This window comes from Rissa tridactyla, chromosome 4 (assembly GCF_028500815.1).
Source record: "Rissa tridactyla isolate bRisTri1 chromosome 4, bRisTri1.patW.cur.20221130, whole genome shotgun sequence".
NCBI classification, from domain to species: Eukaryota; Metazoa; Chordata; class Aves; order Charadriiformes; family Laridae; genus Rissa; species Rissa tridactyla.
This window is the reverse complement of record NC_071469.1, coordinates 4,025,616-4,097,412: the sequence shown is the minus strand read 5'-3', so window position 1 is coordinate 4,097,412 and position 71,797 is coordinate 4,025,616. Positions and strand designations below refer to the sequence as shown.

At 43.4% G+C, this 71,797-nt stretch overlaps 2 protein-coding genes across 2 annotated transcripts; both read right to left on the bottom strand.

The window, feature by feature from the left end:
* Positions 1-16,488: 16,488 nt before the first annotated feature.
* FGF4 (fibroblast growth factor 4) lies at positions 16,489-19,820 on the bottom strand. Its single transcript, XM_054200500.1, has 3 exons — positions 19,517-19,820; positions 18,610-18,713; positions 16,489-16,866 (listed from the first exon to the last, which is right to left on the bottom strand). Exons 1-3 carry the CDS (start codon positions 19,818-19,820, stop codon positions 16,690-16,692), a joined length of 585 nt encoding a protein of 194 aa, XP_054056475.1. The 3' UTR covers positions 16,489-16,689.
* A 32,256-nt stretch (positions 19,821-52,076) lies between these two features.
* Positions 52,077-58,089, bottom strand: FGF3 (fibroblast growth factor 3). Its single transcript, XM_054200370.1, has 3 exons — positions 57,831-58,089; positions 55,692-55,795; positions 52,077-52,409 (listed from the first exon to the last, which is right to left on the bottom strand). Exons 1-3 carry the CDS (start codon positions 58,087-58,089, stop codon positions 52,077-52,079), a joined length of 696 nt encoding a protein of 231 aa, XP_054056345.1.
* Positions 58,090-71,797: the final 13,708 nt, after the last annotated feature.

Genomic DNA, 71,797 nt, shown 5'->3' with positions numbered 1-71,797 from the left:
ACCAGTTTTATTACCCGTGTTTATGGCGTTAGTTAAAAAATAAAAGGCAAGGACTGAACAGGCAATGGAAAATAAATAACCTTTTGTTTCTCAGGACTGATCCTCACAGGGAAGGGAGGATCAACTGCTTCCACTTCGCTGCTCATGGCAGCGAGTACAGGACCTTCCTCTACAGCCTGGTGAAACCAGATCGACTCCATGGCACTCACATTATAAATCCACATGAGTAAAGCAAAGAAACTGGCAGTATCACAAGAAGACTGGTGATGATTTTGTTTTGCCAGCCTTTCCTTTGAGCCCAGGGCGGGAGGAGAGCTGCTTGTGCCGGTGAGCATCTGCGCTGCTGCGGGTGCAAGGGTACTCGGCGGAGGGAGGGTGCCCTGACCTGGGGATGTGGCTGGTGACCTTGTAATCCCGTTTCACCTCTGCTGGCTGCCAGTGGGAAATAAAATTCAGCCCTTCAGCAGCATGGCTGGTTATGAGAGCGATGATGCCACAGGAAAATTAAGGTATCTCGACGAGGGAAGCAAATGCGGGTGCCTTGGTTTGGGAGGCTTCGTGGTAGGGAAGAGGAGCAGGGGGTTGAATGCATTTTATCTGACCTGTGTACTTTGCGGGTGTACTTTCTGCTTGCAGGTGTACGTATATATGTATCCACTACCTTCCATTAACTGGCTATGGTGCTTTAGAAGAAAATGAGTTCAAATCGCTAGGGTTTTTTTTTGGTGTGCAGTATGTGAGTGGAAAAAGGTTTGTTTACGGCAGCATTTCAGCTTAAGTCGGAATAAATGGTTTGAAGGAAAACTGATTTCTCTCCTCTGAGAGGAGCTTCAGTTTGCTTTTTGGAGTAAGTGTGGTATCAGAGCACATGGACTGAATTCACTTTGGATTAAACTAAACCTGAACATATGCTCAGTGAAGTCCCCTGACGTGCTGTTAACTGCTAATGGCTGTTCAGTCCATGGGACCAGATTAGACCTTGCCTGAAGCAACGCCCTTGCACTGTGTCCAGTGTGGATGCTAGGTCCTCAGCACCAAGGGACAATTATGGGACAATTCATGATATTCATAACATCTTCTGTTTTCTTGAATAAACCAATGTTTTCTGCGCATGACAAACAGAACCAGTAATTCCAAATCTTGACATGACATCTGATAAACTCAAGTGTAGATTTCATTTATTTGCTCAGTGGAAAACATGGTAACGTTTTACTACGCGCTTTAGATGCTTTGACTCCATCCCCATGCCTGGAAGTGTTCAAGGCCAGGCTGGATGGGGCTCTGAGCAGCCTGGTCTAGTGGGAGGTGTCCCTGCCCAGGGCCGGGGGGTTGGAACTATATCATCTTTAAGGTCCCTTCCAACCCAAACCAGTCTATGATTCTATGACTCTGTCCTTTATATCCCAATTCACTGCCCTGCCAGCTTAGGCTAATGAAGTGAAGAGTGTGAACCAAACTGCGGTGAATTCTTGCACCCGAGTTTTTCATATCAGTCTGCCCTCTCTTGGTGTGGGCTGGTTTCTGTTCACAAGGTGATTTCTAGCTCTTTGTTCTTGGGTTTCTGAAGTGTAGGTCTAAGGAGTTATGGAGGGGATTATCATTGACTTCTTATTTACTTGTGGGAAAGCTCCCAAGGTAGCTATGCAAAGCAGGCTGCTAGATAAAAAAAAAAAACACAACGTTGATCAAAAGGGATGAAATCTGTGGCAAAACCCCTGAATTTCCTCTGGGGAAAATGCCAGTTTTCCCAGCCAGAAAATCGCAAATTGCACAAATTCATAATAGGGAAAAAAAGGCAGTTCACATATCTCAGAAATATTGTGGGCAGATGCTCCTGTTTACAGCTGGCTTACAGTTTTGATTATTTTTTTTCTCTCTGAGACTATAGAAGATAGAATCAGAGTTTAAAGAATGAGTTTCCTATCTGGAATGCAATACAGCAAGTAGGAGCTAATTCTGAAATGAGTTTCTCATCCATGGGGTCACAGGATAAGATACTTCCTTAATGGCTTTGTTAAACAATGTGACTCATATGGATCTTATATCTCCTGTCTACAGAAAACGTACGTCCCTTCTTGATTCTTTGCCACAGTAGTGTAAGTGAGGAAAAGGTGGATGAAGTGACAAAGAGATATCCATTCATATTTTTTTTAATCCACTGGACTATCAACCGTTACAAATCTAATTGCCAAATAAATAATTTTCTGTGAACACTATGGAGGAAAAATACTGTTCGTTTGGATGGTTGATCAGGAAAGCTTTAGAAGCACAAGTCTGAGTCATTTTTAAATGCATAGGTTACTCACCCAAGGCACAGAAATGCCAGGGTACCAATTAGGGAGCCGCTCACCCAGAAGGGTAGGAAATACCATGCATGTGCACCTCCTAAATACAGAAAGTTCAACAATTTTTCTCTTTGAAACGGGTACCAGTCACAATCCTAGATTCATATTAGAAAGTGTCCACTGGCTACTATTTGTATAAGCATTCACAGGTTAAATTTATTAATAAAAGTAATCAATTCTCTGTGGGCAATTTACAAAGTCCCATTCGTCACTTTCACAGCGCATTCAACCATCCTGAGCTGAGAGATGACTTTTTATGTTCCAGAAAGCAATCAAATCACAAAATACCAAATGCAGTTGCGAGGGGTTTATCAGCTCATGTTTCCCCTTATCCCGAGATTTGAGCACTGGCCGCCTTCCAACTTTTCCAGTTTACGACCACGGATTTTGCCCACCGTACCTCTTGATGGCTTTGCCGGGTCTGCCTTTTCCCCCTTGATGCTGCCGTATAATCCCGTTCCATCCCCCGTATGAACAGCAGGGCTGCGAGGGATTCTAGGGACACGAGCAACTCCTGGTAGAAGAAAACGAAATGCCGGCACCCTCTTCATTTGGTTGACACAACCATCCTGTACGGCTGGATCATTAAAGGGATGTTGCAAGATAGTGATTACAGGGAAAGTTCATCTGGTTTCCCTTTGAAATACATAAAGGTGGTGTTCAGGTAATGGTTTTGAATGCTAGTCCTTTTGATGTCTGCAGGCTTGACACTTACACATCTGGAAGCCTGCACACCTCGCTATGAACAGGCATCGCAGCTATGTTTCGCAGCTGGCTTTACAAAAGGTCAGCAGGATGCACATCACTTACAAACGCCACTCTTTTCTTTAGCTCGCTTGAAATTGTACGTTGTTAACTTGTTACTTGCTTTGGTGATTGTTTTATTCATTTTCTTTTTACTCACCTTCAAAGAAGCAATCTGGGCCCACAGACTTTGCCTTGTTGCCATAGGAATAGCCAGGACTGGCATTTGTTCTCGGAAGCCGATTCAAGACCCGCTGGGGAGCGCGTGAAGGCTTTGCTACGGTGCCGAAGGCCCCCAGCCCGCCGTGAAAGAGTGGAGGATATCCTGCCAATCAAAGGAGATGTGGTGGGGTCAGTTAGGACACAAAACTTATTAATTTCGGTCTCTCCAGCCTCGTATTTAATTACCTTTTACTTCTGAATTTAATTTCAGTCCGTGTAAGGAGTGACAAAATGTCATTATCATTCAAAAACTGCTTTGTGGAAACAATGCCTATGGAAGACCTCGTAGTGCCACAGCTCAAAAGCAGTATGCATGTTCTTACCCTGAAACGGGAGTCACCACCGTTACTCTTTGAAAGACGTGTCAAAAACACGTCATTGCATTTGAGATAATGTTTGATTTAGCAAGTTGACCACAACTCCCCATGCAAGTGCTGTATTGGTCATGCTGCCTCGTACCAGCTACCTACCTCATGAAGAAGCAGGTTTGGGGCTTTAAGATTGTTACGTTAAACATAAAAATTTGCTACTTAGGACATAAGACCAAGGATTTTCCAAATTCACACTTTCCTTGCTTTCTAATTGGGTCTCGTGTTGAGCTATTGGAGTTAGGGACTGGATAAACCCAAACCCATGGTGTTAACATCCTTCAAATACTTTGTTATAACTGGAAGAATATGTCAGGACAGGCTTGCAAGGACATAAGCATGGCTGGAATGAGCCAGATGAAAGATGAGTCTAGTCCAGGATCCTGCCAATTCAGTACTGGTTTGCTACAGATATCTACAGAAAGACAAGATAAAAAGGACCATATAGAGTCATTCTTCCATCTCTGGCAATATTTGTTAGAGGGACTTTGTGAAATGAAAGTTATAATCTAGATCATTGTACTCAACAGCTTATAATGGAAGTAACATTTTATTTGATGACCGCTGATTACAGCTCTGGTATTTTCAGGGAATAGGAGTTCCAAGGCATCCCTCTTACCCCACAGCAGCCTCGGGCAGGGCGACTTGTCCAAAACTACAGAGTTGAGGGGTAACTTCCTTCTGTAAAATCTTTGTGGTATCCTGCCCACTCTTCCATCTTTATCCTCGTGGCTGCTAATAATTTTTCGTTATCGTTTCAAACAAGGTGTCCAGTGCAAATTATTTACCAATTTCTCATTTTATTGGTCTTCCCTTGAGCCCTTTTGACAGCAGACATCACATTTGCGGTCTTTCCTTCCTCTGATACTAAGGCTGGTGCAAGCAGTAAGTTTCATATCCCAGTTAGCAGTTCAGTGAGTCTGTACCTGAGCTCGTTTAAACTCCAATACCCTTTGGTGAATAACACGGGTAAATGCCCTGTGGTTAATTGCCCTGTCATATCTACTCCAGGAGAAAAGTTGAAAGAAAATGCAATGGATGGACACTTACACAATTAAAGCATTACTTATATAGAGTTTTTTAGACCAAACTGGCAAAATGGGTAGCAGCAATTCTTCAGCTTACCTCTCTGTGGTACTCAGTTTGGTCTAAAACTTCCATGTAAATAATGCTTTTACTACAACAGTGCCCACCCATTGCACTATTTTTTTTTTTTTAAATAAACACAGAAAGGAAGGAATCTCCCATTTTATACTCTAATTTCTAAAAAGTGGAGAACAAGAAAGTGCTGTATCTTAGACAAGACAGGTTTTCAAACAGCCAGTTCCCATCCAAGTCCATCAGTCCTCCCTCCCCTTCTCCTCCCCAGGAACACATTCCTGCAAAACTTTAGTTGAAATCGCTTTGTTATTTTCAGCGTGCTCTGCCAGTTTGCAGCCCATGCCATGACACAGCATTCCTCCCGCTTTGTTTGGGCCACTCCGATTTTGAGCTGACATTTAGCAAAATTGCTTGAATGTCCTCCTAATACAAGACTCCTTGTTGAATGCAGTTAGCTGAAGTTGCAAGTTTTAGGCACAGGCCATGAGCGGGGTGTGCAGCCATGAATCCCAAAAGGGAATTCCCCTCTTCCTCGGGGGTGTAGGGCTTGTTTTGCCATGGAGCTCGCCTGGGGCACGGGATGCAGCTCGGAGACAGCTGGATGGGGCAAAACCCTTCCAGGGACTGCCATTTACCTTGGCATTTCAGGGGGCAGGCGGTGTGGGGAAGACTTTTCCAAACCCTAGGAAGACACTCATCACGTACCTGCACGAGGCAGAGTGCAGATTGTTTCGGATGGATTATTCTGGGGGGACACGCTGGGTGTATTTCCCTTCCAGCATTTGATTTAGGACTTGGCTTGGCCAAAGTCAATAGAAGCTTCCCCACTCACTTCGGTAGACCTGAATCAGGGCTGCAATATAGAGTGTACTGCAACTAGCAAGTATATAACTTTAAGTGTATGTTTGCTACTTAGTCAGTGCTGATACATCTTTAAATTAGCAGCAAATGCTCTTTTAAAGCCATCACGGTCAAAGTTTTTCACAACAAACCATCCACTCAGCCAAAGGAGGCAGCTTTTGCTAATAGAGGCTTTTAAGTGTTATCTGGATAGGTGAACTAAATACAAAATGTTTGCTTTCTACTTAGCGAATGTCTGTCATAGCCCTGCTAAGTAGCCAGAAACAAATTACGTGTGAAACTCAGCATCCCGCTCCCTCTCTCTCTTTCTCTCCTGTGATTGGTATTTGCTTATGCAGTTCGAGTCCTTAATTTAATTAACGGGAATATGCTTATTTTACAAATGATAACCTTGTAATCTCCTTAGCAGGAAAAAAAAAGGAACATTTTTAGCACAAGCTATTCTTTGTTGCACATCATTTTATTATCAACGTTGTTGTGTCCCTCTATTTATTAAAAAGTAGATTAGTCTTTCTGATTATTTCCATTAACTTATGAGTGGATTTTATTCACGAAAAATAGATGGGAAAGCCACGGAAATATCCTGAAACAATGTGTCATTAAATAGACTTCTAGAGCAGCTCAATTTTTTAAGTGCTTGTGTCAATTATAAAATGAATTAGCATTGATTGTTTTTTAATATTTTCTTCAGCAGAATAATTGAGTGGACTCTCCCCTAGTGTCGCTGTTTTGAACAAGGTTGTGAACTGTACATGCTGGTGAAATTTCACAGATGTCCATGAAAGGTTAAAAAGGTATAGATATTGATAGCTAGCAGAGGTGTTTTTAAGTGTGTATACCTACATTTATATCTATAGACACATCCATAAAGATGTGGCTGTTGTATTTCTTTGTGATCCTTTGGCACAGCATCTGAAGGACCCGTGCTGGTTCTGCCTGAAATGTGGATTTATGATTGCCAGTTCGTGCACTTCTCCCTTTTACCAGGAATACATCCTTTAGCGCACTCCAACCACCAACATAAAGGCATATTTTTATTGCTGGTCACGTGTAAAGGCAATTCTGTTAACGCAGCAACTCGTAGAGGTGAGTGCCCAACCGTGTCCCCAGGAAACCAGTAGATGTCTGCAAAGCTGGTGGAGCTCTCCGCAGAACCAAGAGGACAGCATGTTTGATGCTGCTATGAATAGAACCAGAACAAATTGGCAAGCAGATGCATATTTGCTTCCATATTTTTCTTAATTAACTTTTGGGGATTGTAAACAATGAACAAATGCAAATTCATACTGCGACATCTTCCAAAACTCTAACCTCAGATTTGTGTCGCCAGGAGAAGTAAATTTCTAATGCGAACATTGCCATTGTGATATTTATTTGATAATATAAGGTGTAGAAACCCCAGACTGAAATGAAATGTCTCAGTTTTTAACCTCAGGAAGTATTTTGGTAGACTTTTAACACATTAGCCATTGTGATTTTATTTACTCTTTTATTCCATATTTTGACTAAGTTGTATTCCAAAATGATGACTTTTACTGAAGAAGCTCCAGTCTAGTACAGCCTAAGCAAGAATCATATAAAGTACCTGATTCCATGAGGTCACATTCTTTGCTGTTTACTAATCATTAATCCAAATTATTAACTCCAGGAGTTTATTTGCCAAGGCATGAACAAAAACGGTATTTTATGGCTAGAATACCTATTCTATAATTAAGGTTTTATATATATATATATTTAAAGGAGCAGAAAAAACAACAAGAATTAATTTAAAACAAGTTACTATCTCGCATGTGACTAGTATTACCAGAAGAAAGGTTTGTGGAAGACGCTAAATTTCTGAACTTTGAGGTCAAGGACTTTTAATTTATCTTACTATGTAACTTCTTAGGTTTCCAATTAAAGATCTGACTTCAGCAGTGTTTCTGCATTCTAATTCTTTAAAGTACAATCACCAACACAAAGCGACGAGATGGCCATCTATATAGATATCTTTCTGCTTAAAATACACTTTGCTTTGATTATTCCATCAGAACATACCCTCTTTGCATGGCATAAGATTATCATAGTTATATTTATAACCTACATAGTTCTATAAATACATAAGTGCTTTTCCTTGACCATGCTAAGCATGCTAAAAAACCTTGCGCTGAATTGCCCCCACTGTGATTGCCAAAACTGATATAAACCAGTGAATCACATCTGATAACGTATCAGGGAACTCAAAGGACCTGTATTTTATGCCTGTCAGGCTGGTAAATGGACACCTGATGGTCTAATTCTGCTTCCGTGATGGTTTGTGGCTAATACACCTTGCTCTTCAGATGGATGCGTGCGTTGAACTCTTCACCGCTGTAGGTAGGCCATTGCTCGCTGAAAGCTGGTTTGATTACCTCTGCAACTCTCAGGCATTGCAAATGACTGAGGGAAAGGAGATACACGGGTGAAAATAAAATATAGGCAAGCAAGAAGTTCTGTGCTACACCTGAAAAGGAACTTGAACTTAATGCAGATGAAAACCAAGGGCAGATACCGACCAGAGCAGTAAGAAAGAGGGTAGATCTAAACAAGGGTAGAATCAGACTAGATATAAGGAAGAAATTTTTTACACTGAAGGTGATGAAACACTGGTCCAGGTTGCCCGGAGACGTGGTAGATGCCCCATCCCTGGAAACATTCCAGGTCAGGTTGGACGGGGCTCTGAGCAACCTGATCTGGTTGAAGATGTCCCTGGTCATTGAAGGGGTTTTGGACTAGACAACCTCTAAAGGTCCCTTCCAACACAAACTCTTCTATGATTCTATGAAAATAAACCTGCCCCGACAGGAGTGTAGTGGATAGTCCATGCATATTAACATCTGCAGGAGCGAACCTGAGTCACGGGGTCGGACATAGACACGAGTTGCTCCCATGTTGGCAGACTTTGCATCATCGCTGCCAGCCACGGCAGGCAGGTCCAGGTACGTGTTTGGTTAAAGCTCTTTGGCCTTAACATGATTAATAAGGTCTCAAGAATAAAATCTAACAAAAGGTCCCAGGGGAAGAGAAAGAGTAGAAAAGGCAGGAGAGAAAGGGAGGGTGCTTGGAGGTAACACAACTAAGAAACGTGAGAAAAGGGGAATAGAAAATCAAAGCAGGAGTATGAGGGGAAAAGAGAATTGGCAAAACAAGAGGAAAAGGTGTCAAAACAGGACAACATGGAAGAAGGAAGGGTGCTGGGTTGAATGTGGGATGTTTCTGGGCAGAAGTGGCCTGCTGCGTGCCAGGAGGAAGCCGGGCACGGGCAGGGCTGCTGGGGAAAGGCAGTGCCAGTCACCTGGCCTCGGCGGAGGAAGGTCAAAAAGAAGGAAAAAAGCAACTGAGGTAATTTTCCTGAGGGGTTGTGGAAAAGCTGTAATAAATTGCAGCCAAAGTTATGGCTGTTGGCAGGTTGGACCTGCCCAGCCGCATGGGCACGGCCGTTCCCGGAGCGAGCACCGCAGGAGGCTGGAGGTCGTCGCACGGCAGTAACCTCCCAGCTGGAACGCTTGTGCCCAGGGAAATCAGCCCGCTTATCTCAAACCTCATTTGAAGGAAAGGCACCGAGGAAAAGACACTGTGGCTCCAGCGTGAGACCACACGGGTGAGATAGCAACCTAACTGTCTGGGTTAATGTGTAACTCCTCATGGACGAACTCCTGCTCGCAGTAGCATCAGGGTTTTTCAGAGTGGGATTCGGCATGGAAGGCGAGCACCGGGGAGCTGTACCGTGCCCTTTCACCACCAGGTAATATGGAGCCATAGTTAGTGTTAGGTGGGAGGGAGAGGTGAGAGGTGCCAAGGCAGCGGTCCTCACCCCGGATGGTGCCCGGTGGAGGAGATGAGGATCTCCCTGGTCTTTCCTGGCTGGGGATGCTGCCCCAGTGCAGGGCTGGGAGGAGGCTTGCAGATGGGGAGCGGCTGTGGTGGTGATGGGTTTCAGTGTTGATGATGGGCATGGGGAGGCACCGGAACAGCCTTGGCTTAGTGATGAGGACGTCATTTGTCCTGCTGTGCTGTTTGGGCACAAGCCGCTGCGAGCCACCCTGGGGCGATCCCCACCCCAAACAAGGGATCAGAGCAGGGACCCAGTTACCACCTGGCCAAGTGAAAGAACCTGTAAAAGAGGTTTATCCAACAAAAGCTCCAAAACGTTCCTTGCAGACGAGCCCTCAAGCTTACCTAGTGGCTGTCAGTCAGAGGTGCACGGCTGGACATTTCTTCTAAGCTTCTTTAACAGGATCCCCACAAGGTTGGGGTCTCTCCTGTCTCTAATGGATGCTCAGCCCGCAGGTGGTACTCCCTTTCTTCTCACAAACACCCTTAACCTCAATGACATTCAACAGCCGTATTGGCCCCAGCTAGCATTACAAACGCTTTTCTTGAAGGCACTGGAAGCAAACAGATGTGGCTGCGGAGATAATGGAAAAGGATGTAAATAGTAGCTCCCCAGAAACCACAGAGTTTTACCAAGTGGCTTTGACACTTGCCAAATACCTTTAAGCTGATAAAGATCTGATTTGTACTTCAGAGGTAACCTGATTAGCAACCAATTTGAATCTGGAATATGTTAATTGGTACAAACATCACTAAATCACTTTCTTTAACCTATATGAAGTAGTGTGAATGAACGACACCGAAGGCCAACACAGCCCGGGCAGTCATACAGAATGACTATTTCTGTTTCTACCCACAATAAAATAGTATGATTAGTAATAACATGTAATTGCATGTACACACACAGAATGACACTAGAAGGTACTCAAGGTCAATCCAGCACTCAGAATTTAAGACAAACTTAATTAAATCTGCCCATGCAACTAAAATCTGGTCGTGTACTAACTTTTTTGCCAGGTCTCCTACCCCATTCAGTGCCCAGTACCGATGGTGTTGACTAAACGAGCATCCATTCCTTGTTTTATTTTGCTCAGTCGCAGGCTGTAGAACTTACTGACCCTCTCACAAACTCAGTGTCTGTGTGTCTCACAAATTTTAATATATTAATTTTGAACACTGCTTAATGACAGCTTGGAAACGGGGAGCTGAAGCACAGAGATATTAGTGTCAAAAAGGTGCGGAATCATAAACTGCCCAGACTGAAACCTTCCCAGCATGATATTTCATAGTGCTTGTCATTACCCAGGGCATCGTTTATATCCACAACGCAGCTGTAGCTGAGTTAAGTTTCGGGTGCTCACCATCTTCGCCACACTTCGTGGTGTGGTGTTGGGCGTGCGGAAAGGAAAGGCTGGACCACTTGTTGCACCACATTGCTGGCACCACAGCTCATCCGGTGGCAGAGGTGACACCAACATCTGATTCTAGTGTGGCACCGAACTAATTTCTTCTTGAAAACCTTCCATTCACTACGTAATTTCTGCCTCTGTAAGAAAGCATATAGAGAACCTATTAAGCAACTGTCTTAATTTTACTTACTTGCTTCACTCCCAGCACAGAACCATTCAGGCTGCAGGTCTATCAGCAGCATGAGACTTTGCTAAGAATTTATCAAAATTATGTTTGTTTTTAGCGTGGACAAGACACCATATCTTCTAATATCATTTGCAAAAGGGATTGCAGCATTTTTGGATGTGCTTGCAAAAAAGGAAAAAAACAGTCATTCTCGGTTTTCAGGAACATTTGTTTGAATTTTATAGATTTTAAAATACCAATAAATAGTCTTAAAAATGAAAAAACAATCAATCTGTTCTATAAACAGCACTAACTGTCTTCTTTTTAATGTATAATGAAACTTATAAGAAATTGTCATTGCTTTACATTAAGGAATTGTCTGCCTTAAGTGACTGGTTATAGGCATTTCTTGGCATGATATTAAGCTTTTTTTTTTTAAGTAATCAATTTTAAAAACAAAGAGTTCAGGGTGATATTTCTTGTTTGAAGTCCATAAATCACGACTGGGGCTTAGCCTCCCTTTTGCATGTTGCATTGCCCGAAAGCAGCTAGGTATTACAATTATGCACTATCCCATCTGTGTTTAGATTACTCGGTAAAAGAAGAAATGGGATTTTTTTTTTGTTGGTTTTGGGGGTTTTTTTAGCTTCAGACTGGGTTTTATATGTTAAAAAATCTGTTCTCATCCGTGCTTGGCAAACAGCAATACTTTGTGCCATATAAAGGGAGCTCCAGCGTTTCAGGGAATTCCTTTTAACTTTCTTGCTGAAGTACTTGCTAACCTTTATCAAAAGACTCCTCACCCCTTAACAGACTCTCTTTAATTGGCCACTTGCATGGTCAGTTAATATACTGTGGTGGAAACCAAGTGGTAAAGTGTGAACAACCGAATCTGGCACTATAAACTGGGTGACCACTCTGAAACACGCGGCTATTTATATCCAAGGCAGTGTTTTGTCATGCTGATTTTTATTAGCACGGATTAGATACAGACAACTTGGTAGATGTCACAGATGAGTCAGAAAATGTTAAGCACGGGCCGTTTAAAACATGCAAGTCCGCAAACGAGCGATGGGGCTCGGAGCCTGGTCTCTGCCCTTCCCCTGGCAAGCAGGGGCACGGCACGGGGCCAGCCTCCACCGCTCCTCTTCTGGTTTTCCTACAGGACAGGATGGTCCACCACTGGACGGGGGGAAACATGTCTGGCTTATGGAAGGGGTTAATCTACCCTCAGGAAAGGTTTTCGGTGGTTCTGTGCAGAGAAATGTTTGGTTGAGGGTGGCAGGAGCACCGTCCTTGCCTGGTGTGTGGCAATGCCCTAAGTGATCTCAGAAATGTAGTAACACATGATGTACATGCCTTCCTTGGGGGGCTTAAAATTCATTTTCACCTTTATTGCATTTATTTTACTACCTCCAAAGGCAATGTGAGGAAATCTGGCTTAGCAATAAAGCAAAAAATAGGTGACGCCAGAGGAGGAACATTCCTCTAGAGTTCTGTGTGACATCTCAAGCTGCTCTTGATGTTCTTGACATTCTTGATGCTCTTCACAGGCTCTTATATTTGCTTGTGGGTAGGACCACACTTGCAGCACCATTACTCTGGGTGCTATGAACCTGCAAAGCTACTCTGAAATCTCACCTTCCTAAGAGCCAAGTCTTAGGATCTATCTCCGATCTTAAAATTTTAATTGGATGTCTCTTACAAGTACCTAAAAGGGTGGGTTTAAGGAGGACGGAGCCAGGCTCTTTTCAATGGTTCCCAGCGACAGGACAAGGGGCAATGGGCACAAGCTAGAACATAGGAAGTTCCGTTCAAATACACGGAAAAACTTCTTTACAGTGAGGGTGACAGAGCACTGGAACAGGCTGCCCAGGGAGGTTGTGGAGTCCCCTTCTCTGGAGATTTTCAAGACCCGCCTGGATGCAGCCCTGAGGGATGTGCTTTAGGCAACCCTGCTCTAGCAGGGGAGTTGGACTAGATGATCTCTAGAGGTCCCTTCCAACTCTGAAGATTCCGTGATTCCGTGATTCCGTCTCCCCAAGGCTAAAACAATTTTTTGTCCCTGGCCATAATTTTTCGTTACAATTTTGGAAGACCTGTCAGTAATAAATTTACGTTTGTTCTTTGTTCACAAGCATTGTAAACAAATAAGTTAATTATGAAAAAATATATTATATACGTCTGCTTGCCTATTTGTTATGGCTCTATTCATAGAAGCATTAAACACGCTGCAGCTATACTTGTCCGGTTAAAAAACCCAACCTGTGCTACGTATTTATAGAGCCTATACAACTTGAGAGAGAAACCGCTCTTGCTCAGAATGAGCGCACTGGACATTCCCAGCTCATCTATTGCCTTCCCCTTCCTAGGAACAGGAAAAAGAGCATCACTCAATGGAAAACTGTGGAAAAATCTGTATCTTGTGACCTGGCTTTCTGTTTTCTGTGGCCCTTAGCTGGACAAACTCCCTTTGTCGTCAAGGTACGTAAGATCAAACCTGAATGTTGTTGCTGCCGTCACATATCCTTCCCTAAGACTTGGAAGAGGGTGAGCCACGAGTAAAACTGAAAGTACAGAGATTCGACATAGTGTGTGCCTGTGTGTACAAGTGCATATGTGTTAGTGTTTATAAATAAAAGTTGTCCAGAAGAATCTTGCCATAAAGTGTGCTACAAAGCACTTCCTACCTCTATACGCTTGTATGAGTATAATCATTAATTGTAAAAAGAGACAGTGTCTCAAATCAAACAGGTGATCCTGCAATCTCTCGCATCGATATAGTCCTGCTTCACAGAGAGAGCGTGAGCAGCAGGCATTAAAGCCAAGAAAAAGGCAATCAGGTCTCATTTGTAACGTTAACTTCCAAAATGCCAAAAGCGGTTTGTGTCTCTGATCGTTAATATTAGATGCTGCGTGAAAGGCTGCCGTTGTTAATAACCACAGGCATAATACCGGTGAGAACACCAGAGCCTGGCAGATGCAAGCGCGCGTATCTGTTACCGAGCCCGTGAAGCTGGGCCTTGCTGGACAATTTCCAACTTGGGCAGGGTGAACTTTAGCTGAGTAAGAAATCCAGGCTGTCATTCGTGAAGTAGCTGGCATAGGTGCAAAGACTCCCCCGTCTTTGGGAAAGTGAAATAGCATTTTTGTCCTTCATTGCGGGATGCGTTCCCTTCTAAAGAGTTAAAATCAATAACAGGAGTGCCGTGCGTTGTAAACGTTTATCATTTATTATGCATTTAAATGTGCACAGCACATACACCACAGTCTTGAACAGCACCTGTATAAAACTACAGACAGATTCTGGTAAATGGTGAAAGCTCATACCATGTAACATTGTTATCGAGGTTTTATCACAATATTTCAAAGTTACAACAACTACCTCCGAGTGTATCTTGTGTGAGGCCGTCGGTTGTGGATTTAATGGAGTGAAAAGTAATAAAGAAGAACCATTCCCAGAGGAAAACCTTGTGGTCTGATTTTGCTATCTGAAATCTGGAACAAAATCATCGGTTGTCAGAGGTAGCGGTGATAATTACACAACGATTACTCACATATAGAAAACATAGAAAGTACAGAAATCCCCCCAATTCTAGGAAAAAAATTTAAAATTCTTAGGCATGACATTTCCTAGGCTCTCTCTCTCTTCATTTGGCTTCCTTTTCATTAATTGTTATTTTTGCTTTGACAGCAGCTGGCTTCAGATCTGGTCCTGGTCTGCTCTGGTCTTACTGAACTTTGGTGAGTAGATTTTGTCTTCAAGGTCATGTGTAAGTAGAAGATACAGGCAAGTCTACACCATTACAAAGGAACAAAGGCTTTTGTGTAGGAATGTAAAGAGAAAGGGAAAAAGAAAAAAAAAAGCTACTCAGATTTGCATGTAGTCAGAAATAACTAGTTTAGATTGGAAGATGATCTGTAAACATCCTCTAAAGTCGTCAAACGTTGTGGTTAGTCCTGATTCCCACTTAACATACTGATGCCCCAAAGACAACGTATCTTTTAAAGTAAATAAAGAAAGGAAAAAGGACAAATGGATCCTTTTAGTGATTCCCCCATCACCAAACCTGTCTTTTCCTTCATCACGTTAGAGACATGAGTTACACTTGCAAAATATATAAAGAAAAATATAGGGTTACTTGATGACGATATGGTACTGCAGCCTGACAGCTGTCTGCAAATATTTTCACCATGATTATCCTTACTAAAAGTAAACCACCGGGTAAAGATAGCTCAAACGTGACAAGGCTCAAATAGGATGCAACCAACTCTATCCTGAATACTTTTGGCTACATATGGAAAAAAAGAGACGTTTGGGATTACGATTGTTCCCCCAGGCCCTCCTCCAGAACTGTAAGACCAAGCAGAAAAGCATGTACCTTCCTTCCATGCAGATTTTTTTAGGAGACTGGCTTTGAGAGTTAGTGAGGTAGAAATGAATCAACTTAATGTCAGGGAATGAGACAGAAAAAAAGCAGCATATTTCTCCTTCCAAATACTGCACCAAAACTAATAAATATTACAAAACAACCTCAATTCCTTGTAATCAATCTCAATTCTCTCTGTGGAGCTTGTGTTTTCTACGACCCAGCAAACGCTTTTGCCTTTTAAAAACTTATGAGTGTTATGGAGTTTCCCAAACGTTGAAAAATGAACGTAGTCTCCAAATGTGAAAGGGAATTTGATTTGAATAAAATATAATTTGTTCATGATAGCGTGTTTCACGGTGCGCTCGTTGGGGGAGGGGCGGACACATTTTTTTTTTTTTTAGCTTAATGCCAAGCAATTGTATCAAATATATAAGCTTCAAATATAAGGTTGTATGCTCCTGTATATCTAAATAGAAAAAAAAATCACCCCAATCCTGCTGAGTTTATATAGGTGTTTAAGCCTCTCCACCGCCTGGCAGCTCTATGAAGACGGACTGCAGGAAAGTTCAAAGTTCAGCACTGGCAGATCTAAAAACAGATTTGTGGGGTAGCTCTTCAGCACCGCGCTTTCTGTACCGAGGTAAATCGATACTGTTCCAATTAAATAGCAGCGCCGCACAAAGGAGGTCAGGCATTGTGTGTGGCTCCGCGCTGGCATCCCACCCAGGCACCTCTGCCACCGCTCCTTCTCGGAGGCCAAGAGCTTCTTTGGGAGTCATGGGGGGTGTTGGAAAACACGCAGAGGAGAACAAAGCCACCGTAACAAACAAACAAACACACACACACACATGTGTACAACGATAGACACCCGTACAACACACAAACAGTGCAAAACATCGTAATAGAGGAATTGAATTTCACCTGGCTTAGGACACGGAGTAGCAGCACACCTGTGATAATTTAGAAACCAATTAAATAAACCACAAAGCAGAAGTCTTCTACTGTTGCACCATGAAATGAAATACCTTGGGTTGGAGGTTTGTTTTGTTTTCAGAAATTAAAAAAAAAAAAAATAATATCGGAACCATAAATAAATTTTGTGGCAATATATACAGATTTAAATAATTAACTTAAATATCTTACACCTACTCTTGCATAAAACTCTCCAGTAAAAGTGCACCATGTTTCTTTTCCGCAAACGTGTTCTGCGTCTTCCTATGTGCTGAGGTAGGTCTGAAAGGAGATGTCTCAGATTCTAGGAAGAAAATGCGTCACTGTCATTGTGGGAGATACTTTATTGCCTTTCTTTGTTCTTCCATTTTTGCTCAGGGCTATGTACATCCCGGGATAAATCCTGGATTCATAAGCATTGTAGTTGTTTGGCAGGAGAATCTCTTTGAATTTGCACTCGTCATTGAAATGGGTCTGAAATGAAAAGGGAAGAATAAGAGGGAAGGAATTTTAAACATCAGGTGTGGAAATATTCTTGCTACCAGGTGTAGAAGGTGTGCTGCAGGGAAACGTGCAGCTGACTCCCCCCCCTTAGTAATCTTTTGAAGTGGTTGCCCAAATGAAGCTTCAAACAGGACTCAGGAGTCAGAAGATCATTAAGGATGCTGTGTCCAGGCCAGGCATGAACACCTAAAGGTGGGAAGGACACCTGTGGCTACGTCTGCACTCTTGAGGGAGGGGGACACATTTAACAGAGCTGCAGTGGGGTGAGGCCCAATTCTGCCGCCCGCCTCGTCGCATTGCTCAGGCGTTGTCCTACCAGCAATAAATTGCCTGAGAGGCTTCAGAAAAATCTGAATGCTAGCACTTTCTCATGCTGCTTGAGGAGAAAGAGGCATTTTAAAGACACTCAGCCTGGACAGTATTTTCTGCTCCTTTAGTTTTAAAATCGAAGGAAGGGTTTGGGTTCGCTTATGTTAATGGATCGGGAAAACAGAGCTGACAAAAGGCACACTTCCAGTGAAGAGGTTTCATTTGCAAGTAAGTACAAAGAGGGACAGGTGTTACAAGTGTGTTGTTATCTGGAGAGTGACAAACGAACTTGTCTCTTATTATTGGGCAAAAGCCTGGGGTTTTGTAAGAGAGGTCTCAGCCTGCCAAGCTGAACGCTGCTCTGGGAATTACTTTATCCAGGACACCAAAGCAGCCGTCTTCATAAGAAATGATGCAAAGGGAGCTCTTGCACTTCGGTGGCTGATTCTGCCTGGCTGGCTTTTATATGTCAAAATCCTCTGTAACACGACTGATGCCCCAGAAAGTAATTCTGAATGCTTCGTGTCTTCATGTGAAAATGCCCTAGTTAACTTTGACATAGTTTGGCTCTTCCTCAGCCCAAGTTTCTTCAAAGCGTATTTGAGAAACGTAAAATAGAAAAACCATGGGTAAGGTAGGAGACCCAGAAACATGGGTTTGAAATGATGCTGATCACAGTAACTTACACAGAGGTGAACTCAAAAGTAGGAGGACAGCTCAACATGGGCAAAGACTCGCACTTTTATTGTCCACCCCAACTGCATTTTATAAGATGCCTTTATCTCTTCCAAAGATTCAATGCAAAAAAAAGATCTGTATTGTCTCCTAATAGATCTGCTTTCTTAAAAATACAAGACCAAACCTTGAGGATGCTGAACTGTCATGGGAACAGACTGTCCAATCAAGAGCATTAACAAAGAGTGATCCTTAGGTAGGTGACAGGCACTGATTCATCTCATCATAAAAGATCATTTGTGGGGGCCTGGCTGATCACAAGTTCAAGTGCACTCAGACAGATGGAGTCAGTGATTGCCATACCCACTTAAGGCTGTTTGCAATTAAATACAAGAAGGATATGGACTGAGGCTAGCTTGAGGTCTTGCCACACAAATGACGACTCTATGTGGTAGGCAAGATGGGTAGCCATGGTTATGGTTAGGTGACTGTAGCTTTTATGGAGGAACCAAGGAAGTATAATGCGAAAGAGTGGGGTTTACTTCAAAAGCTCAGTAAGGAGCATACGTGGGCAGCACACCTCCTGTTGGCAAGGCAGCAAGGGCTGCCCTGTGTTGCCTGACTCAGGAGGGGCAAGGATGGGACTCGGGCAGCTTCTAGCACCAAGCAGACCTCTCACTCCAGCTGACCATAGTCCCCTCCCCAGGCACACAATTGGTGGCTACTTACAGATCCATAGAGTTTGCCTTTGCTATTCATGGCCACGAAGAGTCCACTTCTAACACCAAATATGCTCACCACTCCTCTTTCCACGGGGGAGATTTCCAGCAGACCTACAGAGGAGACACAGGAATCAGGGGGACAAAAGTGTGTGTGGCGTCAGTGCTGCCCTCACCCAGTGGCTCCCATCCCCAGTGTGGTGTGGATCCCCATGCCCCAGCACTGCTGTGGGTGGCCTCAGAACCCCAGCCTCGCACTGCATGTGCTGCCCCATGCCCCATGCTGGGACCTCTCTTCTTTTAGCTAAGTATCTATTTTTACTTCGCCCCCAGGCATCCTCCTGTGCAGCCGAGGCTAAAATAAGCCAGAGTGTGCTTGGGGGCGAATGAAACATTTGTCATCATGTAGCTTATATGCCCCCCCCCCGGATCTTATTGTTTCAGTTGGATATCAGAGCCATGGGGCCACGGGGTTAAGTCCCCAGCAGATGCTTTTCAAGTTTCGGGGAGAGCTGGGCTCTCCCCGGCCCCTGCTCAGAGTGAGCGGCTCACTGGCTGCGGTACCCTCCAGATGTTGAGGCAACCCCGACACCTGATGCCTGCTGGCGGCAAGGGGACAGCACGGCTCTGAGCTGCGCCGCTGAGCTCCGCCGGAGCGCCCGATGGGCTCCGCCACCGCCCCGCTACCCCAGACACCCGCCGCCCTCGCGGGAGCCGAGGCGGGCGGCACCGCGGTGCCGCGGGCGAACGGACTTTTTCGGGGAGTTCGAGGTCTGCCATGCACCCACCCTCCCTTCGGCGCATACCGCTCTCCGGGGCAGGTGAGCGGCTCCGCGCCCGCGGAACCTCCCTGAGGGGTGGTTCCGCGGGCGCGGAGCGGCTCACCTGCCCTACCGCGGGGGTCGCCGCCGGCTTACTGTATCGATTCTCGCTGTGAATCCCGTCGATGCGGCCGTCGGGCAGGACCTGGATGTGGAAACCGATGCCCACGTTGCAGTAGAGGCGCCGCAACCGTTTGATGCCCAGGAGGTAGTCGCCGTCGCGGGCAGCGTCGCGGCGTTCGGCCGGGAGGCGAGCGACAGAGCGGGCGAAGAGAGTCGCGTCCCAACGGCGCTGGCGGGGCCCGGCGGGGAGGCGACCCGGGGGCGACCGGCCGCGGACCGCCCCCGGCCACAGTAGCCCTAGGAGCAGAGCCGGCAGCAGCGCGGCGGGGAGAGGCATCCCGGTTAGGGGCGCGTAGCCACGGGCCGGCGGCCGGTCGCTCCGAAAATACGCTCGCCCCCCAGCTCCCACTTTATACTGAGGTCAAAGGAGGGGAGAAAAAAAGAAAACCAACAAAAGCAAAACAAAAAAAAAAAACCACCCAAAAAACGAGGCGGGGGGGTTGGTGGAGGAGGGAGGGAGCCCCGCGCTCAGTCCCCCGAGGATCTGCGGTTTCCCTGGGCTGGCTGCATGGAGAGGAAATCCCGGGAGCAAGAGCTTCTGAACTTGATCTCAACTCCAGGAGTCTTGTCTGAAGTGCTGATCTTCTTCTATAGCTGCTCAGCCATAGCGCTTTAGTCCTAGCCACGATATTTATATATCCATGTGCGTTGGTACCTATTACATCACCACCTACTGCTGTCTGCTGCAGCCCTCCGGTTTAGCTGAAAGTCAAATTATCACCCCTAGATGCTTAACAACTCCGAAGCGTCTTGAAGGGAAAGGGTGAGCAGCACTGGTGCTAAACAAGAGGGACAGCACAAACTTTTAAAAAGAAAAGGTCATATTTTGCGTTCATCACAGCAGCTTCCTTCTCACTCTCTTCATTCTTTTCTTTCCTTTCTTTTCCTTCTTTTTTTCTCTTTCTTTCTTTCTTTCTTTCTTTCTTTCTTTCTTTCTTTCTTTCTTTCTTTCTTTCTTTCTTTCTTTCTTTCTTTCTTTCTTTCTTTCTTTCTTTCTTTCTCTTCTTTCTTTCTCTTCTTTCTCTTCTTTCTCTTCTTTCTCTTCTTTCTCTTCTTTCTCTTCTTTCTCTTCTTTTTCTCTTTCGTAAGTGCTTACAAATGCTAATGCAGGACACAAAAATCAAAGAACGCTCAGCACACTTTCCACCCAACACAATGTATGACTTTGTGGAAATCTGTGGAATTTCGGCTTTTGCTGTTTCCAAGCGACATGGTTTACAGTTTGCTGGATGCAGAAAAATTCCCTTCATTAAAAGCCAAAATAGTTGTTGCATGGGAGGTTTAAGAGATGAAAAATGAAAGAACTTGCAAAAAAAAATAATTAACAAAGGGCCAAGGCTTTAATAAAGATAAAAACATTTAAAGAGGCAGCATGCTCTCAGAAGTTGTGATAATGTCTTTGATTCTAAATATCCCTTTAAGAAATCAGAAAGCACAACGTTGCTCTGGAGTACAAGAGGCATGGAGCTCCCTCTTGGTCACTGTGCTGAGAGGGGCTGTAGTGACATGAGTTTATTCCTGAGCTTTAGAGGCTGCCCATTCATGCAAGTGTTGCCGTGCTTTTTAACGGCATGATTATTTTCTCATCTTTGCTGCACATGCACTTACTTAGATGTTGCTGTAGTATCTTACTGATGCAGGTAATTATTTCATTTAAGTTCATGAAAACGAAGCTCAGTATTTAAAAGTAGGAGAAGTTTTCACCCCATCAGTCCAGAATTACTTTGTTTAGAGCAAATCCCATATGTTTTGTCACCCTCCCTTAACTTAAGCCTTGGTCCTCGACGGGTTTTCAGAACCAACAGGTGAGGAGACATTAGGACAATTTTGGAAGGTCCTGAATTAATACGAAAGTGTGTGTATGTGTGGTGGGGGAAGTGGTTTGTGACTCAAGTCCTTTATAGCCTGAGGACAGTTTAGTCGTTCACGCCAGTAAAGCTCTCCTGCTGTTCCAGCAAAGGATGCGAGAGAAAAGAGAATTGCCCCAAGCCAGATGACAGCTCACCTAGGTGCGAAAATCTCTGACCTTCGCTAAACCTAAGCAAACTTAGATGATGTGCTTTTATTTCTTCTTGTGAGGTGCATATACACAGTGTGTGTGTGTGTCTTTCTCCTACCACACCTCTCAGGACAGAAAAGGGACTGCTGCTGCTTTGTGGGTGATTGCAGTCTAGTGCTATAGAGGTAAAAGACACCTGGGTGTAGTTTTGTCAAACAAGTTAATTTCTGTGTGTGCGTTTAAAGGCAGGAGAATTTAGATTTTTCTCTGTGGAGGTTTACAAGCCGGTAAATCCATTAAGGTCAAAAGCACAGACATTTACTACATTTCTGTTTGCATCAGGTCCATCCAGACCCCTCTTACACCCATCAAGTCCGGTGGATCAGTTCTGGATGAAAGGCCTGTGCAGCAGGCAAAGGCCAGCTGCTCGTGGGGTTGGAGACTGCCCTGCTCTGCAGGGGCCGCGCTGGACACCTCGGCCTTCCCCAGGGGCCTTAGAACAGCATGATCCCATCTCACTTCAAAATCTGAATTATTTGCTGTTAGCAAACATCAGAGGATGAATTTGGGATTAAGTTTATTTACCTTCTGAAGGATAAGGCCAAGGAGCGGTGCTTCTGCCAATACACTGACCCGGCAGCTTCCCTGCTGCAGCAGAAGTATGGTCCCACACCCACCGCCGATGGGTCAGGGCCAGGGTTGCTCCGTCTCACTGCCACTGACAGCGATCATCCCTGACCCAAAAAAGCATGAACTCTGAGGCCTTAGCCCTGTGAACGTTAGAACTTGAAGTCAGGGATGTGCACTGGAGACCCAGCGGGCTGTGGTACCTTCATCCTTTTGAGATGTATGGAAATGGGGCCGAAAACGCACGGTCAGGGTCTGAGTCCATATGTTTGCAAGATCATAGAATCATCGAATGGTTTGGGTTGGAAGAGACATTAAAGCCCACCCAGTGCCACCCCCTGCCCTGGGCAGGGACACCTCCCACCAGCCCAGGTTGCTCCAAGCCGCGTCCAGCCTGGCCTTGAACCCCTCCAGGGATGGGGCAGCCACAGCTTCTCTGGGCAACCTGGGCCAGGGGCTCACCGCCCTCACAGCAAACAATTTCTTCCTAATGTCTAATCTAAATCTAAATCAGGTCCTAAATGATGACACAGAGCACCCAGAACATCAAATTATGTTGTCACACTATCACTGATTAATAAGAGATGCTTCTACAAGTTCTTTCTTAAACTTGTTACAGAATTAAATGACACTCTTTCCATAAAGGCTTCAAATGAACCTTTCCGAGAGGAAAAGCAACCAATTTTCAGCCAAGAATGAAACTATGAGGTTTGGGTTTACTTTCAAATTTTATATATTCGTGTGTGCCAGCTTGTGTACAGTCTAGCTATGAAACGTTAGTCCTGGTACTTCAAAGCCCTTCGATCACTAAGTTGTTTGTATCTGTGAAAAAACCACAGGGATGAAAGGAAAGCAGAACTGCAGCATTTCCAGTCTGCACCAGGTGTAAATGACAGGTGGAAACTGCTGATGTTCAGGGTCTTTTTGCTGCAACACAGGCATTGTCAGCTGGAAATTATTGTCACAGGAAACCATAAAGCAGCATATTCCCTATGGACGCCAAGGAAACTGTGTCATCTCCAGGGCAGAGCCAGGAACCGACCCTCCAACATGCCACCAGCTTTCGCGCAGCGAAGGGGACCTATGTGTTTCCAGATCATCCCGTTATTAATTCTTCTGAATCTTCCATATCGTGCCATGCTCCACTACTCTGTGCCCCCTACACCTTGTGTCACACACCCTTTCACAGCAATGATTTAAATATTAAAACAGGTAAAACGTCTTCATCTTCGTATTGGCTCTGTTCCCTAAGAAGCATATGGGGATGTCACAGTTCAGGCAGCTCTGCTTTCCAAATTCCTCTGGGCTTAAAGTATAAAAAAGAAGAAAGGATTCACAGAATTCAGGTCCACACCCAGGTTCAAGCGCTATGTCATGTATTCTGAAGGAAAAAGGGAAAAGAAGAAGGTATCTGGAATACCTTTAAAACTTTTATGGAAATTATTCTGCAATTGCACTGGCGCAGCAGTCCTCCGAACTCGGCTCTGTGTTGGTATCTCTAAAGGGGTCTAGGTCCACAATTTAAAAATCAATTTACATATTTATTAACCCCAGTAAATAGATGTAAATGGCCCTGAAAGATATTACTCATGAGCTTTTCTGTTGAAGGCAAATATTGTACTGCGACCCTTTGATCTGGAAGGATGGGGAGTGGACTGGAAGGGGCATGGAGAAGTATATTGTTCGGAAAAAATACCTTTCACCATGTTTGCATGCTATGAAGACATGGTAAAAAAGCAAGCCCGTACCTCAGCTCCCCCTTTGCGCACGCCCCTTTTAATTATGATTATTTTGGAAGACAACTACCCGGCGATCTGCAGAAGGGACTCGCCTGAGAAAGCTTTCTCATGTTCACGTCTGGCTGCCTCTCTGTGTGAGCAGGGGCAGCGGTCCCGGGAGAGGAGGCAGGCTGGAATGCAGCGCGGTGCTGGGGGCCCAAGCCCCGAATGGCCGGGGTCGCTGGGAGACCTTCGCCATCCAGGCCTCCGCTGCCTGCATAACACGCATACCCACACACGAGCGAGCGAGTCATATGCACTCCTTTTTTTTTTTTTTTTTTTTTTCTTCTTTGTTTGCAGCTGGTCTATTTGATCTCTGTGTGCCTGGGCTGTTTGCTGTTGTGAGCGTCTTGCCATGATCAAAACCTTATTATCTCGAGTGATGTTGTAGTGTTATATATTGGGAAAGGGCAGTGGAGTGTAGCAGCAGGCAGTTACAATGCTGGGCAGATAACAAAGGCACCAATAACCTCTCTCCAGTGTAGTTGGATTGATTCAGCTGGAGAACTGAACATCACTTTGCTTGTGATGGGTACGGACTTTTTCAACAGCTACTCCCTCTGCTGCCGTTGAGCTTGCGCAGTCTCTGTGTATCTCTGTATAAAGCAGAGATCAGAGAGGACATGACTGCGTCCATCTGTGTAACTCCCGTAGGTCTTCAGTGGCTTCGATATTGCAATTCACACTTCCAGCTGGTGACCGTGCTGCTCGTATAGACCTGCTGCGGCAGGGTTGGGCGCCAAGGAGCTCCAACTGGAAGGCCAAGCCACAGACATTCGACTTTCCGTGAACTACATTCAGTGTCTTAGAAGCCTTTTTCTCAGCTTCTGTGCTTGATTTGTTTGCTTTATTGCTTTTTGAGCTGTAAGGTTGCTGTTCCTGCAACATCAGCTCAAAGGTGAGGTGGCAGTGTGGCGATAGACACACTCTGGGAGACCCGAGGCCACTCTTAGTCAGGCAACCTGACGTAGTCATGACAAGCCGTTTCCTTGTCCTGCTGGTTCTTGTCAACGACTGACGTATGAACAACTCTCAGGTGAAGAAACACATCTGGACAATCTATTATATCCTCTGCTTCTTACCCTGTTTCTGCAGGCTGGAGCTCTTCTCCATGCTTTTCTTTCACTATGCATTCCCCGCAACAAAAATCCCCAACCCTACTATCACTACTGCTCCATATTTCCAGCAGTTTTCTTTGCTCCATCATTTTTGTTCTGTTATCAGCTCTTTTTGCTGCATGTGCTTCCTGTCATCCACCACCCTCTCCCGTTTTCTGTAGCTGTTCTACTCTCTTCTCCATCCTCAAGACAAGGTGACAAGCTTAGAGAAGCAAACGTCCTTCATGGAAGTTACATTCATGGTAAATGATGACTAAACGACACTATGGCCTTAACTGCAGGGCTGAAGGATGTGTCCTACCTGGTAGATCTTCTGCAGTCACCTTTGGTGCCGCTGCTTACTTGAACATGTGAACTATGGCCGGCATGAAAATGAGCTTTGGGGAGTGATGTCACGAGAACCAGCTAAGGAGGATCTCTTAGCAGCCTTAAGTGGGATTTCTCTCTGACGTGATTAGTGCCAGTTCCTGAAGCCTGAGATGGTTTCCCATGGGGTGGTGGGATGAGTGGAGAACATGGAGGATCTAAGGACTCCTCAGGAATATCACTTGAGTTTGTATTACTGCAGAGCAGGACTCAGTGGGATGGGGCAATGGACATGTCAATCCAGATCATTTTTGAGGGCAATCACGTCCCGGGGTCTTGTCATAGCCTCACAGCCCTCAGCCTCATGAAATCTGAACCAACGTTTGGAGAGGAAGTCTGCTAAGAACCTAGATGGAGAAATATGTTCAGAGGGCTACAGTTATTAATGTAGATCTTTTTTAGAAAACTTAGTTCCCAGTCAGGCTCATTCTTACGCTAAAACTCACATGCTTATACTTTCATATTCACTGCTGAGATTTCTGCACACGCTATTTTGTTCTTCCTTGTCCTGTATTCTTTTCACTTACTGAAATTATAAACACTTTTAAACCAAAAATATACGTTTTTTCCTTTTGTCAGATTATGGCACACATACTTTTGCTGATACATTACTTGACACCCGGCCAAACAAAACTGGTAAAAGGACACATAACAGAAAACGAGTTTTGAGAATCAGGGTAAGTGTTTGTTAAGCTTATTTTTATTATTATTATTGTGGGAAATAGTAGCTTAAGCTAACTTTTTGTGTGAGAATGTTTTAGCTGACATTGAATGTAGCATAATTGGTTTACACTAGTCTGTTCAACATGTGGCCTCTCTTGCATGAATCATTTTTTACCGGTGGCTAATGTGAAGAAAACTGGCTGTTGTAAGCAAATGACGTGTATTGCTGAATTTTAAAACTTCCCAGCAAAACACCACTTAAAATCTGTCAGAACATATATGGACGTAGCTGTACAATTCATAACCTCTCCGAGCATGTAGGAGACTAGCTTTTCCAGTTGACCTTTAGTGTCACAACCATGAAACAAGCGGATGTCTCTTTTCCTTATTTACTCTTGGACTTTTTGCAGTGATCATCACTGCAAGATCTGAGTCCTCCAAGGAGGTAGTGGCCGTATCCTCAGAATACCTCCGTGAGCTGGGTGTTGCTCTCCTCCTTCCCAGCCCATTGCTCACTGTGGCAGCGAGGGGCAGCTACGCTGCCGACAGATGAGAGGTCTTCACGTACATCTGGGCTGGCAGAGGAAGAATCAAGACCAGGTTGTGGAAGATCCATGTGGTCTGTTGGGGCTGATGAACTACTGTGGTAGAAGTTCTCAAAGCTTGGTCTAGGCAAGTTGCTTTCCCAACCTGGCACAGCATGAAGACGATCGGAGGGCTGGAGCACCTCTCCTATGAAGACAGGCTGAGAAAGTTGGGGTTTTTCAGCCTGGAGAAGAGAAGGCTCCGGGGAGACCTTATAGCAGCCTTCCAGTCCCTAAAGGCAAGGGAAGACCAGGGCAAGGGCATGTAGCGATAGGATGAGGGGCAATGGTTTTAAACTAGAGCAGGGCGGGTTTAGATTAGACATTAGGAAGAAGTTCTTTACAATGAGGGTGGTGAAACACTGGCCCAGGTTGCCCAGAGAGGTGGTGGAGGCCCCATCCCTGGAGACATTCAAGGCCAGGCTTGATGAGGCTCTGAGCAACCTGATCTAGTTGAAGATGTGCCTGCTCACTGCAGGGGGGCTGGACTAGATGACCTTTAAAGGTCCCTTCCAACCCAATGCATTTTATAATTCTATGAAGAGAACCTACAGCGCTGAGTTCAACCCCAAGGACAGGACAGCTGCATGGGTCCAGCGGGACCATGGCACTCACCTGCACCAGGAGACACGGCCGGGCTCCTTTGATTTTGGACAAGTTCTGCACCTTACGGGCTGTGTGGGGTGGGGACTGGAACAGAGACATCCTGAAACTTCTCCACATACTCTTCTTTCCTAATAACCACCAGTGGTGTTGGCAACAGCTAAAGCTTTATCTTGCACTCTGTCACACAAAAGACCCTGAAAACAGTTATAGAAATACAGTTTAAGAGAGAGTTTGCTCAGAAAAATATCCAGTTCAGCACTACATTACTCCTGATGAAGTCAGCCTGGAGACAGAACAGCCAAAAACGGCCGTATGCTTTACTGGATGAGTTTTTGAAAAGTAAACTGCAAAGATAACAGCTAACAGCTGTTACACAGATAACAGCTCTAGAACTTGAAGACGAACCAGCGTGGAGGTTACCCATCAAATTCTGTGTTGCTTGAAGGTAGTGACAGCAGTAATAATTAGGTAAAAGGTAACTTCTTCCCCTTCAAGGCATTTGGAAAGAAAAGCTAAAAAGGTAGATATAGAGCTATCTATAGAGCATCTTGCAGAAGCATGTAAAACAGGTTATCTGTCAACAGATGCATCAGTCATCCGTCATCAGACATCTCTAGAGGATTTGTCTTAGATTTTGGCACGTTCATTATTCACTCTCTCAGCCCTTGCAGATTACAATGAGAGCCAGTTCTCACTCCAAGCTTGGATCACACAAGATATAAGTAAATAAGTTTTGGATGAATGATCCTTGCCCAGCAAAATCCCCTTGACACCAGGAAACCTGCAGAGACGGCATACCGCACTGCATGGTTTTTGACTTAATCACTTAATTCGTCTTGTCATTCAAGGCCCAGAGCAACTTCATTTTAGTCAACTGTTTTAACATTACCTCTCTTTCTCCTCCATCTTTCTCACTTCACTAATGAAGCTACAAGAGCTACAATAAGAGCTACAGGAACTAATATACACTGGTCAAAAAATAAACAAGCAAAAGGAAGAGAGAAACTACTTATCTCCTTTGGGATGATTCCTGGTGCAACAGTCCTGTTCTAAGAGTACATTTCTCACAGGGTCTACTTGCACTCCAGCAGACGAAAAGAGGAACAGGATTGGACTCTAAGTCAGTTTGTTCAATGAAGCCACACAGTCTCATTAGGTCTCAGCAAGAAACATTCAGTTTATGATTTTTTTTCTCCCGTTTCAAAATATGTTTATATTTGGGCCAAGAGAATGTAGAGAATCCATACTACTAATGTGCTTTGCGGGAAGAGATCCCCAGGAAATTGGCTTGGAAACTCGCTTTGCTTAGGACTGCTTTTTGTTTTTAAGATGTGGAATGAGTTCAACGCAAACTTGAAATGACCATTTTAAAGATTGTCTTGAGGAAAAAACAGGCTTAAACCAGGCAGACAACAACAGGAATGAAAACTTTGCTAATCTTAATAGTTTTCATCATTGCCTCCATTGGTGGATTGGAAGCCACTTGGAACTCAGCCAAATCTCCTTCCTGAATATGTATGTCCTGCAAACGGTGAGCGTAATAGTGTGGTCACCTAAAACCCGGTAGCTGTCACACGCAAGCAGAACGTCTCCCACAGCCCCAACGTTTTCACTTTGCTACTACCCAGCTGGAATAATGGGTAAATTATTGCATGAAAGACACTGAGTTAAACTCTGTTTTCACTCATATCCATGTAACTTCCTGAGATAATGGGAAAAAAATGAGAGCAGCTGAGTCTACAGAAAGCCCGAGCCCTACTGGAGATATTGTTTTTACGTTCAGAGCACTCAAAATTCAGAATGATTCTTTTGATATGAATCTCCACGTACATTATTATTTATGTTAATGGGAATGGAAGATGTCCACGTGAGCTGTTGGAATCAGGACAGTGGGATGGGAATGATACATAACGAAGGGAAAACTCCCTGCCCAGGGAATTCAGACAGTGCTGTGCAGTCACTGCTATGCTATTTGCCACGTGCTATATACAGTCACAAAATATTCCACTCAGTCAGAGACATGGCCAGAAAAAGCCCTGAGAACCCCAAAGTCTTACAGTCTTATAATAACCACTGAAGCACGCCCTCCCGCCCTCCGCCACAAAAGGAGCAGAGCAGAGCTCCTCTTAACCCGCACGGGCCAAGCCGCGTGCAATTTATTCCAGTATGTAAAGAACGAGGCAAAATCAGAGGGATTGGTTTCGCTACATCCATGTAGTGAAATTTAGAATTTTTTTAGAATTTTAGAATTTAAAATTGCTTTTAGAATTGCCGTGGAACTGTGAAGCAAACATTTTTGGCTGCTTTAATGAAATTCTGTAATTCTGGAATGAGTCATTATAAAATTATCTGGAGTTTTCAGAATATGCATTTATTTCAGGGGATAAAAAAACCTAAATTCAGATACCAGTATTTGGGTGAAAAAGGATCCTGTCACTAAAAAAAATAATTCAGGTTTAATCTCTGTTTTTCTCTCCCCTTCTTCAACTTTTTAATTCGTAAATTTACACTCCTGAGAGTTGTTGGACCAGCATACTAGGATGCTACCTGTTACCTGAAGTTCAAATGCAGGAACTCAGAAAAATAAAAGGCATTAGAGTCTTTATGAGTGCTTCTTGGATTGGAAGACAAAGGAACACAATGATGATACAATAGTCCTTACTCTCAAATGCCACTCCTATTAGAATCATAGAATCATTTAGGTTGGAAAAGACCCTTGGGATCATCGAGTCCAACCATCAACTCCGCTCTACAAAGTTCTCCCCTACACCATATCCCCCAACACCACATCTAAACGAGTCTTAAACACATTCAGGGATGGTGACTCCACCACCTCCCTGGGCAGCCTATTCCAGTGTCTGACCACTCTTTCTGGGAAGAATTTTTTCCTAATGTCCAGCCTAAACCTACCCTGCTGCAGCTTGAACCCATTCCCTCTTGTTCTATCGCTAATTACCTGTGAGAAGAGACCAGCACCAACCTCTCTACAATGGCCTTTCAAGTAGTTGTAGAAAGCGATGAGGTCTCCCCTCAGCCTCCTCTTCCTCAAACTAAACAGTCCCAGCTCCTTCAATCACTCCTCATAGGATTTATTCTCCAGGCCCTTCACCAGCTTCGTTGCCCTCCTCTGTGCTCGCTCCAGCACCTCGAGATCTCGCTCGTATTGAGGTGCCCAGAACTGGACACAATACTCAAGGTGTGGCCTCACCAGTGCTGAGTACAGGGGGACAATCACCTCCCTCCTTCTGCTGGTCACACTATTTCTAATACAAGCCAGGATGGCATTGGCTTTCTTGGCCACCTGGATTGTCTACAACACTGTACATATTATCGCCATTATTATTTTTCTGGCAAAAAAATCAGTCTAAGGCTTCAGTTACAATCACACCACGATCAGGACAAAACAGCAAACACCATAAGCTGCTGACTGACTTGTATTCCAAATGCCCAGGCAGCTGCTGGCTTTCAATAGTGTTTCTACATGTTGTAATTACAAATTACTGCAGTCACGTCATTTTCATTTGGCCTTTATTGGTCAACACCAGTGCAGTAACCTGGAGGAACAGTACGTGTCTATCTGTGTATTGGTTTTAAGAGGAGGATGGGGCAGGTCATGTCTTGTCCTGCACAAGGAAAGCGGCTGCAGAAGGAGGGGAGTTGAAGCCGGTCAAGACATTACAGCAGGATTAAATCACAGTGTTAAACCAGAGCCACCTTTGGGGAGATCAGACCAGTCCTGAAGATGCTGTCAACCAAGGGAGCCTGGGGAAGGTGGGCGTTTGTTGGTGCTGACTCTGCCCGACGCTAAGAGGGTAGATGGAAAGCCTGGCTCGGGAGCCTTTTTCATGGGGTGCTGGACTGTGACCCCAGTAAAATCCCACTGGCTGGGAACTGGAAGGTATCGGAGGGAGCGAGAGCCAGGGAGACCTCAAGGCTACCCTGTTTGCTTGCCTGGAAGTCCCCACTGAACTGCTGCCAAAGTGATTTTATAAGAATGTTATTTTTGGTGGTAGTGACCGTTTTCACTGTCGGTATTTGAAGAGGCAAGCAGTATCCCCCATAGCCAAGGTATTGCAGTCTGGGGATGTTACACCCGCAGTCAGATCTCCTCTTCTCCTTTCCCTCTAGAGCTCCCCTGCTCTTTCCCACGCTGCCTGAGGAAGGGGTTTACCTGGGGCCACTGCTGGGGAGCTGGGAGGACGAAGGCGAAGAATTGTGCTGGCAAGGGATGTTCCACTTTAGACTCTTGCAGGGCTTAGAAAGTTTCTCGCCCTCCTCCCCTCTGTCACCACAGTAGTTTATCTAAATTGCAGCAGGAAAGTTACGGAGTGTAAATAAAAAAACTACCCCCAAACTCCCTCCTGCAGCAGCTTTGGTGCAAGGACAATCATAATACAGAATCACCGGAACAAACCTTGTACCCTGTTGTAGTTTATTATTTAACAGCAGCAAATTGCCATTATTTTTTACTGAGCCTGAGTTGTGGTTTGCAGCCCATTCTCATCCTCCACGGTGCTTTCAACTCAAAATGAACACGGGCTGCAGAATTAGCTCCCAAACACATCGCGTCATGATTTGTTGATGTTGGCAAAGTGGCTTCAGGAACGCTTCCCTCTTGGGGCTGCAACGGTTTGTACCCAACACCCCAGCCATCGTACCCGAACCCTTGAGGGGGTTCAGCACTTCCATCGCCAGCACTGTGCTCATTTCTGACAAAGTTGCATATTACTATGTATATAAACTATATAAGCTTCTGTGATGACTAGGAATAAGGTAAAGACATTTCCCTTAGCTGCAGAGGGGAACACAGAGAACACCTTTGCCCATGGACTAACCCTGTGCTGCTGGAGGAGCTGCAATACCTTAGCAGAGAGCTTATGAGAAATCAGCCAGACATGTTTAAACGGCAATTTGGAATTACCAAATACTAGCCAAATATATCTCGCTGTTGTTATAGTACAAATATAATTATTGCTATTATTAGTAGTAGCAATAGTTACTATTACTGGCTATTATTAGTCATAATTTTTACTGTGGTACCACTTAGGAATTCCCTTAGTAGACCAGGGTGCCGTTGCAATATGCACTGTAAGACTGTTACCATGACAATTTTTCTCTGTTTGCCAGTGTGTTTTGGCTAGAGAGCCAGCTGCTGACTAGCTGTGCTCCAAGTTGCCGAGCAATAAATCCCCAACCAAATTCACGACCAGATTTCTGCTCCAAGTCTCAATCTTGTGACTTGCCGCGTAGGCTGCTTTGCAACCCCACCTGACTTCATCAAAGCCACTCTGCAAAAACGCCGCTCTGCCACCGAATCGAGAGGCTCCTAAGTCAAATTTTTGAAAATATACCTTGCATACTCATTCGTACAGGTAAGCACGGGAGATGCCTCTGGTGAGACTGACAATGCAGAAAGTATTTGTGAAAGACTCTGGGGAAACAAGGGAAGATGAGAACGATTTCTTTGCAATACAAGACAAAAAGCTTTTGGAAGCACACTAGATTAAGAAAAAGGCATTTAACTAAGCAGGACAAGACAAACTTTGTGAAATATTAGTGGTTTCTTATAGATAAGGAGATTTTGCTGATAGATTATTAGTCTCAAGAGACCCACAAACTATTGGCCTGGCATTCGGCTTAATGTTGAACATACTGATGTTGTTAATTCTTCCAAGACGATACAATCATTTGACATTTTTTCCTTCCTGTAACAACAGTAAAATTGCTCACAGCGCATGGAGAATGAATTTCACTGCAGGGTTCATTCAGAAATGGTGTTCCGCTTAAAGTTTTCATAGCCTTCTGGGCTGAGGTACGTGTTATGGACTGAGCATAAAGAGCATCAGAGGTGTGCGTGGAGTCCTCAGGTTCTTGCAAAGACCCCGGTGATTCGGCTGCCCCAGGACCGCTGGGGTGATGCAACCCTGTTGTCACCAGGACCGCAAGCCATTAGCGTCTGAGGGCTGTTGGGTAAAGCCACGGTATGTGAACTAATGGTCCCAACCCATTACCTACCGAGTTGAAATCCTTATCACAAAAGCACTATGGTTGTGATTTGCATCTCTCCAGTGTGTGGGTTCAGCAACTTCTCCATCTGTCATTACGAGTAATCTCTCTTTGTAATCTCCCTCGTACCTCTGTGTCACCAATATCCCCACTATAGGTGTTGTGTTTTCTAATGGTCCACTTAGCACATTCAGAAGTCTTCCACGCTCACGCTATTGTTTGATTATGTCTTTTAGGGTTAAGATCTGATCAGTGTATGTACACCCTCTTCTGAAGCTAAACTGACTTTCCTTAAGCCTGCTATTCAGCGGTGCCTGCTTTCTTGTTCACAGGCACTCAAGCAAATGTATTCTCAAACACAGCAAACAGGCTAATGCCTCTTGAGTTTTATATTCCTTCCTGCCACCTCCTTTTCTTTCTCTTCAGCTTGCTGTAATCACATCTGAATACCAGGGACAAGTCCTTCCGCAGCTTTGTAAAGCGCTGGGAGTACCTGACACTGTCCCATGGGTGACACCTTTGCTGTCAGTGCAGTCAGGAGGACGTGATGCTTCGGAACGGCTGTCCGTGTCACACGGAGGATCCCAGGAGCAATGACACCTGTGGGGCCACGGCACCCTCCTCAATGGCTTTCAGTCTTGATCCTTGTGGCTGCGCTTGACACCCATGTTGATCAACCTTTTAAATGTCCCAGCATAGATTACCAATGCTCTTTTCAACAGTTCTCCACTCTCCCTTCTAGCTTCTCACCTGAAGTCCTTAGTTCTTCCTGTCTCCTTCTTCAATACAATAAACTTTTGAGAGACGAGCCATTCCGACATGTTCCTGACTGTCCATGTGGAGGTGTGGGACCACGTGAGTTTGTGACCTACTGCATCCGTCACTCACCTTCCAAAGCACAGCTTCAGGCATGGCTCTGACAGGATCTATTTAGAAATATTGATGAATTGAAAGCGCATCTGGAACTTGATCTTACGTCCTGATTTAACACATACTCAGCCTTCATTCAGGCTAATCACAAAACTGATCTGTCTTTTCACACCAAACTCTTTTAATGTTTAGGGGACTTTTGTCGTTGATCAGAGTTTATCTGAATAACTACTGATAAAGCTGTACCATGATACAGGCAGGGAAAATATTGCTTTTAAAAGAAGACGAGCATTCAGACTTACCTGTTGGGATCAAATTGAAATAACAAGCCTAAATTTCTTCCTTCGGGCGTCTTGGTGATAGCTTTCCGAGAACACTCTCCATCGCTGGCAAAAGGCTCCCAAAACTTACAGGTATTGTGGCCAATCTCCAGACAGAGGCTGAAATGAAGTTACGTCTTCTTGAAACAAACGTCCAGTCGCTTCTTGCCAAATATGTCAGGGTTACTGGTACTACAAGAAAAAGACAGTGAGGAAAACAAATATTGTTTTATTAATTCTCTTACATTTCTGTGTTATCCAAATGCTACAAACATCATTGTGTGAGGCATCACACAAACGTGTAGTGTAGGACTCTGATCTGAATAGCTCGTTAGCTTGGTCAGTGCTGATGTAAAATAGCCATGTTGCAGGTTTATAACATAAAATAGTACTCCTTGTGATACAAGCAAAATCCGTTATAAATAAAAAAAAATCCTGAAGTTGTTTACGCCAATCAAAAAACAGCCATAGTAGTGTTTGTGCCTTAGCATTTTAGTGATCAAATCTGTGTTTTACAAAAAAAAAAAAATAAAAAAAAATCTTTCACTAATAAGGGATGGATATCATGGTTAGTAAAAATATCTCAGGATCATGAGGAAAGTCTGTGACGTTTTATTTCTGCTAGAAATCGGTGTAATGATTAGGGCTTCCAGCTCGGGTTCCAGGGAGACATCTTTCTTCCATTGCATTTTTCTCTGTTCCTTCTGTGCCAACTCTTATAAAACAAGATACCATGGGATTTAATTCTAAAAATCTAATATTACTGCCTTGTGGTGAAGTGAATACTACAGATTCCTTCTTGATAATACTGTCTCATGGGATTCCTGCGTGGTAACAGAATCTCCTGGGATTCCTGCCTGGTAACCATATCTCACTGGACTTTGGTAGTATTTCTCCCATTGGATAACCCCGGCCCCACCAAATAAGCAGTCATAAACCTTGCACTCTCATTATTTTACATGACATTATTTTACTAATGTCAGATCCTGCACTGTTTAAATCAGTGGGGTGTTTTTACCCCCGCTGATTTTCACTAAGTTAGAATCTGGGCTTCAAGAAAAAAAAAAGAGTATTATGGAATATTTTATTTGTTTGACAAGAATAACATTAAGAAATACTTATAAAGTAGCAATAATAGAAATATTTCATGGCTGGTTTATGTACACGCTGTCATTCAGCTCCTGCAGGACACGCACTTAGTCTTTAACCATACGTGGACTAGAAAGCTTTTTGTTGTTCGGAAAGGGAGATGTTGTAACAGTTCCTCTTCGTGCCAGTGAGAGAAATCACAGCTAAATATTTTCAAAAGGAATAAACCAACAGCCATAAATTATCTGTTATTCTGCTTGTTTCGATTATACCCAAAGGGCTCGCTAAAATATCAGGACCCCGCTGCAGCAGATACTGCACCATTACATATCGAAGGAGGTCATCCAGCCTTCCTGTTCGTAGGCGCTCTGCCTACCCAGTTGTTCATAGCAAATCGACGGGGGATAAGTATTCCAAAACCAGAATTTTGTTCTTACAGTCCTGCCCAGCATCTCCAGACAATTTTCCAGCTTTTCCCTTGGAATCAGCAGTTAATCTCCTTGCGGGGTAACTCTGGCAGGAGAGGCTGGCCCCCGCGGGTGCATGTTTCATGGGGCTCAGACCTGTTTCACCAGCCTGTAAGGCTAAGAGTGGGTCAGGAGAGGTCTGCTCTGCTTTGCCCTGTGAGATTTCCAGGCTCAAAAATTTTTGCTTGAGCTTTCTTTTGACTTATTTAGTGTTTCTCGTGGCCTGCTTTTGAGAAGATGGTGGGATCTTTATGGTTGGGGGATCCCCTTGATGGGGGGATTGCTGCTGAGCTGAGAGCCAGCCTTGCGATTTCATAGGGTTGTCATATTGCTGTCATACACCTCTTGGAGAACCCAGTCCTAGCAAGGTAGGTCAAATAAAATGGTGGTGGGCCCTGCGAAGAATTATTTAGTGAGCTTTGTGTCACTAAGCTCTAGATGTACCAACAGACATCAGGGTGGGTATTGACTACCTGGCATTACCTGGGTGGCTTTAGCAGAGCTCTGAGCAGCTGAAGCTCTGGCTCAGTAAGAGAAGGAAAGTTGAAAACCCAGACACTACTTGGGCTTGCGCTACAACGAAGGCACCTGAAGAATACAAATGTAAGAGATGAAAGAAGGTAAGCAGGCAACACACTGTATCTCCTGCCACGCATTCAGACAAAAAAAGAGACACATGCCATTTTTCCTTGTCACAGCTGTCTTTCAGTCCAAATATAACACTCACAACTCCAGATCTTATGGCTGTTCTGAGCCCTTTTCTGAATCCAGACCCTGCTTCAACACCAACTTATCTTTGGTCTTGATCAAGACATTAAACCTCATAGCTCTTGGAGATGTAAATACTGTGACAGCAATCCTACTTTATGTTATTTTTCAGAAGGTCAATAAAGTTTCTGAAGCACTTTCCGAAGGTAAAAAAAAATAACTACGACTGATGCACTTGATACCAGATCTGCCAAGACACCTTTATCCCAAAACTCTTGAATGTCCATGGTGTTTAGCTGCCTGAAGTAACACTGAAATTTGCAGGCAGATAAGCAAGTAGAAGGTATTCAGGAGCTCCAGTGGCTTTGGTCCCGGCTGGCACTTTGGTACCTTCTGCGTCGACGAGAAGGGCTGTATGTTCTGGCTATTGCTATAGTGGGGTGACAAACAGGAATGGTGTCGGGTTAGGGTCTACATCTCTGCTCTGTTGCCTTTTAGGGTACAACTTGCTGCTTGGACAATGAATTGAGAAAACTGCATTGGAGACTTGTGGAAATATCCGCAGGCAGCCTGGACAACGAAAACAGGAAAAACAAAACACTTCTTACCAGGGGGCTTTTGACAGCCTCTTAAGGGGGCATTCATGACTTTCTTGTGAGTCACCGCCCCAAAAATACTGTAAGTGCTATTCGTTCAGCAGGGCTAGCAGTGCAAGCTGGAAACAATCTAGGGAACTCTCATCTTCAGGTCAGTGGGGGCTGGCAGCACGGTCGCTCTCGCCCTGGGAACGAGGGGCGAGACAAGAAAGAGCACGGCTTCGAAATTGCTCTCGTGCATGCTGCGGCTGTGGACTGGCACTGCAGAAAGGGATGGGTTTATTTGCTGCCCAGAAGAAGAGCTGTGGATCCCCTTTGTAGTTCTCGTGAGAACTAGAATGATTTTTTTTTTAGTTTTTTTTTTCTCTGTGCTCAAGGGATGATTATGTCCAGGAAAGGTTTATGTAAAATTGGGGAAAAAAAAAAAAGAAAAGTTGCAGAGCTTGGGGGACAGGCGTGAAAATTCCTCCCATCCCACACTGCTTAGTCTTCTGCTTGGAAGGGTCAGAGAGCAACCTTGGTGTATATCCCATCTATAGCCCCCAGGACCATCGTAGAGCCCGAAGCCCTCTTGCTATAAAAATAGGGGAGAATCCATAAAAGCAGCAGCATCTCATATATAGCACAAATCTTTTCTTACAAGATAGGCAAGAAGCTAAATGCCTTAATTAGAAGTTCACCGAGTTATTTTTTGTATGTTGCAGCTAACGACACAGAACATGGGCTCCTGATTGAATACCAAGGCAGTAAATCAATGGAGGGTCTTTGCTACCGTTCATGAAATGCTCCAGCTGTGCTCCTAAGGATTATAATGTCAACAGAACTCTTGATTTGAATCACAGCCTTGCCTTCACTCAGGGGCCATATATTAGTCTTGAAAAGCAGACAGAGTTTCATCGTTCAAAGACAAAAAAAAAAAAAAAAAAAAGAAGAAAAAAAAATCACTGAGCTGAAAATAAAATGATGATGTAGGGGAGGAACATTGCAAGACAGCCAAAGGAGACGGGTGGCAAATTTCAGCCAAAACCTCTAGAAATGTGAAAGTTAAGATATTTCTCCAAGTTTGTTTAGTATACGTTTCACAAGTCAATTTTGTTTTTTCCTAATACGTTTAGGCAGTGCTTAGCCACCTAATAAAGTGCTCAGCTGCTGTGACTCCTCACAGCTTCACCGACGCCAGTACAGCAATGCCAACCAACTTCAGCCAATGATCTGGTCCTTACTCCGGGTATGATATATATCAGGAAGCCCAGGAAGCAAGACACGGATCGTTTTAGACACAGGTAAATTTGTCTGGAGGACAAATATGTTTCTGAATATCACTTGTGGTTATGCTTCTGCTTTAGAATGTGAACAAATCAATGAAGACTAGACTGTATTCCATCACACTGGATTCCTCAAAGCTGTGTAAAAGGTGTAGTTTTGCCTTAGCAAAACACTTGAAGTTTCCCAGGAATCTTCTGACACTTAGCAGGTGTTCTCTTGCAGTGATTGTAATAAATCTTAACAACCCACATGCAATGAGGCAAAAAAAAGTTGAAGACTCTCCTAATGATGACCTTGAAGTTGTTGACGGGGTCACAGTGGTAGTGTCATACTGCAGTTTGCACATGTTCTTACTTTTTTATTCCTATAGGAATCAGCTGCTGCCAAAGTACACATGATACAAACTAGAATCTTGATTATCCAAAGCTCAGTCATAGTCTCTGTTTCCTATAATACATTTCCATCCCTGGTATTTATTGCTTACATTGAAAAGTATCTCAGTTATTCAAAACCTTGGTTACTCAAATTCAGTAATTGGACCCATTAAATCAATTTGCAATTAACTCAGCTGGCCCAGAAATATTTCCCCTTTCATAACTCTACTGAAGTTATGCAAAAGTTTGCACAAAATTATTCAAAAGGGGAAAAAACCTAGCTTTACTTGGAATGCTTTTGTTGAAAGCAAAAAGGAATAGAATCATAGAATGGTTTGGGTTGGAAGGGACCTTAAAGATCATCTAGTTCCAACCCCCCTGCCCTGGGCAAGGACACCTCCCACTAGATCAGATCTGACAGAGCCCTAATATTCCTGGAATTTTGGACAGCTTTATCCCTTTGCAGGTGTGAAAAAACTGGCCATCCTTCCTCTCTTAAATGTAGAATTCATTGAAAATGCTGCTTTTCACTAGCACCAAGGTTGAACAGTAGCTCAAATACAACAGGCTTGGAGAGTTGAGCCAAGTTCCTGAAATGTAATGCTAATTTCTATGGCACTGGAGCTTGCAAAGTCATGACACCCACTGAGGATGATAGCAGCCTGTTTCCTGGCTTGGCATTTTGCTTCCCCACCATCGCATGTGAAGCCTGTGCAGAGCTGCACCACCTCGTGCTCCTTCTACCACCCGCAGGACTGCACGCGGGGCTCACGCCCACGGCTGCCGTGATGGGCGAGTGATCACTATTAGACTCTCCAGCTGCCTTCATGCACATAAGTCTCTTGCATAATGTGAACCTCTCTTCTCATGGAGTCTCCAAGTCCAAATATACGCGTGGCACCAAAGTTGAACACACGGTTTTACAACCTTTAAACGTATTACTGGTTTGCCATCACAAACAGTCTAGCCAGACAGAAAGTATGAGTTTTTCCAGAAATAAATGAACTTGAAGTATCACATCTGCAAGTAAATAATGTCATTGGTGTGCAAATATACGTTTTGTTGGTTTCGGATAAAGTGCTTTATTCCTGGAAGTGTGTGCAGAATAAAAACCCCCAGGCCTTCACCTGGCAGGGTTCTCCAGGACAGTTTTCTAAACTGATTCTGTTTCTTCTTCCCCCCCTGCTTCTTTTCTTCTTTTTCCTCTATCAGTCTCATGGAGAGAGCAGCACCACAAGGGCAGCCTGAGGTGTAAAAGTATTTTTCTTATCTCTCTTTGATTGCGTTTTAATCAGTCCACATTTCCTTTCTGATTCTGCTTTATCAAGGTTGCACGGAGAAGAGGCACAAAGTGTCCTTCAGTCTTTCCACAGCTTTTTGACCAAAAGCTTCATTATTTTCTTAAAAAAACCCAAACCCCTTCCTTTGTTTAGCCATACATGTTCTTTGCATGGGCCGTAAACTAGATTTGCTCCAAAACTAACCAAGAAAGCAAACTCCTGCCTACCTTTCTAATTCACCTTCAAAACTGGAATCTTGTTCCAATATTCAAACACCAGAATATTCCACACATGGACCTTATAAAGTGTATTATTTTATAAGGGCTTATTTGTTTTATAAGAATCTTACCGTTCCATAAATTTAGAGAGTTTTTCCATCTCATTCATTCGCCATGGGAAATTAATATGAAAGCATAGCTGTGCAGATAAGAATTTTTTTTTTAGATTTAAGTTTTCTGTGGAGTTGGATGGAGCGTTTGGCTTGTGCCATGAGACAGTGCTATCGCAAAAAAACCCATTATTTTTTTAAATTAATTTTTAAAATCAGATAAGCTGTCTTATTTTTTGGTTTTGGTAGAGAAGCTAACATTCGTTAGAAGTTAAAACAAGAAACAATATTAAGCTTACATCAACATAATCTTACCTTGCGTTGAGCTATGGGGCAGGAGTCCCTCCTCATCCTTTAGGAAAAGGTATTAAAAGGTAGGTAGATGGGGTTCCTTCCCCTTAGGAGGTACTCAACCTGCTATTAAACCTGATCAAATTCCAGTTCCTTATTGTCCTGCCCCAAAATATCTCTGCACAGTCACAAACCCAAATAGCTACAAAATGAAACCCAAGCCCTGAGTTCAAGCACTGTTAGCCCTCTTTTCAGCAACTAAAGCCTTATATTTGCCTGCAGATCAGGTTTCAGAAGCAATTAAGTCGCGGGGTTCATTGTAGCCCCTTGGGGAGACACTACAAGTAGAGGTAGCCACGTCTTTTAGGTGGATTAACAAGGAAGGAGTTGATTCTGGCCGGAACGTGGTCAACAGCCGGCTTCTTTGGGCACACACGTAGGGAATTAGTGAACCTGTGTCCCCCTCCAGGCTCCAAGAGAGGTGTGCTGGAGCATCTGGTGCTTTCTGTTGGCTCAGGAGGCTCTTTCTGCAGGGTGGTGGGATTTCTTTGAGACCATTCTGGGGTTGGATCACCGGGCTGCTTGTGTGCTTTCAGGCTTTCTGGGAGGAGGCTGTTCTTACTTTATAGGTATTCTATCTACGTAGAGCAGAGGAGAGAAAAAGTTAAGAAGGGATTGTCTTCTCTGAAAACTTATACAGAAGTATTGAACCAGAAGTAAAAACATGGGCCTACAGGGAGGGAAGTTGCAGTCGAGTAGGTTTTGGTACAAGTTTTTACTAAAGCTGGGGAAATGCTTAGAGAAGTAGACCGCAGAAAGGGATGATATACAAAAGAGAGTGGATTTGGTCTGTGCAATACAGGTATAAGAGGAAACTTAACGTTGCATTGAGTTCTCTAAGAAAAAGCAAATGATATGTAGGTTTACCTTGCCCCATTTAGATTAGGAAATTTAAGGTGTTTAAAAAAAAAAAAAAGAAAACAAGGAAAAACTCCATTCTGACGAGCTTTGTTTTACCATCCTGGTCCCCCTCTGGGAAGATCTTAGAGCATCTCTATTTCCTATAGCTATTTTTGAATGCATTTGCAGTAAAGCACTGGAAATGCAACGTGCTCTTCATTCAGAACTGGGGAAAGAAAGGGTTAATCTGATTCAGAGGGTTTTCTTTCCATCTGCACTACTGAATATGGCTAACAGATCCTCGGAGCAGACAGACTACGGGACACAAATAAACTCAGTTTCTGCTGCTGTAGTTTTAGACCCGTGTTGCCATGAAAAAATGTCTAAGGATTTAAGAATAATTTTCAGTTGGTTTCATGGTCTGAGCAACACATGCCTGTGAGACTCCAACGTCTGCAGTGTAAACCAAGCGTGTACGATCATACTATAACTATGCCGAGTAATGTATGTCACCTATCTTCTAGTGCCACTGTCTCAGAGATTCCCAGCAGAATTCTTTCAGACTAGTTCATTTCTGGCCGCATAAAGTAACATTTGTGTGACTTTTCCTAGTAGGAACATGAAAGGAAGGTGGAGCCTTGATCTGCTGTCAATTTTTTGGGGGAGCCATATTTGATGAAGTATCTAAAGACCCTGAATTCTAGTCGTACGTTATGAATGAGCCCATTTCTCCCTCCAAAATCCTCACAAGGAATTATTTCAATAGGTAAAAATTGATTTAAGACAAATTATCGTCTTTTGTGGCTGGTCATCATAGGTCATCACATATGATGTTTCATCAGACAGTATAATCAAACTTACATGAAGTACTTGCAGAATAGGTTTTTTCCAAATGAAAAAGCCATTCCATTCAGAAACATGTTAGTGTGAGGTCTTGTGATATTTTGATGCTATCAAACCTAGTTTGCTTTGCAACAGGACAAAAATTTGCAAAATCAAGCAGCCGGTGCCAGAGACGTTTCCAAGTCAGTAGAACCGCACATCCCACTGGGGCTGGATCCTTCAAGATCTGCAGGTCCTTCAAGCCCCGCTGCCCCGTGCTTCTTACTTTTGCATTAGCATCAGGATGTCTCTAAATTGTCCTCACAGACAAATCACTGTTCTTCAAATCCAGACATTTCAGACCACAATAAAGATAGTACGGTGTTTAGGATTGTTACTGTAGGAAAGCATAACATTTTCTTTAATATATAAAGTGAAGACCGGGAGCTTGTTTTTGTGGTTAGAAAGGGGATGTACCCTGGATTTCAGAAAGGCTTTTCTTCTGCTATGCAGTGGTGGCATCTAAACTATTGCAGAACTAAAACGGGACAGAGTTCTCTTTAACCTTCTAAATTTGGAGGTGGCCCGAGAATGCTAACAAAGGAGGGCAGTTACCATCAACTGTTCTTTAATTATAGATCTGCTTGTTCACCTTCCCAAATCCTTCAAACCTTCCGAAAGGAAACAGGAGACATTTGAACTTGAGGGCCGCAGCAAACTTCAAAGGCACTATTTAAGATAGCTTAAAAAAAATAATCAATTGATTCAATACATTTTCTCCCTATGCAAAGCATTTTACCACTTAAAATCCGAGACGGAAGAACACAAATCTTCTTTAATAGAAAAGGAAGAAGATACGTGAACTAAAGAAACTGCTAACTTATCCAAGCTATCCAATTTTGTTATATTCTTTAGTTCTCACAGGGGTACAAGTTTCCCAAATTTCCCTGGGGATTTATACATATTCTTGCTCTCTTTCTCTGGCTTGTTAATTCACCCCGCTGAAATAAAGCTTCCCAACACCATGGTTATGGGTGCTGCTCTCACCTGAGGAACAGTACATCCAAAAACCAAGTCACCTTTCGCTTACAAATAAATAACTATTTTATTCAAATGTGCCCCTGACCTGTTTTCTGCACACATGTAGGCTCAGAGTACTCCAAAATCTGTTTTACCTTTCACAATGTTGTAACATCAGGTGGAAAAATTATTCAAGTCCACTGAGAGTAATAGAGTAAGTCCCACCACTTGTGGTGGGAACCAGACCGTGCTGGAGTCAAACCAAGCAATTACAGCTGAAAAGCTGAAATTCACAGTATTGATTGGTTCAAATCACTCCAACAGAGTGAATTCTTTGGTGTATATTCTGCCCAACAGCTTCCCCAAAGATAGTAACAAGCATGAAATTTGGCTTCAGATCGGCGAAAAATATGTCAAATTCAAGTAAAAAATTTTACACCTAGTTACTTACGTGTCTGGTTTTATTCGTGTAATATTTTCACGTCTCTTTTGTATTTTAGAAGCTGGTCACTTCTTTTTGCTGTCACTTTAATGGCCACAAAATGTGTAAAGCAACATTTGCAGCTGCAAATGTTTCCTTCACTGGGTCAGTTTGTCTCTCAGGGTTGTGTTCTTAAACCATTTCCCATTACAGGTGTGTTCTTAGCCTATACACCAGCAAGTGAAGAATGTGAAAAAACACCCCAAAGGAGGAAACCTCCCTCACATTGTTCATTTCTACACCTGCAGCTAAGCTTTTCTGTGGACAAACCAAGAAACTCACTATTTGGAAAAATGGCTATAGCAAGAGATAGGAATCCACAATCAGTTTTTCAAAATGCCGTTACCAGAACAAAGAGAAAATAGAAATTCTTCAGTCCCCGAAGACTTGTACGGCTGTGGTGACATGCCGAGGAGACCAGAAGCAACCCACGGGTGATTGAAGACATCTTACATCCTCTTCTTAAGCTCTAGAAGATGCAGTAATAATATCTGTCAGGATCTGGTTCATCAGCAGATGCTCTTCACAATCTCCTGTTTTTGATGTGTTAGCATCCCTCCCCTCCACCTTACCTCCCCACAGAGACAATGGAGACTGGCGAGACTATCAGTGACCACAGCCATATTCCATGTTGTGACACAGGTGGGTCATGAGTGCTTGCACCCTAGAGTCAGGAAAACAAAGCGAAACATGGAGGTGGACCCCATTTCTCCCCAGACCCTCATGTCAGCGTACAGGGCTGGGGCAAAGCCCAGGCTGCTCGTCCATGCCCCGTGCTTGGGCCACGGTGGCAAAGCTTGAAGCCCAGACTCCAACGTCAGTCTCTTGGCCGTGAAGCCTGAAGGGCTCATTGTCAGCTTTTGTAAATCATATCAGATATAGCTTACATTATCTAAATGCTAAATGACTGATATTTGCAATATCAAAGAACAGTCTAACAAGGTAGATTTGAATTAATGGGAGTTAATGAGTTTCATCCAACCGTATGTTGTTTCACTTGTTTCTTTCTTTGCTGGTGTATTTTCCTGGTAAAAGATAATTCTTTTGTGTTAATTCTAAATGCTATATTTATTACCAATAAAAATAGTTTGCGTTCCAAAAGGAGAAAAAGAAGAGCTGTCAGTAAGGTCCTTCTGCGCACAGATTATTGTTTTGATAAGACAGATCACAGCAGTTCCCATCGAGATATTTTTGGCAGAGTGTCATGCTGATCTCCTTGCAAAGGCTTGGTTCTTAGAAAACAATTCTGCACATAAACAATGCATCAATAGTTCTCCTAACTGAGTCACCCCTTTTACAAGGCCTTCAGCACCTTACTGGTAATTAAAATTGAAACATTTGCATTCCAGGAGTATAAAAATATGTAGAATCTTGTTTGCTTCGGGCTCAGAGATGTAATAGTATTTGCTGTATGTATAAGACGTTCAGTAATTTCACGATGACTAAACTTAGAAAGGTTAGGCTTAATTTGTTTTAATACGTTTTCAGAGAGGTACATTGCAAACAACTCTCTTTTAGTACTCTCCCTGAGTTTTTGAGGCCACAAAAAGTATTCCTTATTTTTAATGCAACTGATTATACGGACATACATACAAATATGAAGAATCTTATACTTTATAACAAATACAAATAAGCACTAAGATTCAAAGTTTTCATTGTCATCATTAACACCTTTATTTACGGAGGTTATCGTTTAGGTCTGAGAGGGAGATTTTGGATGTCAATGCGCAGTGGTGGCAGGGTGCTCAGGGGAAAGGTTTTCACTGTAACTCAGTTTGTTTTGTGACATCTCGTATTGCCCTACCTGGCTGCAATTTTAAATATATTTCCTTGTCTGTTTCTCTGAGCTCGTATTTACTGGTGAGGCTGTGAATCAAATAGGATGATGAATATCAGCGTATTATAACAGTTTTGCTGTCTAGATTGTCTTCAGCCTGAAGAAGAGAGTCCATCTAGAACTGTTCTAGATGAACTGTTCTGGAACTAGTCCCATCTAGAACAGTTCTAGATGATACAAAACCTTCTGAAAGCTGGGGGAATAACCACATCCTCGATTCAGACAATTATAAGAAAGAGTTAAGCCTTTTTGATTGAACAGTTACAACTAATACCAGCCCCGTTCCAAAACCAGGTCCATGCAACCACCCAAGGCAAAGGCACGTGTGGTCAAAAGGATTTCTTCGCCTATTGTTTTGCAGAGGGTTGTACATCTGCAAAGAAAGGCAGAGAAGAAAAAGGAAACATCAGGAAGTAAAGCAGGAAATCCAGGAGCTCACAAAAGGACTTGAAACAGAGAAGGTTTGGGGCTAGGTACTGCTATTAAAAAGTATGGACAAAAAAATGCCCTCTAGCATCATTTCATGCTTGTGGTGATTAAGGAAAACAGATTTAATATGTTATTTGTAATTAAATAAGATTACCTTAAGAAATGTCACCAGTCTCTCTTCTAACTGCTGAGGGTACGAGCATGAAGCAATTTCCAAGTACAAACGGGGTGCACTGCTGTTCTCGCTGAAGCAAATGGGTAGCGGTAGCAGGGCTTGTAGAAACGAGTATCAGACCTGTAGCAAGTGGTGAAACAAAGTCAGAAATATCACAAAATCACTAAAATATAACCTCAGGCTGGCAGAGTAATGACCCTCAAAGAGAGGGAAAACCCATGCTCAGAAAGTGGAGAAAAATCTGTGACTAAATTGGGGGAAAAAAAATCACGTTTTGTACCTTAGTTATTCAACATGGGTTAACTATTTGTTTTTCATGCACAAGTCTTGCTTGTTATGAACAGATAACCACAAAATTATTAACACAGTCACCAAAGATCAGAACATTTTACATGAAGTTTTGAACGGCTTGGAAATAAGAGCTATGATGGGCTAAAGCAAGGATTAAAGGAATTAGAAAAAACTGCTTCAGACCTAAACCAAGAAGTCATGGATCAGGCCGCACGTCTTCTGAATGGAAGCAAGTGAATGAAAACTGACGAAACCTCTTGATACACTCTTCTCTGCCTTATGCCCATGAAAGAAAAGGACATCCAAATCCAGTTCCAGTTACATATGAGTGACTGGGAAAGTAACACAATATTTGTGTAATTTGTACAATTTCTACAGAAGAAGATTTATTTTAAAAAAAGTGCAAAAGTAGAAGGAAACGGTTCTATACAGTGCTGGCAATGGCACCAACAGAAAGACTTTTATGACGGGGAGGAGGTGAAGGAGATGAAGAGAATGTACCTTGTGGAGTTCAGGAAAGAGCTGGTGCAGGACAGAAAGCTGAAAAGGTGGCTTTTAGAAGTACACGCACCAGCTGCTCAATTTCTGTTTGTATCTGGCAATTGAAGGACTATACTGAATGTACGATAAGTGATTTTAAGGGAAAGAAGAGATGGTCAGTACACCAGACAATTAAAATGGGCTAGAGAATAACTGATGCGAAACTGAGCAGCATGCTTGGTTTCAGATGAAGTTTGTGAATGGAGAGAAACGCGAGAGGCTGGGCTAGGGAACTGGACTCTGAAATGCGCAGAGTGAGTCTGAATTTCCAAAGGTGAGGGAGAACTCATAATCGGTTTGAATTCAGTACAACTAATAACTGAATTACTGAATCACAGAAAGGCTGAGGTTGGACAGGACCTCTGCAGGGCATCTGGTCCAAGCCCTCTCCTCAAGCAGGGCCACCTAGAGCAGGTTGCCTGGGAATAGGCAATTAATATGTGGTGACCGTGGTCTCCCGGCTCCAGGATGAGAACAGCAACAGTTTTGTTCTCTGGTAACTGACTTGCCACCCAGGATGGAGATGGTTGAAGTCATGGTCTCAAGATCCGGTTTCTGCCCCAAAAGGAAATAGTTTCTGGGTATGAATGGATGGATCTCACACAGGGTGCCTCTACACCAGCATTTGGCTTAAATCAGGAGCATGCTTTTGAGAACAGTCTCCTGCTAGTTGGAATTATGGCAACATTTGCTGAGTGCATGAAGTGGATTACTTCTTGCTGACGCTCAACCCAAAGACCCTCTCAGAGTGCTCCACCTGCCAAAGGGCTTCCAGTCCATAAGGCCAGACTGGATGTCATCCAGAGGAACCCTCCCACCCACTCCCAAAATGTGCATGCTGTGGACACCGGGTACTTGGCACCAAAGGTTTTGCTCTGCAGATCTGTTGCCGTGGGTCTGCACTATGTGGTAACACCAATGTAACCACCAAATGCTGATGGTGGCCCTGAAATGGACTCTGAACCAAAACAATTGAAAATTGACCTGGTATAGAACCAAAAGGCTGCACCAAACGAGCTCTTTACCAGGTCTGGCTTCCCTGAATGACCCTTTCTATGATCTCTATTTTGTGTTGAATTTAAGGATGCCAGTGAACTTCTGGAGTATGTGAAATTTGCAGAAACTCTACAATACGAAATGGGTAAAGATTACATCTTCATCAAAAAAAAAAAAAAAAAAGGCAAAAAGTCTGATAATAGCCTGTACAATGGAAGGGAATAAAGTCACTCAAGAAACTTTCAAAAGAGGAGACACGTCTTGTCTTTATAATCCTAAAGAGAAAGTAACAGTAACTCAAATCTACCGCCTGTTGTACGGTATCCTTTACGTTCTCGTCCAAATAAATAAAATGGGATAGAGGATACAACTGGGATAATTATCATGAATAGGATTTCAGCCTGTCAGTATCTGGGAACGGTGGAATTCAAGGTTGCTAAAAGAATATTAAGTAATGAATGTCTGTAATGAAAAGTATTTCAACAGGAACATTAATATTTCTTAAAAGATAAAAAAAAAGACAAATCCCAAAGCCATCTCCTTTGAATGCTGCAATGAGACTGAGCAAAGAAAAATTCTAAGAATGCCAGTAAAATTGTTTTAGGTTGATGTGAAAATCATCACTTACCTACAGTAGTTAAAATGCCATTGCGTCCAATCAGTTAATTTTTTTTTTCTCTTGTCTCCCCCCTCCTTTTTTTTTCAGTGTCAGTATTTTAGACTTTGTTGGGATGAAAACTGAAATAAGGATACAGTTCATGTGTTAAGCTAAACTTCATTGCCATTTCCTATGGGAAGGTGGTTAAAACAATACTCCTACAAGCAGCATGCAATACAGCTCAAAACAGACGGGAGTAAGAAGGTGTTTTGTCATTAATGATATTCCTATATCACCTATAGCAATTACCTTCTATTGCATTATGGCAGGCAGTTTGGCCGTCTGGAAAAAAGTAGAAGGAGAAAAGAATGAGAGGAAAATTTGATAAAAACAGAGACAGAACACAAGCACTTGCCCTGGAGAAAAGCTAAGAGTAAAGACTAAATGTTTGATAGGAAACGGACTTGGAGCTGGCGTGAAGATGCCATCTTTGTGTCATGAGAAACTGGAGTTTCTTTAGACAATCAGGATTGTAACAAAAATACCTGATGTCATTAGTCATTAGCTTTCCAACAACAATATTTAGGGGAGAGAAAGCTGAGAATGGATCTTGTTTTTCTTACAAGTTGAGGTGAAGTAGATCTGAAAGCTGCCGAAATAAATATGGCCCAGAAATTAGACATGGGGAAACCCAGCTCTTAATCTTCAGCTGTAGGTAATCTTTCCCTGCCAGTTGGGCTTACTGACACTTTCCTTCCCTTGCATTTTGTTCTTGAAGCTTGAGAGCTGTGAGGACTCCTTACACTCCTCTCTTTCCTGCCCAGTCAAATTGTTCGGCCCCCACCAGTAGCCTGAAGGGAAATGCAGATCTGAGCTAGGGTAGCTGGCGTAGCCAACAGTGTGTCCCCAAAACAGCCCTCATGCCCAGGATGCAAAACTTCATTTTCTTCACTGATACAACCAACTTTCGAAAGACACCTGGAATTCTGCAGTTGTTTGGACCTTGTGTGTTTTGCAGGAGAGTAAACAAAAGAGAAAATCTGAATTCTTCTGTTTCTTTTTCAGTCTCTACGTTTCTTCTTTGCACAGCTTTTTCAGTGGCTCCTGACACGATACTGCCTGATTACTTCTGTGAAGAAACCATCACTATTTTCAGTTATTGTGTAAAAGCAAGAAAATTTGGGAATGTGGTTCATGTAGTTCATGTAGTTCATGTGGTTCTGTACCCTTTTTTAAACCTAGGTCTAATCTGTGTGCACCACATTGCATTATTTAATGTACATCATGTAAGTGTCTTTTTACAATATTTCAGTATAAAGGAAAGCAGAGATCAAAGAATTTTGACCTTCTTATTCAAACACAGTTTTCCTTCTTTGTTAGAATATAACAGAAAAGATACAAAGGTGGAAGGAATGGAGCACACTTTTTGGTATAAAGACACCTTCCTTTTTTTTACCTTTATAGGGATGTAAGCAGTGCTAAACCTATAACTACTAGGCTTAATAAACTCATTCTACGGCCTCATTTTACTTCTCTCTCTTAGAGAATTCACCCCTTAGTGATGGAAGATTTTCACTAGCTAGTTTTAAATGATCATGCTGTTAATTAGTAGGTAGGCCACAAGAAGACCTTTGTGTTAATATGACCAGGAATGGGATTTGCACCTGTCTATTTCTATATAATGTCATATTTAACGTACAGATCTTTTGTTAAATTCAGATTGAATGTTTATTTCAGTGCGGTCTCTCTTTCCTCAAGCTGTGCTGTATCAGGGATTAATTCTAGGAAGTAAACAGCACAAGGCCAAATCTCATTGAAATGACCATTATTTGTGCTTGTCAAGCACATCTAAATCTTTGTGCTGCTCTACAACTCCTGGATGTCAAGAGAGATTTTTGAAACTTAACCCCTTGCTCAAAATTAAACTTGTGATGTGGACTTCCCTCAACTTTGTAAAAGTTAACTTCCAGGATCAGAGTAGGAAAATTTATAGAAATATATTTTTATATGGATTGAACCAAAACTCAAGTTCGTTAATCACCGTCTGGATTTGCAGCTTTCAGTTTAGGACTACCTTGTGAAAATAACAAGCATTTGAAAAGAAAGGAAAATCATAACACGGTAGACACCTTAAGTTAGCAAGTCACTACAGTTTTTGTATGCCCAATGTGACTGTTATTTTCCCCCCTAAACAGTAAAAACATATTTAACCTAGAACAAGGTCTTCCTGTAGAAAACTTAGGTATGCAAAAGCACCTGATAAAGGTTCTCATCCCCAACGCTGAATTTCCTATATTGCAAGTTCAGTCCACACCATAAACTGAGATTTCACATCATATTTGTGTCCTATTTTAGGAGCGGATTCATCAATTGGTAAACAGGTAGATATTGCTAAAGCTTGGTGAATGCAAATGCCACTTTACCAACATTCATTTATTTGAATGACAAGGTCAGGTGTCTTGGGTTTTTAATTAAAGAAATTCAAGAATAATCTAGTAATGTGTAAGTCTTGAAATGTTTGAAGTAGCTTACAATTTTGCTTTTCTTGGACAGTCTTGGAAAAAGAATAGTTGATACTGGCTGATCATAAAATAAATATAAATATATGTAAGTTAAAAAATAAACCAGTTTTCTAACTCCTGTATTCCATAAAAATAGGAATGTAGCTTTTTATGAGGAACTGCCAAAAGAGCCATGAAGGTGCGATACCTTCTCTGTGGACACAAAATTGGTAAGTGTAAAATATTCATATGCCCTGGGAGGACAGGGTCACTGAGATAATACCCTATGGCAAGTTAGAATGAAAATACTAGTAATGAATTTTTTTCTTTTTTTTTAGAAAAGAAAATGTGAAAGTCATTGACAAAATTATTACATCCAACTAATTTACATTTGAATGTGCCTTAGTTTATCTCACATCTCTTTTACCACCGATAATAATTCTACAATAGCTAAAAGTAAGTGATGTGACTTTCAATTATATTATACAGTGTATAAAAAATGTCCATGTTAATGCCTGTCATACAACCACAGCTGTTAGTTTTTTTACTAGTATTTTGAAGACTCTCAGTCACTTCCATCCCCCCACACAAGCTCCCCCCATCCCCATCAGCGTCCTCTCCTTCTTCGCTGGTTCTTGCTCAGGGGCTTCAGAAGACTCTCTCGATATTTCACGTTTGTGTGGAACAGTCGGACCATTTCATGGTCTTTGTTATCCAAAACTCTGGGCAGAAAGAGAGACGATTTCTGTGTCCTGCGAGTTTTAAAGCCCCTTCTGGGTCGTCCTTTCCCATTGATTGAGACATACCAGAGTCTCTCCGCACTGGCTTTGCGCTTGGTCCCGGCTCTGTTAGGTACAGTCCGGTAGAGACGGGATGCGTAGGTGTTGTAACCCAATTCGTGGATCCTCTCCACAAACTCACACTCTGCATTATAATTTTCCTGTAAAGCAAACATAACAAAATTTAAGAAAGACCATATGGGCAATAGCTCTCTTCTACCTCAATAAGATTGGACTGAAGTCTTAAGCAAGACTCTACTCATTTTTATGATAAGGGCAGCAACACATGTGGCAAGAAGAACTCAGACTGGTGCTACAAAAGATGAGAAGAAGAGAAGTGCTGAGCCTGAACTGCTGTGCAACAAGGTGCTGTCAGCAGTGTGAGCATACTCCGTGGGTCAGAGACAGAAAGAGGCCAAAAACCAATTTGCAAACAAAAAGTGATATGTGAATAGGAATGAATAGCTTGGCTGATTCTTCAGCTCTAAATTTATTATTTTGTGCTTACAGATCTAAATATGACAGGTGATTTAATTGCTGCCTATCAACCTTTGATATCTATTAAAAAGGTAAAATACTATGGTTTAATGTAAAATGTGGCTCTTTAATTGGTATATTATTAGTTAGATACACCTGCCTCCAGTTTGTTACAGCTATTTGAGCAGTAAACAGCACCTTGATGAAGTGTCTTTCTTTGCTTCAGCACAACAAAATCCAAGTCCACCCTGCCCACCGGCGTGCTCCCCCACAATGCTAGGCTGGTCCTTTATCACAAACTGTAGGGGAGAATACACACCCATCCTGGGTGCTCACATTTTACATGATCTGCCTAAATTTGCTCCTTTTCATCTGGTCCTCAACTGAAAGAAACCAGTGTGCAAAAGCCTGGCAAGAGTAACTCCCTCCTCCTCCCTGGGAGCAGGAGAAAAAGTGCAAACGAAGGACCTCCCACACTGTACATCTTTTCTTGATTACAAAATCATCTTTGCTGTACCTGTGTGATTAAACCTCCAGTACCTAACATGCGTAGAGCACAGAGGCAGAGGGGAACTGCTACCATGGTCTTTACAGAGGATTTTTATTTAGTGTTGCCTCTGTGGAAGACATGGAAAGGGCACGGGTAGCCAGGCTGGGGCCAGAAAAGCTATAGGCTCCATTAACAACATGTCTTTAATGCTGTTCGCTCACCAGAAATGCTGATAGGCATTTAACAAGATTTTAAAAGACTCCACATGTCTCAGCTTCACAGCTGTAAAACGGAAGTGCCCTTCCTTGCAAGGACAAGGTTTTCATATGCTGTGGTGCTGGAGCCCACGCAACTACCATATGTAGGTAGATTTGTCCCGCTGCCTGCCTCAGTTCTGGCTGTAGAGAGATTGTCTCAGAGGATAAACCTAGAGGATTATCACAATCTGCCAAGGACACAAAGGAACTCTGCAGACTCAACAAACTCATTTTATCGACATGGGAAAATTAGTAGTACAAGGAATAATGGAGTTATTCCAACCCTGTTTCATAAAATGCTCCCTGCATAATTATCCCCAAAGAAGCCAGTCTTATTTGAAATAGGGGCCTTGCACAGATTCCTGGCACAGTAACTTCAATAAAGTTGTTGGTCAGTTTTTTCTAGGCAAGCGAAGCCAGGAAGTTGCTCCTGAGCTGAGCCCTCAGCCTTTGCTGCTTCTGTGAAAAAAGCTGGCATGGAATAGCTTTTCCTGGATTGTCCCTCCAGCTCTGAAACACGAGTCTGAAACAGTCTCTTCCAAACTTGAGCTGGAACAGCAAAATTTATATTTTCTAGTTATATAGAAATCTTTCATGGCTGATGTTCCTTGGCACGTGACAGTTGAACACGCTTCAGGATGGCGTGATGCTTCTCATAGTAGAAAGGGAAGTCCAGGAGAAAATCACTCCGTGGGCTATCCTGCTCTAGGCTTTTCTCCACTCTAGGGGAGGAGGATTTTGTTCAGAATTTGTTTAGTCTTATTTTAATTCAGTTTAATTAATCTGGAGGAAGGGCATACCTATTTTGAACAAGAAAGAGAGAAAGATATGAAAGAACTTGAAAATTCATCCTTCCCATTAATTTCTTTGGGGCAAACGCTGTCTCTGAGCTGATGGAGTAGCTCCATTGAAAGAGAAGCCCATTTTAATCAGAATATTAACTGGAAGCATAGAAGTGGCCAGTCTTAACTCTGGCATAGCAGAGCTAGTATGTCTTCATTCCACTTCAGCTGCGTTTTCCTTTGACAAAATTGTTTGCGATCTGCTTCTCTGCACCAGCAAAGAACCATCATCCTTACACACAGGCCCTTTAATCAGTGTGCATCACACGAGACAGAACCTGGGTCGTAAACACTATCAGAACATTCTTGAAAAGGTGGAGTAAAATACATTAAACCAGGGAGACAACGGAGTTGATTGTGTTACCTCGGTTACATTCACATGGAAAAAGCTCACATTGCTGGAGGATATACCATGCCGTTCAAATCAACAGAATTACATATAATGACTAGTTGGAGGAAGCAAATTTCACATAGCCATATTTTACTCTCTTCAAATCTGTTTCCATACCACAGGATTCCTGAAGAAACTGCACAGTTTGGCTGTTACACAGTAAGAGATCACAAGATTGCTAGGGGTGTAATCAAAGACAATGGAAGAAATTCAAGTACGTGGATAAATTGTATAGTATACACACTGATAAATAAGCCTTAGTATGTCCCTGAATGTGAAGAAGTCTAAGCTAAAGTATTTTATTCACTGAGGGAAAATATTGGCTGGGCTGAAAAGGCAAGGCTCCCACTAATGTCAGTAGAGCACAGATCTAACTTCAAAGATCAGGAAAAAATGATTCAAAGAATAGAATAAGGTTTATTTTCACCTTTATACTTTTGCACCTTCTTGTACTTCCTTTCCTTGCAATAGCCCTACCTTTTAGTACCTGTAAATTCTTTCACTGACCAACCAAATGCTCTGTGCAAAGAAACTCCCATCAGTGGCCTGCTTTCCTGTAACAGAGATGCTCAATTACTTCTGAATATTCTTTATCTGACATGTATATCCCCTGCCAGTGTCCAAGATCCCCACCAAATATAAATATGGATAATTTTGACTAGAGATGGACGTTCTGCTCTGCAAAGGCTGGCTTCTGAGGTCTTTATCAGTGTACCAAATTGCCCAGGACTTTGGCCATGTGAAATACCTTTGCCAAATACATTCTTCTGCCTTTGGCTGTACAGGCAATAAGAAAGCAAGAACACAGCTTCTTTCCACTTTTAAAAATATACTGATGGGTTGCCTGTAACAATTCCAGACAGAAATCTGTTATAACATTACTCTGTTCTCTATAAATGTTTATTTATAAGAAATCAGTGCTCCTCACTGGACCTGTTCTCCTGTTAGGAAATGACAGGCATATGTCAGTCTTAAGTGAAACTTACTGATGCATAAAGTCTGCCCCTTTTGTTCATGGCCAGGTATCTGCCAGAGAACAAGCCCTTGATGGCAACGATTCCAACATCAACAGCAGTTATTTCAAGAATACCTAGAAACAGAAACAATTATGAGTTATGTTGTTACCCCCCATCATCCCATCATGTGCAATTTTTTGAGATACATTTGAATGACTGCTTACCTGCAGAGTATGATTTCACAGCTATCACTAGCTCACACCAAAATCACAGTACAATCATGCGAATGAAACAAGACTATTATTTGAAACAGCACAAAACAATGAACAACAACGATGTGGGATTGTTTGAGACAAGCTTGACAATAAATCCCTAGACGTCTGATTGAGATTGAACTCTTTCAAAAATGAAAAAGATCTGACAGTGAACTAGTGGCTCACTTAATCCTATATGTATATAAAAAAGTTTAAATCCTGTTTAATGCTTAGGAACACAAGAGCTCTTGACTTATTGAAACCAGTCACAAAGCTGTCCATTTCAGGACAAAGCCCTTGCTGAGGTCTCCAGAGGGTAAAACAGGGTGAGTTGGCTGCATTTTAGAGCCATGTATACAATCATGAAAGGAACTTGTCATTTAGGAGGTCAATGTAGCCCTCCAGACAACGACAATATGACTGTCTGAGCCAAATTAAAAGGGAGGAGATTTTCAGGCCGTCGAAGATGGGGTCTCAAACACAAGAAGAGTGTCACAGGCAAGGCTGGTGCAATACTTGCCAAAATGTTTACGTCCAGCTGAAAGTGCCATGATGCTGATGGAGGCACAAATGGTTCGGGAGATGTTGTGTTGTATGTGCAGGGCTCTCTAGCTGGCTCGCTCAAACTCTGCTCTCAGCTGTCCAGCTGTGGCCTGATGGCTTGGTACTTTCTATAAGTGTTTGGAGGTGAGAGGTGACCCTTGCACCCAAACCCATTGCTGCCTTTCGGCAACGATGAAGCTGAGCCAGGGGCCTGTCCCCTTTGCAGGGCTGGATTGCCGGCCTGGGGGAGTGGGGGTGGTTTTGGTACAGCTGTTTTGAATCAGGCACCGGTTCGCTGCTAAAGGATGCCTCCTCCAGGCTTTGATAGCGAGGGGGTTTTCCTCTAGGAAATAGTGGTTTTCCTTTATGGACTTCAGACAGATCCCTGAGGTCTCCCTATCTCTGTGTGCCATCACCAGCCGGGATTTATGCTTCCTGGGGTGGCGGGGCCGGGGCGGAGGCCGGGCTGTGCCCGCGGCCAGGGCCGGTCTGGGTGCGGGGGCGCCCGGGGCTCCCCCCGGGGCGGCAGCGACGGCGCTGAGCCCCGCTCTCCCCCCTTCTGCCGCCCGCGCACAAACCCCCTCGTTCCCGACATATCCCGTTTCATCTTAATTACTGCCGATCCCCGGCACATGTCAAAGGGGACAGATGTGATTTAGCCCGTGGAAGCTCAAGTCCCCTGCGGGAGACAAGCTGGGGCGGGACGAGGGAGGCGAGGGCAGCCTGCGGCTCGTCGAGGAGGGCACCGGGACTCGGGCCCGGGGAGGTGTGAGGCCATCCGTTGCCCAGCGGGCCGGGCCGGGGCAGGACTGGCGCGGGCAGCCCCCGGAGGAGCGAGGGCAAGCGACAGGTCGGGCGGGGTGCGCAGGGAAGGAGCACCTTCCCGCTCTCCGTCGGGGGGAGCTTGGAAAGGAGCTGGGGTCTGGGGGTCTCGCTCTGCCCCGCGAGGACCGAGCACCTCCGCCGCCGGCCGGGTCAGCTCGGGGGTCCCCCGCCGGGGGCCCCCGGGGATGGAGCGGGAGCCAGAGGGTGCGAGGGCGCGGAAAGGGAGCTGCAGGGTCCGGCGGAGCCAGCGCGGCGGCTTCCGAAACACCGAGGCGAGGTCCCGTCGAGCCCGACGAAGGGAAGGGGCGAAAGCCCCGGCAGCTGGGGGTGCCCCCGGTTCTTCCCGAGGAGCCCCAGCCGCCGGGCAGCGGCGGGCAGGAGGAGAGGCGGGAGCGGCTTCGCCGCCGCCCCGTCCGGCGCCGTCCCAGCACCCCCAGTCGCCTGCCCGGTGATGCTGGAGCAGGACGCCATTGGTCCGGGGGAGAGACCCCCTCCCCACGCCCCGGCCCGGGGGAAGCGGGATGGGAAAGGTGTGCCCGGTACTCACTGAAGACGCTGTTTTTCTCCAGGGTGCCGTTGATCTTGCCGTTGGGGTGGATCTGGAGATGGTACTTGGTGGCACAGTAGAGTTTCCTGCGCCTGGGCGCTCCCCCGAGGTGCTCGTAGACGCCGCCGCGGCCCCCCGCATCCCGCCGCGGCCGGGGGTCGCTCGGGGAGGCTCCGGCGGCCTCGGCCACCCCCGCGGCCCGCCCTGGGGACCACGGCTCCTGCAACAAACTCAGGAACAAGATCCAAATTATAACCATTGTGGCATGATGGCCGCAGCGCTTAGTTTGCGGGGGAGATGGAGGCTTGGAGCGAATGACACCAGGGGTCCCATTAAAGCCGTCTTGCTAGCAGCACTCCAAAGTTGCAGAGCACACACTGCTTCGAGCCGTGAAGCATCGGCAAGTTTTTATCAGCCTCGATCTGTCCCTTTTATCTGTCTCAGATTTACTTAAATCAATAGACATCGGCAAAGGCCACCGAAGAGTCCCAGCTGTTTGGATTAGATGGAGCTGCCGTGATCAGCCTTCTCCTTGGGTTTCCAGCTAGACAGACGGCAAGCATGAGAGGCAGGAGGAGAAAGAGAGAGAGGGAGAGAGAGACACCCACTGAATTTCGGCAAGAGGCTGTGGGGAAAACAGTTGATCGACGGAGCATAGAAATAAAAGCAGCTTCCTGCAACAATAGCCTGATCTGCGACCAATTGATACAAAGCAGAGGAGGCAAAAGGTATCAGTCTCGTGTGAACTCCCAGAGTGCAGCGTGGATAAAATTACACAGCATCTCTCCCCGACACACCGCACACCCCCGCACGGGGAGGCGGCGGGGGGAGCTGCGGCCGCCGCCCTCCCCGCTGCCGCCCGCCGGCCCCGCGGAGAGGCGCGGTGTAGCCGCGGACCCTCCGCTGGGCACCGCCACCCCCTGCTCAGCCCGGGGCCCGCCCGCCGCAGCCGGGGAGGGGAGGGAGGGAGCGGGGGCGAGGGGGGGGGGCGCGGGAGGGGTGTGATGCTCGAAGCGAACATCTTCGGGAGGTGGTTTTTGAAAATGCGCATGTTAAACGCAGAAGCGTAAGAAAAGGGGGTGCGGGTCCTGGCTTCTCGGAAGGGGACAAGCACGTTTTAATGGCTTTCACTCAGGGGTCAGGGTTTCTTCAGCGTGCCCCCCCCCATGTCCCTCTTGTCGAAAGCAAACAGTTATTACTAAATCAATGAGTTCACGGTTACAAATAATACGCATTATTTAGGTAGGTCTTTCGAGATTTAGTAATTTCTAAATTAACTTAGACAAAGTAGGGCCCAGCGAGTGTTATTCCATACGTCCCTGAATGCATTTGCAAGAAGTTGGAGCTAATCCTTTTTCTCCTCCTCTCTGGTGCCTGGTAAGTCTCCAGCAGATCTGCACTCGCTACCATGTAGCTTCACACCACTGCCTACGCTTTCAAAATATGATGGAGCTACCTATAAATAATATAAAAGAAGGCAAAAGGTTCAACAACTCAGTGAATTACGCTGTCCCTGTGTGCTACTCAAAGGCAGCTCGTTAATTAGATTTGCATCTGAAACAGGCAGTAGGAGTTTTGGGGAAGTGTTTGAGAGATAATTAGTATTAATGTGCTCGAAGGGCACACAAATACACCTTTGAAGTGAGTCACGTCAGAATTCAAACGTTTGACCTTGATCAATATAAGTTTTTTCCAGAATCGGTGAGCAAGAAGAGGTCTATAAAATATTTTTAAAGACATTCCTATGTAGAGCAAGAGGATTTTCTTACACGCTAAAAAGATCTTAGGGAAAAAAAAAAAAAAAGAGGAAGGAAGCTTTTACTAGTGGGAAAATAAGGGAAGGGATACGACCTTTTCCTAAAAGGAGGGCGAAACGATCTCGAAAACTACTCCCTATTTTAAGCTGTGCTTAATATTTAGTAGTTCTCCAAGGCTAAAAGGCTTTTCATTATATAGTCGTCTGGAATAAAAGGAAACACATAAAAAACCCACAAGCACCCCTCTCCGCCATTACCACCCCTCCCTCCCCCTTTTCTTCTCCACAAGTTAAGCCCTAGCCTCACAAGGAGAGTTTGATCTGGGGATGATAAATGTTTGTACAATTAATTCTTTATTGCTGTTCTTCTGCAATGCCACTTCCAGGCAGTCATGTAGTTCCAGTATATTTAGTAAAAGTAAACGACTGGAAATTAAAATAACTAAAGCACTGTATGCACGTAAAAATATGAAAACACAAATACGCAGGGCCACAACCTTGGAGTGTATGCGGGGCAAGGGGGGGACCGTCGCTTGCGGGCCAAATCCTTCAGTCCCTCCTAAACCAAGAACCCCTCTGAAAAACCTTCCTTTCGGGGATGCACTGCAAACCGTGTCCTACGGACTGGTAACCTCTGACGAGACAAAAGTGGTAGGAGAAAACTGGACATGCCACAAGTCTCCTGAAAGATGCCCTCACCAGCACAGCGCGAGGGCGAGATAAAACATAATTACTTTCAGTAATTATAGCGATCTCTTCCCGAGTAAATCTCAGGTCGTCCCGAGCCTAGTGCATCGCCCTGTACATGCGCTGCTGACATTTTAGTATTTGGGATTTGCAGGGTATTTTTCTTTAGTGCTCTGAAAAAAAAAAAAAAAAAACCAATCCCGCAAGCTCCTCCTCCTGCCCCCCCTCCCCGCCTCCCGCCGCAATAATAAACCAAAAAGACTAGTGGGTGGAAGAGTAACACGTTAATGACTTTTGCTCAAATTGCTTCCATCTTGATCACATTTTCATAATTAGCACCATCATCTACAAATCTTTCCGCCCTGGGCATCTGACACAGACAGGCTTCCCAAGCGATGTGTATTCTACTTATTAGGGAGGGGAACACTTATAGGTCTATCATTAATGGTTCCCTTTCAAATGAAATGAAAACGACCTCCACGGAAATATCAAAGGGGTGTAGCTACCTTGTCTCGCTTGGTACAACACCGAATAGCAAGCAACCTTAAGTCGTTTTGCTCTAGTCAGACATCTATACAATAAAACATAAGCCCACTCTTGTATATTTTAAGTTGTCTGGTGACCATTTTTGAAAACAAAAAGGGTCCCTTTGATGTGGTCTAATTCTAACAGGGGGTGGGACGTCAGATGTGGTCTACCGATTCTTTCTGGAAATATTTTTAATTATGCCCCAAAGCTCCTTGTAGCCCCAAAGTAATAACCAGAGAGCAGTTTGAGTCTGTTACTTAATGCGGAAGGGAGAATAGGCTCTAGACCATATGTAACTAAATTAGAATTACAACCGATAATGATCTATTAATTCGCTCGAAATGTGCGATTTTTAAATGGAACATGTTAGGTATCTATTATTCTTTATGCCTGATCTTACTAACGGAATATTTCTAAGCCTCCTTTCTAAGCCTTCTAAGCCATAAAACCGGCATTTCTCCTGGCAAGTCATTGGGTAAAAGTGAGTATTTGAGACAGATGTGTTTATCCCTACAGTGTGCACGCTGTAAGCACACAAAGCACTTGTATTCTTAACTGATTACCCCCGGAGAAGGACCGTGTATTCGGATATGTACGTCTAAGATCTTTGTGACGAAGCTACGCGTATTTCTATTTAAGTCTTGCATAAATGTAAACACGGAAAAAAAACCCGCAAAATTTTGACAGCCCCCCCAACTTAAAAAATGCTAACTTTAACCTATAATAAACTCTTACAAATACACATTTTTCGCAATGATTCAGCTTTAACGCTGCCGTGAATCAGGATCTGATTTTACTGCGCGGCTCCAACGCCTCTGCGGCAGCTCCGCGCCTGCCCCTCGCTCCCCCGGCCCCCGGCGCTGATTTACGACCGGCCCGTTACTCTAACGAGAAGGAAGTTACAATTTGTAGAGCAATAAATACCGAGGCGGTGGGTGGAGCCCCCAGCAGAAAAAAAAAAAAAAAAAAAAAAAAAAAAAATCGCCCTCCTTCACCAATTAAAAATCCATCTTAGCTCAAATGTGGACCGTGGGAAGGTCTCAAAGAAAACACAGCCTGGGTGATTATTAGGTGTTTGTTTGCAATGTGTTAATGTCGCCTTCTGAACGTAACTTTCCTGCCCTATGCAGTTTGCTGACACCTGCTGATATGGGGAAGAGGTTATAAAATTCAATTGATTTTTATTCAGCTATATTTTGTTTTCTTTGTGGTTTCCTAGCGGGGCTATTCTGCACCCTGTGAACAATATAATCTTGTTTAAATGACTTTCCAGACCACACAGCATCACATTACCCTGTTCTATACGTGTAGGCAATACTGTTTATTGTATTGTACGCTATTAACTCCCAGAAAGCAGAATGAAGGGAGAGTGGAGGAGGAAAGCTCCGGGGAGTAAATTCATAGCTTCCAAGGTTCAGGTTGCTTTCTCAGGTGGAGAAAATAAGATGTAGATAATTTTAAATGAAAATAGATACAATTCTCTACCGGAAATGTTAAACACATAACAGGCATATCATCAGTTCTCCCTTCATCCACTCATATGAAGTGTTTTTCATGTTTACAGTTACTTTTTATGGTTTATGGATAAACAAGTCTTCAGATTTAGGATGATAAAGTTAATTCTATACATATTATGCAAGCTACTGCTACACTGCACTTCAGAAAATAAATTAATCTAGAATTTTTTAACTTCTGTATTTATGTAGAAAGCATGTGTGTTTTACTGATATCATTGAGATCTCCTAACTTATCTGTTGTTGTTGTCATATTATTATTATCATTATTATTATTATATTGCCATCAAGATGCAAATGCCCAAGTTCCTTACTCCAGGAAATTTCTCCTAAAGTTGGCAAGAGTTTCTTTGCCTGAGGACTGAGGGATTAATCCTTCATTCAAAGTCCATGGAATTCACTAAGAGCCTTTTCTTTAACGCCAGTGAATTTGGATCAGGCCCAATCTTATTAGCAGAAAAATTATTTTCCCTTGTTCTCAGGTAATCTCTTAATGGTTTACTGAACGAAAATATTCAAAACAATGAATGCAGCAACATTAAACAAAAATTTAAAGTCTCTTTCTTCCCTCTGTTGCTTACTCCTTTTCAAAACAAGAAACAAAGGAAACAGTAGAAGAAATGTAACACTACCAAAATATGTGCGACGGTGCAGTTTAGATGACTGTCACGTGGCTTGTAAAGATTTGTGGCAGGCTCAAACCGTGCTACAATAGGGATATTCAGACTGATACAGAACTGTAAACTGCAGCCACGAAAATGACTAAACACAAGGGATACGGGGATGTCTAGAAGAGGAGAGAGGGAGTGTAACAAACAATAGAAATGTAATTTGTTGATAACTTGGGGACCAGATTTGCATACCCGCTTCACACCTTTGATACCTCAATCATCACTTAATAGCCTGAGCTCTTGGAAAAACTTTGCTCCTTTTTTTTTGTAACTCAGCATGTGTTTTTGAAATCCGCTTCAAAGCATTTCTTTAGATTTGCAGGGAAGTGTGGTGTACCTGAGAGAAGTATCTGGCCCATATCCATGATGTAATTGTGCTTTGTGTCTGAAGGACCTGCTATTCAGATAAATCTCTTACTACTTTTAGAATTTATCCCCTGGTTACTTTCACAATCAGAGGCTTGTTGTGATCTCACTCAGCCCTGCAAATCTTTGGGAATTGGGTTACCTGAAGATAAAAGATCTCTCTTTCTGCAAGCTGTGGTTGGATCAACACTTCGCAAAATCAGATGACAGGCACAGGGGTCAGGCCTAGGTCTGTGCATGGGGCTGCCCAAGCACCAGGGATAAAAACTGAAAGTAGCTGCCTTGGGGAAACGCCACGTGCATGAACATATGTCCCTGGAAGAAAAAACTTGGTGCCAGGAATTATCCACTCCAAATTGAAGATTAGTAACTTTTCTGGTTTTAGGGGAGACTACTTCAGATCAAGGTTTACATCATATGGCTGGGGTTTTCCCAGAAAATCCCATTCATGGTTGTATGTCGTCCTAAGGTGGTCACAACGCAAAGTCTCTTGAAGTTCCATGTAGACCAAGGGATAAGACAGAGGGCCAAGTAGGCAGGAGAAGTACAGGCAAGGAAAGGTTATGCAACTTTCAAATCTAAAAAGACAATGTAGAGAACAAACAGAAACACAAATTAAAATTAGTACCTTAGGTGAATGTCAATGGAATTCCTGCTTTTGCCTCAAGGGAAGAGATGAAAGTACCTGGCATTTGTCACCAGTGCATAAAGGAATGATCCTGTTTGTATTCCTCACGCACACATGTGCACAAACACACACTGACATCCCACACAGTAAAGGTGAGAGGAAAATGTGCAGTGTGAAGAAGGAACAAATTAAAAGTATCTTTCCTTCTGGTATTCCCCACATCTACCTACCAGGGCCTGGATGGAAAATAAAATGGAGCAATAAATAACTCCCAAGTGTCCTAGGTACAGTTGCAAATAGATCAGTTTACCTCTAGAACCGATGTCACTACAGCCTCTTTGGTTACAGTTTCAGACACTGACCATAACATCTTTATCCCACCTGTGTTAGGCAGGTAGGAGGCACTCAGGACACAGGGGTCACCCAGAGTGGTCCTGAGGAGTCCCCAGAGGCTTAGGCTGAAATCAGTGATATTTTGCTCCCCTCCATGTCTCTGCCGTGGTCACCTAGGAGGTCTGTGGTCAAGGAGAACCATACTTGGTTCTGGGGCTTACTCAAGCTAGGACAAAAATGGCCTTCACTTGATACTGTGCAGGTAAAGATCCTTCCCACAGACTACCTCTCTAGGGAGGGACTGAAGGTCTCTCTCGCTAGATCTGGAACTCCCTAGGGGAAATTATCTGCTGAGAAAAAACACGTATAACCTTTCTTCATAATTTTTTCCTATTTTGTGGGAGCAGAGGTCCTACAGCTTAAATCCTTCTGATCAGCAGTGCAAACAAGGAGGAAATAATCTCTTTTCACTGCTACATCCCTCTGCCTTCCTTCGTGAAATCCATAATTTTATCTGGACACTTTAATGTTGACATTTCAAGGTAGAGCTTGCAGTGTTGTTCCTGAGCAGTAGCTGGGCCTAGCAATACAGCTGTCATTTGAGATGCCACCACATGGAGTTCCCTTTTGCATAACGTTTCAGCATCCCTCCCTGGGGGTATCAAACCCTCTTTGCTGGGTTGTCCTGCAGCCCCAGCAGCCCCGGCAGCCCCTGCTGCCTCGCTCCTGCCTACGCTCTCCCCTTCGGCACCTGCTCTCCTGCAGGGCAGAGGGCTGCGGCACCAGGGTCCTGTCCTGACACTGGTCACCCCACATAGCAGATGTGGCCTCAGTTTGGAACTCTTAATTTCTGCAGCTTTTAGCAAATTCTTTTTCATAGTAATCTCGTTAATTAGGTTATTAATCAAGTGACTGATACCATGTTCTAGACATCCTATATCTAAGACAGCATATCTAAGAAAGTATTAGGTAGATCAAGACAATTTGGCTCTCCTGTTTCAACCCAATTTGACAAGTGAGTAAGGCTGTCAGAGCTGCTAGATCTGAAGGTATATTTTTCACCTGTAACATAAAGAGGGAGGTTTAATAATTTAATAGTATGTTATCTTAGTGCACTTTCTAATCTAAAACAATCTTCTACTGCTTCTTCTGTCCTCGGAAAAATTTCATAGCAGTGATGACCCAAATGAGCAATGTGTTAACCAAAAGAAATAAAATATGTTCCTGAAGAATCTTAAAAGGAAGATGTAGATGTAATTTGTGATTGATGACAACACAGAAATGGACTGCCTGTGACACAGCTGGTCTTGCGAAGAGGGGAAGAACTCTAACCCCTCCTCACTACTTGCAGCTTCTGGTTTAAATTAGTGACTATTAGCCCCAATAGAATATTCTCCCACTGAAAAGGGCTTTTTGGTGGCAAAGCGATATGTTGTGATCAATAAAAGAGGTCAGGGCCGTTTTCTTTCCTGGTTTTTACATTGCACAACTGCAGCACTGCTGAACGCTGCAATTCAGTCTCAGATACCAGTGCTCAGATAGCAGATTTCAGGTGATGCCTGAGCTAATGGCTTGTACAGAAGTGGCTGTGTAAGCATCAGGTATCGGGAATCTTGGTATCACCAACACCCACAGCCAAATTCTGCATGTGCTGAAAGCCACAGGCGAATTTGTAATGGTTATTTTTCTCATAACTACTTTGGCAGCTGTCTCCCTTTCCTTAGAACTCAAGCAATATAATCTCATAAACTCAGCATAGAGGAACTAGGAGCTAACAGACAATATTATTTTATCCATCTCCGACCCTTATTGCCACATCTCATCCCACTTCACTGTTTTCTTTCAGAAATTTTTCTCACTGGGAAATGAAATGCGGCCTTCCTTCTCTTTCTTCTAGTCGGGATGCCTGACTAGTAAGCACAGGTGATTCTTTTTTTCATCACATCTGAATACTCCCAGCATAGGTAAATTGCATCCCATAAATGTGGCATCTTAGATATCTTTACTAGGGCCTTGTTTTAGGCAGATATATATGGACCAGAATTTTTCCTTTGGCTCATTTTAAAAGTACTGATGTATCTTGAAGAACTGGTTCTTTAGTGAATTACAGGAGGCTGGGTAAGTACTTATTTATATCTTGATGTCTGAGAACTGCTTTCTCCAAAGTGTATTCTTTGCTGTCATGAAGGTCTGCTAGGTAATCCAGTTATTTGCCTTAATAATCTATCTCAAAAGTAAATGTTTCCAGAGCTGTTCCTGTATCTTCTCTCACAAACCACGCACAGAAAATTGAGTCCAAATCAACTCCTTCAGCCACTTCTGATTTTGGTTTTAGCTCAGAGGCCTCCAAGTCTCTAATTTGATCACAGCAGCAATCTGCAAAGTGAAGAAAATCAGCTTCTGTTTTGGATACACCTGTTTTAGTCTGATCCCTCCTTTTCTGGGTTGGTGACTCCTACTCTAAGACTACAATGAGGATCTAACTAGGGTCATTTCACAATCCAAAACTGCAGGACAATCTAAATAAGACTACTGGAACCCCAGCAGGTCTCTGGAAACTCTTGCATTTATCTTCTTCTTGTCCTCTGATTTTAACACTTTACCACAGAAAGCCAAAACACATCAGGAATTTCTGCAACAGAACAATATGAAACTTTTTCAGGTAAGCAGAGAATCTTACTGAAATATTTGGAAATTACCCATCATAAACAGATCCTTCAAGAAGCAACAGCCTTCGCAGAATTTCTCAACTGGACATGTTCACAAGAGACTGCAATGCTACTCACAACCTCTCCTTTTCCCATCATCAGGTCTTTAGCAGACATATTCTTCCAGACTACCACTAGCTGTTTTTCAATAGATTCTCTTCAGTTCCTGCAGCTGCAGAACTCCAAAGAAAGTCAGACACACGTTGCAAAGAATGATCCCCAAAACAGTTTGGCAGACCAGCTAGCTGTAACACTCTGGTCTCAAGGTTACGAACATGCCTGAATTCTAATATGAAGAATTCAGATCCTTTATGTGAGGTCAAGGGCACTGTTATCTGTTTGCCTCAGAAGTATCTTGTTTATTCATATATGAAGGATGTTACCAGGAGTTGTGGTCCAGCTACATCAAAGTGCAATGTTGTTCCCTAAAAAACAGGTCTCTCTATTAGACCTCAATAGAGGAATTCTGGAATATTTTTCAAAGACACTTCTTCAGATAACTTGGTTATTGCTGAAAGAAGCACAGTTCATGTACTTTTCACTATGGCTTTTATGCACAGCTGATCTAGGATAACAAATCCTACCCTATGCTTGCAAAATATTGCACCTGATCACAAAAATTCCCCCTTTTTTTTTTGACTCTGACCATTTGGCTCTTTCCCCACTCTGCACTAGAAGAAATCTCAGTGTGGAGCAGGAAAAGTTTAGAGACTTATTTACCAGTTGTACCATTTCCCCTCATGGAAGTGGAAATATACATGTTATTTTCAGTCCATTATCCTATCTAGCCTAACCATTAAATATCCAAAATACACTCATTCTTGTATAAGAGAAAAAACAAGGGAAGCACAAAAAAGTAAGGGACAGCCTCCTCTGCTCCCTGTGTGCCTTTGCCTTCTGCCACTCAGGAGGATGAAAGCGATGCCCAGCAAGGCTTGCACCTAGTCTCATTCTGTATTACCACCTCAGACTCAATTATGGGGCTGTGCTGGGAACAGGAGGGTTGGTCAGCCCACACTTTTCCTCCCTCACTTCTCTGCTGCCTGTTGGCAGGGTGTGTGTCACAGCAAGTGTCCTCCCCTCCAGCCCGCTGTCTGGGGGCCTACTCCTTGGCTAGAGGAGATTGCCATTTCCCAAACAAGCTGGAAGCACCTATGTCACTAGCATCCTCCACCAGTTAAGGAATAGGACCACCTGTTCATAACCTAAACCAAGGCATTCTTTGCTCAACAATATTTGGAAGATAATAATTGCTGGGAGTGATCTCCAGCGGATGGCGATTCACAGAGCTCCCCTGAAATAAATCAGTGAAGTAATTGTCAGACAAACATCCGGATTAAAAGAGAACAGCAGGTTTCATAATCACCTGAATTTTATGGAAGCAGAATGCACACAGTTATAGAGAATTGTTTATTTACTTTTGTCTTAAGTTTAGAGTTTTCAAATATACATTTTTTTTCAAGTCACTCATTAAAATCTAATCTTTACTTAGAAAGAAGGATACCCACCTCTGAGCAGACACACACAGACACACCTGCATCCCCTAACCAAAAGTAATGCCTGAACTTGCAAACTCTTTGTCATGAAAGTAATCTTTATTCACGTGAGCAACCCCACAGGACTATTCATGCCAATGGAGAATTACTCACATGAGTAAAACTTTGCAGGATCAGGTCCTGGATCTAACAACAGCATTTTAATTACAGACAATCCCCAAGCAATGTGTACAAAAGAGTTTTTTTCCTGGACAATAACAAAGGTTATTAGCCTGTTCTTTTTTCCCCTTCTTGCTCTTTGGTTTAAAAGGAGGCACCAATAATCCAAACCAAATAAAACTGACCTTTGAACCTTTTTTGCTGTACTTTTTCTCATGCCATGATTTCTTTAGTGTGTTAGTGATCTGAAGGCTCGTTCTGGGCTACAGCCACTTTCCCAGACAGGACTGCCTTTCGTCCCCTGACAAATCACTGCTGAGCCCCTTTTGTCCTGCACCACTTTGATCTCACCTGCCTGTCAGGCAAAAAAGAACTCCCGTACAGTCAGAATGCATTGCAAACAAATTGGCAACCATTTCATTCCCATACACCATTTCAGCAAAGATCAAGATAGAGATAGAGAATTTTTAACCCTTTCATTGACCTGTAGAACCGAGAGGGAATGCTCGATTATGGTGGAGTGATAAGATAATTTCTTAAGGAACTGGAGGATTAAAAAAAAAACAAAGGCCAAAACAACAACCCTCTGTAGATCATAATTGCATGGCATATTAGCTCTCAAATACAAAGGAGTTATTGCACAGTGGGCAGTGCTATGTTCAGATACAAGCTTTGTAGAAGATCGATTCCTTTTAATTGGACAGCTGCTTAAGCATAAACTAAAGAAACATAATAGGTATTCTCCAATGTGAATGAAATTAATCCTATTGTAAATAACCACTGGAGTATTTAATGGGCTATCTGAATCCTCTCCGATATACAAACTTAGCCATAGGTGAGTCTTTCCCAGTTTAATCTCAGTAATTTTTTTTTTTTTTTTTTTTACATTTTACAGTTCCTCATCACATACAGTTTAGAAAAGGCATTATGTAACAATTTTAAAGTGACGTCATGCCTGGCAATGACTTACCAAGATCTGTGTATTTCACTCCATGATATTAGAGGTATCAAGTCCTTTACTAGGTCAGTTACAATGCAGCTACCAGGCTGGTCCTGCTTATATTGAGTCCTGTTTTGTCTATTATTTTCAAGGCAGAACTCCCTATCACCTTCAATGAACTCAGATTCACAGGAACATAGGTGCTTTTCAGCTGTTTACCATTTATCTGCTCCAAACTGTTATCACGTGCCAGCCTCCTGCCCCCTGTTCACAGTAGCAGCCCTGTTTACCCAATAGTCTGCTTTCTACCAAAATACTTCATCACCTTTATTTTAGCATAAAATGCACTGGCAAGACATTTAGTACTCAGAGAAAGGAAATTAAATACATCCCACTCTTCTATTTAAAATGATTGAAAGAATAAGTACAGACTTTTGGAGAAAACAAAGATACACCAGCGATGAAAAGAAGAAAGTCCATTCAAACCTGCTGTCAAGCATACATATTAATGAATCAAATGCACCAAAGAAATATTTAAATTACATTTCATAGATAAAAGTTGAAAGCTTCTATTTTCCTGCCACACTTACCCAATGCAAACAATAGTAATTCTTTTATTAGTTTCAAGATACCCTGCATATTCATTTGATTTAGAGTGTATAAGTTTTGCTTTCAAGTGTTACTCCACTAATTTCTTCACAGGAGAGAGTCCTTTATTTAACAGTATCTGTTTTCTGAAATTAAAGGGAAAGAAGCTGTTTAAGAGCTTGTTATAAACTTTAAAAGGAAACTATTACCAAATCTCAGCTTTTGTTCATTGTGCTGATGACCTACTAATGGTCAAATATACTAATTATTGAGGTAAAAAATTAACAAATTCTTTTACTTCTTGACAATGAAGCATTAGATCTTTATTTTAAACTAAGCTAAGTATAACTTCATGTTCAGAAATCCCAGTCCCCAAAGCATGAGAGCAGACTCTCAGTACCAGCTAGTCTTGCTGGGTTGGAAGTTGTTGCTGGTCTGTGTTTTCCATGTATGACACATTCCCATCAGACTTTCCTTCAATTCGATATGTGAAAATGGCCTGGTCACAGTGGAGGAGTTGAGCGAACTCCTGTGTCATACTGCATGGCTTCTTTGACTTGAAACTGGACAGACTTTTTTTACATTCACCTCTCTGTTTCTTAACTTGAAACTTCAAGTGTCTTTCAAAAAGCACTGGAATACAGCAGAGCTTCTGACGCTGAGATCTTTAGGAGAAGCTGTCAGAAAGCGTACTCTACTTGTGGTTGCAGTGCTAAAGCCACTGTCAAAAACTGAGGGCTAGATGGGAGGCTCCATCATTCCCGAACAGGATCAGGTGCTCTTCTTCAAAAGGATCTCTCCCATCTGGTCTTGCAGGTCTACTTCAAGGGTGTTTCATGACCACCCTTTTTTTGGAGATGCTCAGTATCTCCTGACCTGAGCTCAGCCTTCAAGAAAATCTTTAAGGCTCCCTTCCTATTTGTGTAAAGCATGATTCTGTCACAACAGCTGTCCAGCAATTAATCCTGAATTGCATAGTTGTTAACAGGAAAGTGTCTGTAATGAAAATCAGTAAGTTTGGAGTAGGGTCATTTTTCAGGGAATTTCCTGGGATTCCTTGTCCTTCTATGGCTGGGCCAGATCATCTAAACTAGCTCTAAGGATTAGACCTAACAACACCACTGAAGATGTTGTATGTGGTGATGCCACTGCTGCTAACCCAAACACAACTGCAATGGTGCAGGTACAGTTAGGAGAGATAATAACTAATATTCTTTAAAGATGTATATACAACAACTGTGAATACAACTGCACCCACTGCAAGGAGACGTTGCCAAAAAATGCCAGTGAGAAGTTCCTTTACCGCACTGGTGTCCAGATATCTTTATGGCTACCTCAGACTTCTTTTTCTAGCCAGTATACACTAGAGTCCTTCTTAGGGCGTTTTTTTTCTGATGATGGGAAACTACAGCTTGTATTTGACCCAGCGTGTGCAAAAGTCAGCTCCATGTTACCTTTCCTATCAATTGTTTTGACTGGCATTCTTCTCCATGTAACTCTACACACTTCTTTCAAGCTAGCTTTAAAAATTTCCCCCCATGCCGCCTTTTTTCTTTTTTTAACCTGTTCCCATCAGCTATTTAAGGTGCACTC

Bases quoted from the DNA above. Each gene is read 5' to 3' on its own strand.
- FGF4 (XM_054200500.1), bottom strand. From the start codon at position 19,820: ATGCCTCTCCCCGCCGCGCTGCTGCCGGCTCTGCTCCTAGGGCTACTG. The intron at 18,714-19,516 runs GTAAGCCGGCGG...TCTCCTCTGTAG, and splicing joins TCACAGCGAGAATCGATACA to GTCTGCTGGAAATCTCCCCC. The intron at 16,867-18,609 runs GTAAGTAGCCAC...TTTTCATTTCAG, and splicing joins AAGGCAAACTCTATGGATCT to ACCCATTTCAATGACGAGTG.
- FGF3 (XM_054200370.1), bottom strand. From the start codon at position 58,089: ATGGTTATAATTTGGATCTTGTTCCTGAGTTTGTTGCAGGAGCCGTGG. The intron at 55,796-57,830 runs GTGAGTACCGGG...TTCTGTTTCTAG, and splicing joins GGAGAAAAACAGCGTCTTCA to GTATTCTTGAAATAACTGCT. The intron at 52,410-55,691 runs GTAAGTTTCACT...TTTGCTTTACAG, and splicing joins GGGGCAGACTTTATGCATCA to GAAAATTATAATGCAGAGTG.